Genomic DNA, 70,187 nt, shown 5'->3' on the forward strand with positions numbered 1-70,187 from the left:
TGGGGTTAGTTTGCTTAGTATTAAGGTTACCAGCCAGAAACGTGTCCTGCTTCACGACAACACGTCTACACCCAAGCACCTCAAAGGAGTCTCGCAAGGCCCTGTCATGTGGAAGGCTCTGCCTTGTATATAGGTCCGAATACACCATCCTGCCTCCTGAGTTTCCCTACAGCACATCATGGATTTCCCCTGCCCTTTGCTTCTGCTCTGTCTTCTCTGGGGCCGGACTGTGGACAACCACATGACAAAAGCCTGACATTCATCTGCCCCACCAGATTGGCAAGAGGTAGTCCTGGTGAGCAAATGAAGACCTCTAGCGGGCTCAGAAACCGTCCCCTATTCCCCCAAACTTTTTCTGACCACAAGACCCGAGACTGCTCCGTGGTACAGGCATCCTCAATGTGTTTGGGAAGGATGCAGTGTTTGCAAATACATGAAATCCAGCGCAATGGGCTTTTCCATTGTTATACACAACACTTAAGGGGATCTTCTTGAGAAGGATCTGTTTTGCCCATCTTCAAAGCCAGGGCAAGGCAAAAGGACTTAATGTGACACAGCTCAAGCCTGATGAGCAGTGACACGTCTTCACGCTGCACCCGCTGATTATCATGGCTGAACACGACATTCACTCTCACAGGACTTCTCAGGTCAGGTACTCACGTTCACTGTGTCTTTTCCGGGGAGAGGGAGTAAAATGATTACCTTAGTACTCAGATTAATAACAAGAATCCAAAAGTAGGCTGTCAACCACAGGGAAGGTCCTTAACTGGCTTAACGTGGCCGAGGGTTCAGTGCTGACTATTCAACAAAATATGAAATGACTCTTTCCGCTGTGGCCTTTTCCCACATTGTTCTCTCTTGGCCTGGGTGTCACCAAAAGGATTCAGCTCTCTATACACAGAGGAGGGAATGCCAACCTTTATTTACACTTGGGTTCAAGTTCAGAACTGCCATCTTAGTATAGCAAGGCAAAAAAAGCACAGATCCTGAGACCAAGGTTCAGATTCCCACATAAGCCTATTAACCGTGTGACAACCAGCAAATGTTACCCAGCTTCTTCAGTAAAGTGGGAAGAGTGTCACCCCAGCTTCCAGCGGCCGTTACAGCTGCCTCTGCCCCCAGCTGCCACCCTGGGCACCACCCTGCAGGCAGCTGGGCTGAGAGAACATGGGCCTCCAGGTCTCAGCCCTGCTGGTTAGGGTGGGACTCAGGGAGTTATTGAACCTCTGAGGAAGCCCCTAACCCCAAAATTCTCCAAAGGCAAGAAGCAGGAACTCGAACTGGTGCAAGGGCTAAGTGAGAAAAACTAAACATAGGTGTTCAATAAATACTAGTTATTTATAAGTCTTGCCCAGGACAGGGACGGAGGGCCTCTGTCACAGGTGTTGAATTCTGACACTAGCTCTGAGGGAGCTAGTGCAATACTCTTTGCAATACTCTTGCCTGGACCCCTTTTCATTTGATTGGTGGGATAAATAACATCATTTAAAAAATCATTTACTTAATACTCATCCTAAAACCCACCCGAACACTAAATATGCACATTTATACTAAGTGCGTGCGTGTATGTGTGTGTACATACACGCAGAAACCACGAGGTAGTTTAGATCACCATGAAAAAATCAATACTTTCCCTAATTCTCTGCCACAGAGTGGTAACCAATGACTGCACGATAGCTACTTAAAATTATTGGTTAAATGAAAACCAAAAAATTCCAGGAGAATATAACATTTACAAGTAAATAGTAAATACAACTGTATTTTAATTTCTTGGTCTCGGAAAACTAGGCTGTGACCGCTTTAAATTAATGGTCCAAGTTATATGTATTTCCTTTAATACAGAAGGACATAGCCTTCCGGTATCTATACAACTTACTAAGTAGTCTCAATAGATTCTATTTTACAGCTTGCTTTACTCTCCATGCTTTTGCGGAAGATTCAATACAATCTCTATGTACATGTTTTAAACATTATTTCTGAACTACATTTGGAATTCCTTAAATAAAAAAATAATCACCATTCTCCACCTTCTCGGGAAAGTGCCAGACTAACGCCTGACCAGAACTGCTGCTCTCTAGCATCTGGAGAAATCCTTATTCCCACACCACCCCCAGGCCAAAAAAGTGCAATGAATTCAAACTACATGGGAAAAAGCAACATCTATTGTTCTTATCTTCCCCACAGCAAAAAAAGTCTCTTTATAGGTATGCCAGTGCTGTTTTAATTTGCCAGGGAAATAGGGCTCTCTCAAGCCAGAGCAGGAAAATCTTCAGGGTCATCTGGGTTTGGAGCAACATCTTGTGTCTGAAAAAGAAAAGTTTTGAAAGCAACTGTCACTTCACCCATTCCCACTTGGGTGCAGAGCTATGTGAAACACGGTGCCCACTCCCCCTCAGGGGATGAGCTAATGGGGTAGGGGTAGCGGCCCAAACATTGAGCGAGAGAGGGTCCCAGGGGGAAGAGAAGAGTGGCAGGGTCACTCTAAGTGAGGCCCTGCTCTGAGCTGCAGCCACAGACCCCGAAGAGGGGACATGGAAGGGTGCCTCTCCCTCCTCTGACCCGCTCCCATCCCTGTTGCAGAATGGCTGGCAGTGCCTCCTGGCCACCCCCGGCCCTCCCTCCCACAGATCCTTACTGAGTGACCCTTTTTGTATCTGGCACTTCCTTCATCCAATAAATATGGAGGATATTTATTGGATAAATTTGCTCCATGTAGCAAAAAAAAAATTTGCTACATGGAGATATAAGGATGATTAAAGACAGTCCTGCCCTCGGGGAGCTCACAAAGTTGGGGGGGAAACATACTGGTAAGTTCAGTAACAGATGGCCTGGGAATGGGGGCCCACAGTCAGGGCATCCAATGCAATTTGGCGGCCAAGTACACATCACAGTCACATCATGGCCAAGTACACATCACAGTCAAGTAATGTTTTCTAGAAGAGAAGGTTCTCCCAGAGATAAGCCTCAATGAATAAGCAAAAAGAACAGAATCCCGAAACAATGCGAGTGTGAAGGCTGTTAGAAGCTGGAAGAGCCCAGGTGGGCGGCAGGTTCGAGGACCGGATCACCACACTGCACACGCGGTGGCAGAGCTCTGCTATGGGAAAGGAGTGGATATATATTTTCTATTCCCAGAATAGTTCATTTTTCCAACGTGGCCTCAAATGTACCCAGAAAAAACACTCTTGTGTTTTTGCTCTTGTTTAAGTATAACAGACTAGTTTCTCCTCCCAGGGGCTGCTCCCTGGAGTAAGGGAATCAGGCAGCAAAAGGAACATTTCCAAGACCAGCCACAGAGAAGGGGCTGCGCCTCTTCCATCATCACAAGGGCGGCATGGCGGCCTGTGCTGGCCACCGGGCCTTGTGCCCAACTCCCACTCAACAGGTGTTTGTTCAAAAAACATTTACGAAGCACCTACTACAGCTTACATTGCGCTAGGCACTGGGGAAACCATCATGTCCCCTGGAGACAGCAGACACGGATCAACAACTGCACCAGTGAGAATACAATTACAAATACAGATGGTGCTTCAAAGAAAATAAGGACTCTGACTTGGTCTGGAAGACTTCTCTGAGAAAGGGAGGTTGGAGGATCTATTCTAGGTAAACAGGCAAAGGGGTGGGAGAAGGGCCAGCAGGTGCAAAGGCCCCGTAGGGTAAGGAACATGCTTGTCTGTTCTAGAAGTAGAGCAGTGTTGGCTGAAGAGTGGGAAAGAATGGTTTGAAGCGAAAAGGTGGCCTTGAAGCTGTAGGAAGGATTTTGTCTGCCCTGAAAGCATCAGGGCCCAGGGCAGATGATCAGACCATGGTAAGCAACCGTCAGTTGATCTAATTCAATCCCAAGCCTGGGGATCTTATCTGATGCAGATGTGTGAATTTTTCTCCAGCTCTGAACGTGCATTCATGGCAGGCATCGAACTTCCCTGGAGACCCTGGAGGCCAGGGCTATACAATGGTCTGTATCCAACTGATGTCCATCATGCTACCATGACCGTTCCAAACACTCCAACATCAGACCCACACTAGACAGAGGAGGAAGAACCTCCTCTATCTAGACAAGGCAGAACCTGATGATCTTCCAAAATTAGACTATGTAGGCCCAGGGCATCTTCATCCTCTCACTTCAGAAAACCATCCAGGGTTTAGAATATAAACACTGGGCTTCCCTGGTGGCGCAGTGGTTGAGAGTCCGCCTGACGATGCAGGGGACACGGTTCGTGCCCCGGTCCGGGAAGATCCCACATGCTGCAGAGCGGCTGGGCCCGTGAGCCATGGCCGCTGAGCCTGTGTGTCCGGAGCCTGTGCTCCGTGGCGGGAGAGGCCACAACAGTGAGAGGCCCACATACCATAAAAAAAAAAATAGAATATAAACACTCACCACCACTTCTGCTCTGGGTCCATAGTTTTCTGCCCTTCTGATCCTTCCCCGGCCTCCCCGTGTGCCACCTCTGGCTCCGCGCCCGGGACGAGGGAGGTTACCAAAATTAATCTCCAGCTGGGATGTGATGTCATTGGCCGCTTTCCGGAAAACGTGGGCATCATCCTCATAGTCATCCTTTACCAACTGAAACACAGTTACAGCATCAAACACAGAACATACACGTGGCCGTCTCCATGGACACTCACTGGGCCGGGCTCTGGGCAGGGGAAGATGCTGCTGCTCTGCTTCCAGCCAGGTGGGTTCTGCACATTTTTGAAGCCACATGTTCTCATACTCACAGTCCTTTTTTTTTGAATTGGAGTGTAGTTGATTTACAATGCTGTGTTAGTTTCTGCTGTAACAGCAAAGTCAGTCAGCCATACATATACATATATCCACTATTTTTTAGACTCTATTCCCATATGGGTCATCACAGAGTATCGAACAGAGTTCCCTGTGCTACAAGGTAGGTTCTTATTAGTTGTCCATTTTATACATAGTAGTGTCTCACAGTCTTAATTCAAACATTTTTGAACTTACCGTTACTTCAAGTGAGACCAAATTTCTATCAGTTTAGTGGGTTAAGATGTAAGATTTGACATGACTAACAGTAATCATTTAAATGATTTATATCGAATAAGTATATTTTGCTGAGATTGAAAAGTTTTAGTTTCTGCCTTTTGTTTTATTTCTTCACAAATGCTACTTTGATAAATAAGGAAAATCACCTTCCTAGAATAGAGCTTGATGGAGAAACTTCTTTCAACATGGGTGCTGACTGTACAAATAACATATGTTAAAAACTGGATGATATACAATAAACAACTCTGACTCAAAATATATGGAAAGGATAGAACAATAGTATGATTTATCTGAGGGTTGCTACCAAGGCTGCATAAAGAACTCAAGCTGCTTTTGAAGAACTGCTCTAGTTCAAATTCTTTGAGAAAGTACATTTTATTGTAAGAGGTCAAATAAGTTCTACCTCTTGTTAAAAGAACACTGTATTAAATAAAACTCCTTCAAATTTGATTTGGCTTCAATTCCTAACCATGAATGAAACAAAGAAGAACTCTCACTTTTAAGTAAAATATAAACCTACAGAAAATATGCCAGTGATCGTAGATGAGACTCTCCCAAGTGCTGTAAGGTTAAACATCCCTACAGCTTGTCCAGAAAATGGAATCAAATTTCCCTGAGCACATCAGTCCCTTTTGGCCATATGTTCATTTCAGGTTTCACATTTAACACTTGTGTCCCCTTCAAAGTTTCAGATTAAAATAAATCAAAGGCCTCAGATGGGCTCTCAAAGCTAAACAGATGAAGGAAAGAACAATTCAGGAACAATGGCACTCTGGCAACAAGGTAAACACAAAAAATATAAGAGGCAAAATGATAACTACGGCCTGGTTTAGAAAACAACTGGCTGTCTGTGCCTCAGCAGGGAACGGCAGCCTTCCCAGTAAGACGGGACAACTTGCAGTGGAAGCAAAGGGAGCGAATAGTCAGGCCAAGGTGCTTTAAGGTCCCAGCTCTCTTCGTAGGCTACTGTTTGGTCTGAACTTTGCAAAGAACAGAGCTCCACGCAAACAAGAGGTGTTATTCTAGTGCTTTCGTCTCTTAGGGTACTCAGAACAAAGTCAGTGACACCAATCACTTCCGGGACTAGTGATTTGGCTTCTGTTGCTTTAAGAAAAATTCCTGGCTAAAATCATCAACGCCATAAGATTAATAAGTATACCGAAGATGTGTGCTTTACTGACACCAAGCTCGATGACTCAGCAGCTAACACAGTTGCTTCAAAGATTCCAGGAGACCTCTCTCTGGAGCCAGGGAGGATGAATCTGGTGTGGATTAAGGAAGAGCAGCTTCTATTTTTACCTAACATGTCAGCTGCACATTTCAAATCCTGACAGCGCAATTGTTTTAGGCAAAGCTTTATTTACAGTGCCCCAGAACAAAAAAGAAGAAAATGGATAGAAAAAAAAAACAAACAACTAGCTGATGGACTTGTAAAAAGGCCTCACTCGTATGTGTACAAAAAGCCATTTCTAGTGGAAAAGCTAAAAACTTATTAGACTCGGGCTTCCCTGGTGGCGCAGTAGTTGAGAGTCCGCCTGCCCATACAGGGGACACGGGTTCGTGCCCCGGTCCGGGAAGATCCCACATGCCGTGGAGCGGCTGGGCCCGTGAGCCATGGCCGCTGAGCCTGTGTGTCCGGAGCCTGTGCTCTGCAGCGGGAGAGGCCACAACAGTGAGGGGCCCGCGTACCGCAAAACAAACAAACAAACAAAAAACGTACTAGACTCCAAGAGCTTGGACTGACTGAAACAGGAGTTAGGAGGGGATCCTGTATCATAAATGACCCCCTAGGGAAACTATTCATTCAAAGAATATAACTAACCAAAGTGTAAATGGGAACAAATACAAATCTACATAGTACAAAACTCCTGAGTTTCAAATGGAAAATCAATGAATATCCAGCAGAGAGGAAGGGTGCTCACTACCGTCATCGACACAGAGACTGGTATCAAGATAAATAGCTGTGACGGAATGAAACAAACTCTAAATCTTAAAATTAGAGTGATTCAGTGTACCCTTCCTTAAGTCCAGCAGCTTAAATAGAATGTGATTAAACAACTCTCTGACTAGCCTTATCAATATCTGCTGGAAGATATTTTCAAAGCTGAAGCCGCCAATGAAGAGCTGAACATAAACCTTGGAAAATCAGGACCACAAAGACAGAGGAACGCACAAGCAGTTCCAACAGGATAGCTGGCCACAGCAGCAGTGCCCGACGGTGCTGCCAGGTGCTTCAGAGCTCCTCTGGTGAGTTTCTGCGGAGGGAGCGGAGCTGCTACAATAACACAAAAAAGGCTTCACCCAACCCTGACCAGTTAAAAATGATCAACTATTAAGAATTAGAACTGTGAAAAAAACCCCACTGAATCACTTTGCTATACACCTGAAACTAACGAAATATTGTAAATCAACTATACTTAAACTTAAAAAAAAAAAAAAAGAATTAGAACTGAAGGTAATCTAATCATGAGAATGCAGAGTAGTTATCCTCCGAAATGGATTCAGGAAACATTCTGTGCCTCTCTTCTGACACAAAATTGACATGCAACTAAAACATACAGTATGTGCACAGCCTTTGCACAGTTCTGGAGGGAGCAGAAAGAGCACTGTCACTATAACTGCTTTGGATTAAGTATTAATGGGTCAATTTTTTCAATTTTTTTTCTCAATAAGCAATAAAAATACAGTAAAATTAGGTACACATAATCTCTGATTACTCTTAGGTTGAAACTGGAATGTCAACTACTAATGTTCCATTTTTAAAATAGAAGTGGAAAAGCCCATTTCGTTTCCAATAAGGTAACAGTGAAGATTACCTCTAGATACAAAACATCATGCTTACATCATCTCTGTATTTAGACTTGTGTATCACCACTGCTTTGGAAGGGACAGTGGACTCAGGTTTCCGGATGTTAAATTCAGGCTTTGGTCTGGTCTGTTCTTGAAGATTTTTCCACTCATCTAGGGTCATCTCTTGAACTTGAGTTTCTTCTTCTACCTCCAACTCAGGAACTCTATAAAGAAGTATAATCATAAAGAATAATTTCTGATAGGTCTGAAATGTCTACTTTCTCAAAGAGAAAGTCATAACCATTAGGTTAACGTACTTTCATGGTTCTGTATCTTAAATTTAAATAAGGTAAGAAAATCTTTGAACCATAAGCTTCCTTATTTTATTTTCATCATTTTATGCCGCAATTGCCAACTGAAGGTAGTTCCTGTCTGTGTTCAAAGCAGTCTTTGAAAAATGGGAGCATCACCATCCCAATGACATTAATATTACACTTCACCACCAGGCACTCCCTTCCCCTATGACATTACACACAAAATGAGATAGGCAATTGTAGAAACAAATGGGAGAAGTAACTGAGACAAAACACATATAAGGAAACCACGAACAGAGGTTATAAACAATGGGGCACAAATATGTACTTTTGTAAATATCCTCCTTAAATTCATGAATTCTTAAAACAGAAGGCAGACATATAGAACAATGGAATAGAATTCAAAGTCCAGAAATAAGCCCTCACATTTATGAGAAATTAATTTTTTTTGATCAGGGTGCCAAAGACCATTCTTTTGCACTTGGATATTTAGTTTTCCCAGCCCCGTTTGTTGAAAAGACTGTTCTTTCTCCTTTGAATTAAGTTGGACTTCTCACACCATAAATATAAGAGCTAAAAGTATAAAACTCTTAGAAGAAAACAGAGGCATAAACCTTGGATTAAGCAATGGTATCTTACGTATGACATCAAAAGCACAAGCAACAAAAGAAAGAGTAAATAAACTGGACATCACCAAAATAGAAAATTTTTGTGCTGCAAAAGGACACCATCAAGAAAGTGAAGAGACAACTCGTAGAGTGAGAGAAAATATTTGCAAATCATATATATATCTAATAAGAGACTTAGATCTAGAATACATAAAAGACTCATAACTCAAAAAAATAAATGATGCAACTAAAAATGTGCATTTGTCAAAACAATGAATGTACACTTGTTTTTGTACATTTCACAATAAATAAATTTCATATCAGTTTAGGTGGTGGGTATAGGTGTTCACTGTAAAATTCTTTAAACTTGGCTGTGTTTGAAATTTTTCATAATGAAATGTTGGAAAAATACTAATATTAAAACATATCCCAAACATACATTTGGCAAAAATATAAAAAGACAGTAAATTTTGTAATGCCAAATACTGGAAACAACCCAAAATCATCTGGAGAGGAATTTGTTGGAAAAATTATGTATATCAAACATGAATATTAAGCAGCTAAAAAGAAATGAGAAATACATAAATTGCTATGGAGCACCTCCTGGATATACTGATGAAAAAGCAAGGTGGAATGTCTGTTACCATTCACCTAAGAAATAAGGAGACATACAAATATATATACATATAGGTTTAAAAAAAAAATCATAATACAAACCAGGGAAAGAACAGGGATAGCAGCTATTTGGAAAATATCATGTTTTAACAGATTGTACTTTGGAAACATTTAAATATTTTACATAAATAAATAAATCTATAAAACAGATTTAAATTAAAATTCAATCTCTAAAATTTGGAAGCAAAATTCATCAAATTAGCCTAATTGTTTATCAAGTTGGTGATAAAAGCATCAGAAAAAAGCTATTTAAAGTGCCTTTAAATACAAATTTATAATTATTCATCTCTCTGTATATAACTTTTTTTTTTTTTTTTTTTTTTGTGGTATGTGGGCCTCTCACTGTTGTGGCCTCTCCCGTTGCGGAGCGCAGGCTCAGCGGCCACGGCTCACGGGCCCAGCCGTTCCGCGGCACGCGGGATCCTCCCGGCCCGGGGCACGAACCCATGTCCCCTGCATCGGCAGGCGGACTCCCAACCACTGCGCCACCAGGGAAGCCCTGTATATAACTTTTTAATAATCGTATTATTGGAGGTAGTGTTGGTAATATTATTTGTTACCGTTGTGTGTGCAGCAAATGAGTAATAGTATGATGTTATTGACAACTGGGATTTTCAGCATGGAAGAAAAAGAGAAACAAACTTAAGAAAGTTTAGCTAAAAATTTTGTACTCCTAAATTTCAAATGGAAATATTGAATGAACTCATAATATATTTTAGCTTAAAAATGTGTGTGTGTGTGTGTGTGTGTGTGTGTATTCCTCAGCTCTGTCCACTTAAATGTCCTAGAAACAGTTAAGAACCTAGTAGCAGTAAGTAACCCTAGTGCCTAGACTATGGTCTCTAAATACCATATTCTATCTTTTAAAAATTTATTTTACTGGGGCTTCCCTGGTGGTGCAGTGGTTGGGGGTCCGCCTGCCGATGCAGGGGACGCAGGTTCGTGCCCCGGTTTGGGAAGATCCCACATGCCGCGGAGCGGCTGGGCCCGTGAGCCATGGCTGCTGAGCCTGTGCGTCCGGAGCCTGTGCTCCACAACGGGAGAGGCCACAGCAGTGAGAGGCCTGCGTACCGCAAAAAAAAAAAAAATTTATTTTACTGAAGTACAGTTGATTTATACTGTACAGCAAAGTGATTCAGTTATACACAGATATACATTCTTTTTCATATTCTTTTCCATTATGGTTTATTACAGAATATTGAGTAGAGTTCCCTGTGCTATACAACAGTAGGACCTTGTTTATCCATTCTATGTAAAATAGTTTGTATCTACTAATCCCAAACTCCCAATCCATCCTTCCCCAACATCCACTCCACCTTGGCAAACACAAGTCTGTTCTCTATGTCTGTGAGTCTGTTTCTGTTTCATAAATAAGTTTATTTATGTCATAGTTTAGACTCCACATATAAGTGATATCATATGGTTCTAAATACCATATTCTATTAAAGGACTCTGGCTCCCTGGAAAAATGACTCAGTATGAGACGTGAAGTATAGATGATGAGTCTGAAACATGTCTTACCAGAAAGCAAGGAAGCTATCAAAGACCACTGAATGTGTGTAAAAATGATCAAGAATCAACTTGAAGAGGCCCCCTTCAGTCAAAAAATGGATCAGTTTAAGCACCAATAAGCATAAAAACTCAGTGTATTGAAACACATCAGATATGTTTAAATCTCTAAGTTCACAAGGACACTTAAAAAAAGTCACTGGCACCTTTGAAGGATATGAGGGAACCAACTCATTATTCTGGAAATGAGTAAATTAAAAGTAAAACACGCCTTTTATGCATCCTTCATTTCCTAAACAAACTTACACTCAGTTTAATCAACTAGTTCTAGGTAAGCTTTTCTTTACAGATCATCCCAGCTACTTAACTGAAGAAAGAATGATAGAATTAGACTATCACTAATTTGCAGCCCTAATGAATTAATGGATAAAGGCAATGATAGTCAGCAGCCTTCCATAACCTATGAAACAATCTTGCCAAAAAGTTGAACCTGAATTTGATCAAACCTCTGCCTCTCATTATTAATATTCAGGGAATTTTTTAAAAAATATGAAGAACAGAGAAACATGTTGGACTACTCTACAATGCCATGCTGGGACTGGCTTGCACCAAGTCATAACAGCCAGTTGTTAAATTCTCAGGAATTTTGCGAGTTGGCTGTGAAATACAGTTGTTAAAAATTAAATTATAGAAACACATAATTAAATGTTAAAACATGTTTAAATGTTAAAACAAAGGTAATAAATCCTCACAACTCATTATTCCCTAATTATTTCACTACTTTTTGCCTTTTCCTATGCACTTGAAGTTATTTATCTCTATTTTATGTGTAGAGTGGATATACTATGCAACGATGTACTACCGCACGCATCTTTTCCCACTCTGTGTTCAATGATGTTGCTTTGGTGGTTTTAAATCAGCCATGGTAGGAATATTTACACCACAGAAACTAGCAAGTGCAATAGATCCAGGCTTTTTCATCCCAGAAAACCAGATGTTAAATATTTACCAGCACACCACTGATTACAGGGATGCAATCAATACAAGTCTGACTCTGAGAAACTATTTGGACAAATGACCCAGCTTTTTCAACAAATAAATTGCAAGAAAATTAAAAAAAGAGAAGACACATAGATTAAAAGCGACTTAAGGGTAATCAAGATAGTTTGATATTGGCAGAACAATGGAACAGACTATAGAGAAATAGACCCACACATACATGGGTGATTGATTTTCAAATAATGGTTTTCAGTATGCTGGAATAACTAGATATGCATATGCAAAAATAAAGGAGGGAACGTCTATCCATACCTCACATTGTATATAAAAGTCAACTCAAAATGGACCAAATGTTAATTTTTAAAAATGGATCATAGACCTAAATATAAAACCCAAAATTATAAAACTTATAGGAGAAAACATTTGTGGTATTAGGTTAGGAAAAGATTTCATACCAAAATCATGATCAATGAAAGAACTGATAAACTGAACTTCCTCAAAATTAAAAACTTCTCCTCTTCAAAAGACACTGTCAAGAGGGGACTTCCTGGGTAGTCCAGAGGGAAAGACTCCATGCTCCCAATGGAGGGGGCATGGGTTTGATCCCTGGTCGGGGAACTAGATCCAGCATGCAAGCTGCAACTAAGAAGCCCGCAGGCCGCAACTAAAGATCCTACATGCTGCAACGAAGATCCCATGTGCCGCAACTAAGACCTGGCACAGCCAAAATAAATAAATAAATATTTTTTAAAAAAGAAAAAGAAAATGGGTGGTCATCATTTTTTTTAAAAAATGACACTGTCAAGAGAATAAAAAATCAGGCCACAGATTTGGAGAAAATGTTTGCAAATCATGTATCTGATAGAGGACTTGAATCCAGAATATATGAAGAACTCTCAAAACTCAGTAATAAGAAAACAAACCAATTATAAAATGAGCAAATGATTTAAACAGACTATTAAAGAAGACATACAGATGGCAAATAACCCGTGAAGAGAGGCTCAACATCATTAGTCATTAGGGAAATGTAAATTAAAACCACAATGAGATATACACCTATTACAAGGCCTAAAAATTATAAAAACTGGAACAACCACTTTGAAAATGAGTTTGGCAGTTTCTAGAAAAGTTACATAAACACCTGCCATTTCACTCAGGAGAAATGAAAATGTATATCCACAGAAAGGCACACACAGAAATGTTCATAGTAGCTTTATTTATAATAGCAAAAACTGTAAACAACCCACATGATCATCATCAGGCAGATGGATAAACAAATAGTGGTCTATCTGTAAAATGGAATATTGCTCAACAATAAATAGGAAGGAACTACTGAAACATTCAACAACCTGAATGAATCTTAAAATATGCATGCTCAGTGAAAGAATATAGACAAAAAAAGAATACATGCTGTATGCTTCCATTTATATAAAATTATAGCAATTGCAAACTAATCTTTAATGACAAAAAAGTAGATCACTGGTTGCCTGGGGGAAAGGGGCGGGATGGAGGGATTACAAAGGGACACAAGGAAACTTTTTGGGTTGATAGATGTGCTCATTATTTTTATTGTTTATGGATTTCAAACTTGTAAAACTGTACATTCTAAATATGTGCTGTTTATTGGATTTCGATTGTATCTCAATAAAACTGTTTTTAAAAGGGATGTAAGAAACATAAAAATTAAAATGTATATTTCAATATTAATTAAAACAAGTTTTTTTTTTAAAACAAATAAGTTTTAAAAAAAGATTTTGAGATAATCAGGGAAACTGACAAACTGCCTAGATATTTAATGATATTAAGGAATTGTTAAAAAATTTTAGATGGGATAATGATATTCCAGTTATTTTTATTTTTATTTTTTTTGCGGTACGTGGGCCTCTCACTGTTGTGGCCTCTCCCGTTGCGGAGCACAGGCTCCGTACGCAAAGGCTCAGCGGCCATGGCTCACGGGCCCAGCCGCTGCGCGGCATGTGGGATCTTCCCGGACCAGGGCACGAACCCGTGTCCCCTGCATCGGCAGGCGGACTCTCAACCACTGTGCCACCAGGGAAGTCCCCAGTTATGGTTTTTTTAAAGGAAGTCTTTTAGGTATAACATTCTGAAACATTTTTGGATAATATATAATATATCCTGGAGGCAGAGGAAGTGGGTAGAGAAATATATGAAACAAGAATGACCATGATTTGAGCTTCCCTGGTGGCGCAGTGGTTGAGAGTCTGCCTGCCGATGCAGGGGACATGGGTTCGTGCCCCAGCGCGGGAAGATCCCACATGCCGCGGAGCGGCTGGGCCCGTGAGCCATGGCCGCTGAGCCTGCGTGTCTGGAGCCTGTGTTCTGCAACGGGAGAGGCCACAACAGTAAGAGGCCCACGTACCGAAGAATAAATAAATAAAGAACTTGCCAAATTATTAAAAAAAGAAAAAAAAAAAAAAGAATGACCATGATTTGATAACAGTTTAGCTGAATAACTTACTTGGAGTTTCAATATACTATTCTTATTTTATATACATTTTTTCTATAACTTTTAACAAAAAGAGCTAAAAATAAAGAAATATTAAGGAATCATGAGGGTTTCTGTAGCCTACTTGTGATAGAATTAAGAAGTCTGTGGAACCGATGCTATGAATTTGAGGATTCTTTCATAACTAAGATAACCTAATAGAAGTTAATAAATTCCAAAAAGTTCAATAAGAACAGATTTTGTGTTAAGACCACAAAAGAAGCACTTTTTGTTTGCTTGTTTGTCTTAAAAAATATATCTAGGGCTTTATATATATATAAAAACATAAACAACTAGAAAAAGTAGAAGGCATGTAAGAAATGCAGCCCTGAAGTGACACAGACACCCAAAATAAAGCAAACAGTGCAGTTCAGAATAGAGAATCTGCCACAAGTGATTCCATCCATGAAAGTGATCAGCCTGACACCCTTTACTCAGATGTGCCTCATTTGAAGGTGTTCTTACAGATGCCCCCATGCATTCTCCTTTATCACCTGCCATTTCAACAAGCCATTTTGGGAGCAGTATAAAATCACCAAGGACAGGCTCCTTAATTCATTGCCTATTGACCAAAAATAATTATAAAAAACACACTCTAAACAAACAAAACACATTCTATGACAGTTCTGTAAGGCAGATTCCATTTCCCATTTGAATCAGCTCTGAATGTAGTTTTTACTGCCGTTTTAGCAAAGACTGGATATTCAACAGGAAGAGATATAGCTAATTCTCAGTTCCAGGAACGACTAATGCAAGTGTATTTCTAACAGTTATAAAAGCAACATAACTGCTACCACTCTAAATTTAACAATTCCCTTTTGAGTAATTCAAAGACCTTTACAGTTCTTGGTTTATCAGGTGGGCCAAAGAGTGCCTTCGGTATTTTAAGTAAAAATAAAAGACACATTTTTCATTTTCCCCAAGAACTTTATTGAACAATGTATTCACGCTTTTGTTCCACTACTTTCTGCCATTTTCCAGGCAACTTCATAATTCCAAAACTTTTTATCTTTTTGCGCAAAGAACTGTTCCAGGTGCCTTTTATAGTCTTCCAGGGAATTGAATTTTTTTTCCGTTAAGAGAATTTTGTAAAGACCAAAATAGATGGAAATGCGAAGGTGCAATGTCTGGTGAATACAGCGGATGAATCAGAACTTCCCAGACAAGCTGTTACAGTTTTTGCCTGGTCATCAAAGAAACATGTGGTCTTGCGTTATCCTGATGGAAGATTATGCATTTTCTGTTGACTAATTCTGGACGCTTTTCACTAGGTGCAGCTTTCAGTTGGTCTAATTGGGAGCAGTATTTGTTGGAATTAATCGTTTGGTTTTCTGGAAGGAGTTCATAATAGAGGACTCCCTTCTGATCCCACAATATACACAACATCACCTTCTTTCGATGAAGACCGGCCTTTGGTGGTTGGTGGTAGTTCATTTTGCGTGCCCCACGATCTCTTCCATTCCACATTGTTGTACAGTATCCACTTTTCATCGCCTGTCACAATTTTTTTTAAATTAATTTTTGGCTGCGTTGGGTCTTCGTTGCTGTTGGGTGCAGGCTTTCTCTAGTTGCAGCGAGCGGGGGCTACTCTTCATTGCAGTCCGCGGGCTTCTCATTGCGGTGGCTTCTCTTGCTGCGGAGCACAGGCTCTAGGCACGCGGGCTGCAGTAGTTGTGGCTCGCGGGCTCTAGAGCACAGGCTCAGTAGTTGTGGCACACTGGCTTAGTTGCTCCGCGGCATGTGGGATCTTCCCAGACCAGGGCTTGAACCCGTGTCCCCTACATTGGCAGGTGGGTTCTTAACCACTGTGCCACCAGGGAAGTCCCCAACAATTTGTTTTAAAAACGGACTGTTTTCATTACATTTCAGTAGAGAATCGCATGCAGAAATAAGGTCAAGAAGGTTTTTCTCGTTTATATGGAATCCGAACGTCAAAGTGATTCACATAATCAAGCTGGTGCAAATGATTTTCAACGTTTGATTTGGCTTCTTTAAGTACGTCGGCTATCTCCCACGTGGCATAACATTGATTGCTCTCAATTATTGTTTTGATTTGATCGCTATCAACTTCAACTGGTCTACCGAACTGTGGAGCTTTGTCCGGAGAGAAATCTCCAGCACAAAACTTTGCAAACCACTTTTGACACATTTGATCAGTCACAGGACCTTCTCCATACACTGCACAAATCTTTTCGTGCATTTCAGTTGCATTTTTACCTTTCTTGAAAGAATAAAGTATAATATGCCGAAAATGTTGTTTTTCTTCCATATTCAATATTAAAAAGGCTACACAAAAATTCACCAATTTTTATGTCTTTTTTAAATGCATGCTGATATGACAGCTGTCACATACAATGTAACAAAATTGTTTCCAGTGAAGTTAAAGACAACTAAGTGCTACTAGAGCCATCTTACAGAAGAAACCAAATGAAATTTTTGGCCCACCCAATATGATAAAAAATTTTTGGAGAGAATTTTTCATCAAAACTGCTCATAGGTATAAGTCATCAAATCTATGACTTGTAATGTGAACAATGCTGTATGCAGATTTGATAAGTATACATTTTGTTTCTAAATGGGTAAAATTACAGAAGAAATTTTAACAACAGTTATCTTTATGTAGAAATAAATGGGATAATAATGCTAATATTTACTGTATGTTTACTAGGTGCCAGATGCTATTTAAAGTGCTTTACATTAATTTGCTCATGATAATTAACGCCACAAGTTAGTTAAAATTAACAGCTCCGGGCTTCCCTGATGGCGCAGTGGTTGAGAGTCCGCCTGCCGATGCTGGGGACATGGGTTCGTGCCCCGGTCCGGGAAGATCCCACATGCCGCAGAGCGGCTGGGCCCGTGAGCCATGGCCACTGAGCCTGCGCGTCCGGAGCCTGTGCTCCGCAACGTTAAGAGGCCGCAGCAGTGAGAGGCCCGCGTACCGCAAAAAAAAAAAAAAATTAACAGCTCCATTTTACAGGTAAGAAACTCAAGGAGACAGGCTATACAACTAACAAATAAATGAAAGAGCCAAATTTCATATCCATTCATTCTACCTCCAAAGCCCGCATTTAACCTCTGTGCTGTTTAGGGAATAAGATGGCAGAAAAAATGCTTAGATGGAAGATAGTCAAGATATGGACAGAGGAAGCATACAAATCATCAATTCAAATGTCCAAACTTCCATTCAGGTAATACTTTTTCACCTGAATGAAAATGTGCAGTGAATCAAGGAAAGTGGGCTCTAGAAATAAAACTTTACTCACTGAATACTTAACTGCGGCAAGTGGATCTAACCTAACATGTAAATAATACCTCCTACTTCCTTCCAAAATACTGAAAGGGTGACTTCCCTGGTGGTCCAGTGGTAGAGAATCTGCCTTCCAATGCAGGGGATGTGGGTTTGATCCCTGGTCAGGGAAGTAAGATCCCACATGCCACAGGGCAACTAAGCCCGCGCACCACAACTACTAAGCTCGTGCACCTCAAGGAGAGAGCCCGTGTGCCGCAAACTACAGAGCCCACACATTCTGGAACCCGTGCGCCACAACTACAGAGCCCAAGCGCCCTGGAGCCCGTGCGCCACAACTAGAGAGAAAACCCGAGTGCCTCAACTAGAGAGAAGTCCGAGCGCTGCAACGAAGAGACCGCGCCACAATGAAAGATCCCACGTGCTGCAACTAAGACCCTACGCAGCCAAAAAAGTAATAAAAGAAAAAAAGTACTGAAAGAGAAGTGAATTTCATGATAAACTTGGAGCTCCTCATAAAGTTGCAATAAAAATTTTAAAGAGCTGTGGTCCTGCTTTAAGAAGACTCAGTACATAACAATCTTCATTGTCTAAGCAAATACCCTTGGAAACAAAGTGCAAAATATTTCATTGCAGATATTTTTTAATAATGCTTCCTCACCATTCTCTTTTCATAGAGCTAAATTTTTAAGGATGGGAGGGAATTGTTGATCTATGTTACTTAATAGGAAATCCTCAGTGATCCTGGCAGCTCTTCCCCTGATTACAGAACCACCTTCTCCCATTTGCAGTTCTTAATAGCAAGTTAGTCTAAATGGCACTTTTAACCATTCCTACCATTCAGTACAGTTAACAACATGAATGTTTGTGCCACAATACCTGGTTCAAATTCTGGCTCTGACACTTACTACAAGTTGTTTAACCTGTATGTCTCAGCATTAGAATAGGAACAGTACCTTCTCCTTCACAGGCAGCCAAGGGTTAAATGAGTTAAGCCATAGACTCATTTAGAACAGTTCCTGGCACACAAGAAATGCTCAATAAATGTTAGACTTACTCCTAAAGCAAAACAGGAAACTGTCACAGGTATTCTTGGACATTAGAACACCACATGACAAGAAACACGTAATACTTCTGTAATGAAATGAAGAAGGAAGGGCATAGCACATGTAACTGTCGACAAAATGTGTCCAATTTGAGGAAAAGGTATGTACTTTCGGTTGCAGGTTTGAAAATAAGCAAGGGTACATTAAATTCACCTACCAAGAAGTTCTAAACCAAGAGTTGCACTAAATATACATTCTGGCTGAACGCCGAAAGCTTGGGTGTTAGATCAATATCCCGACAAAGCCAAGATCAGAGAGCATCTCCATCCTAGAATGCATATACAAGCCTAATTTTGAAATTATAAAAAACTATAATTGTATTACTAGAAATGTTAGTAATAATTCTAAAATTTGACAAGGCAGTGCAGAAACAAGAACCTCTCAGTGCGGTTGGTCACTAGACTGCAGCTGCAGTGCACTGCAGCTCCTGCAACTTTAACTGGATGCTCACTGTTCAGCATGTTCAGCAGAGGGAGAGAGATTTGCTGACTAGCTCCACTAGGATATTGCAGACAATGAGACGGCCAAGAAAATCATCAAGTATTATTTTGTCTTTCAAAATAACTGATTAATTGAAAGAACTATTTTGTCTAATATTATGAATGCTAGAGTACCTCAATCAATTCCAAAGATTACAATTATGCTATAATTTACTCTCTATTATTCTGCTTTATATTACCTGAATTTGGATAAATGGTTTACTGGCTCAAAAAGGAACCAATTTTTCCTGAAGGTATCTAGTTAACTCACTTCTTAACATTCATATACACTGTTGATCTATTTTCTTAGTTAACTTACTGTCTAAATGTTCATATTAATCTATTTCTTTAATTAAATACATTACTTAGTTGTTTTGAATAGTAAAGTAACAGCTTTCACAATCATCAATCGTAGCACTTTACTCTTGTAATAAGTAACAATAATAATAGCAGGTATTTATACAGCACTAACTACATGCCAGGCCCCACTCTACATGAAACACATGCACACCCAACCAATCCTTATAACAGCCTTCTGATGTAGGTGTTATTATTATTCCCATTTTACAGATGAAGAGAACTGAGGCACAGAAAGATTAAATAACTTAGCCAAATTAGTAAATGGAAGAGCTGGGATTTGAACCCAGAACACTGGCTCAGAGTCTCTGCTCTTAAGCATTGCCTCTTCTCAGCTGAAGGATGAGTAAGAGTTAAATAAATAGGTGAAGGGTGAAGGGAGCGTGGAGGAGAGGTACAGAAAAACAAGAATACAGCACTTGCAAAAGCTCTTTGGTAGGTGTGGCATAGGAGCTAGAGAAAGGTGCTTGGGAACATGAAATAAGGGCCACATGGTGAACCTGGAGAAGGCACAGGAGTGGTCGAACTTGAGGGCTCTTCATGGGCCAGACCATGCAGGACTGTGCAGGTCAGGGCAAGGGACAGAAAAAGGACAGGAAGCCACCGGGGGGGAGGGTCTTACTCGAGGGGTGGGGGCACGATGATCAGAATGGCAGTGTGAAAGCCACTTTGGTGTGAAACGGGTGGGTTGGTAGAATGTGAGAATGCAAGGAGCCCCATTAGGAGCTCTGGTGAGAGAGTAGATAGCAGTAGCAGAGACTATGATGGTGAGTGGAGATGGTAGATATAAAAGGGGACAAATCCTCAGGGCATGGTGACAATTGGATTTTGAGGAGACAGTGGGTCAAGAAGAAGGAAATCTCAAGAATGACTCCTAGGTTTCTGGTTGGTGCAACTGGATGAATGGCGAGGCCGTTCTGCAAAACAGAAACACCTAATGAGGGTGGGGGCTTGTGGACCTCAGTCCCGGCCACACTGAGCATGAGGTGCATTTGGGATGCCCACAGGGAGGTGTCTAGGAGGCAGATGGACACATGGGCCTGCAGTCCATGTTGAAGGTTGGAGCCAGAGGTATATATTCTGGAGTCAGGGGATAAATGACAATTCAAGCTGCAGGAGTGCATGAGACCCTATAAAGAGACACTAGACACAGAGAAGAGGGCCTAAGGCAGAGCCCTGAAGAACTCAACATTTTAAAAGAGCGGAAAGACAAGGATGAGTCTGCAAAGGAGGAACTGAGCAGCAGAAAGCAAGCCAGAAGAATGCAGAAACCAATGGGAGGTTGTGGTTAAGAGGAAATCAACACAGGCATACCTTGTCGTATTGCACTTCACAGATTCTGCCTTTTTAACATATTGAATATCTGTGGCAGCCCTGCGTTGGGCAAGTCTAGCAGCACCATTTTCCCAACAGCATTTGCTCACTTGACGTCTCTGTGTCACATTTTGGTAATTCTCGAAAGATTTCAAACTTTTTCATTATTATTATATTTGTCATGGTGATCTGTGACCAATGATACAAAGATGTTACTATTGTAATTGTTTTGGGGTGCCACAAACTGCACCCACATAAGACAGTGAACATAATCAATAAATGTTGCATGTGTTCTGACTGCTCCACTAACTGGCCTTCCCATCTCTGTCCCTCTTCTGGGGCCTCCCTATTCCCTGAGACACAACAGTATTGACATTAGGCCAGTTAATAACCCTATAATGGCCTCTAAGTGTTCAAATGAAAGGAAGAGTCAGTAAATATGGCAAACTTCATTGCTGTCTTTATTTTAAGAAACTGCACAGTCACCCCAACCTTTAGCAACCACCACCCTCATCAGTCAGCAGCCATCATCAAGGCAAGACCCTCCACCAGCAAAAAGATTATGACTCATTGAAGGCTGAGATGATAAATATGTTAAAAAGGTTAGTATCTTTAGCCATAAAGTATTTTTTTTCATAAAGTATTTTTAAGTTAAGGTATGTATACTGTTTTTTTTTAGACACAATGCTATTGCACACTTAATAGACTACAGTACAGTCTAAACATAACTTTTATATGTACTGGGAAACCAAAAAAATCATGTGACTCACTTTATTGTGATATTCGCTTTATTGAGGTGGTCTGGAATCAAACCCACAATATCTCTGAGGTATGCCTGTAAAGTCAAATGTTCTGAGAGGTCAAGAAAGATGCAGACCGAAACATCTGTTAGGTCTGGAGACATGTGGTGACTGTTTCAGAAGGGCAATGAGGACAAAGCCAGACCTGGAGTGAAGTGAGGATGAAGTGAAGGGGAGGAAATGAAGAAAGAATGCACATAACCCCGAAAAAGGCAGCTGAATGTGAATGTAGGGGCAATGAGAGGCTTAAAACAGGAGAGATTGAGCACAGATAAAATGTTGATAAGAAGACCAGAGCTGGGAGGAAGTATGCCTAAAAATGAAGGAGCTAACTGATAGTGAGATTTCTCTGAAGTCAGTAGGAAATGGGATCCAAATGCTGGAGAGGCTGGTGGAGGGATGGGGCCTCTATTTTACCACAAGGGAAGAAGCCCAGGAGGCAGGTGCAGGCAGGTTTGCACCTTTGAGAGTGGTGTAATTTCTCTGTGACAAAGGAGGCCAAGTTGTACCCAGAAAATGAAAGAGGAGGTGTGGGTGTCAGAAGGATGGAAGAAGGGGAAAGTGGGGGGCAATGTCAGGGCTCTGAGGGGACAAGAAGGACTGAACCAGTTACTGTAATGGGTTGGCGGGGAAGAGCGAATCCAAGAAATGGGCATTGCTGGGCAGTGTTGAGGGCTCATTTCAGAATGTGGTGATGGGGAATTTACAGGGGTTCCCGTCAGCCCTGCTGAGTATCTTGCAGTGCTCAGCCTGTGGATACAGGCAGAAAGAAGGCAGATGGCTACCGGTTGTCCAGGAGGTGGGTGCATTTGCTAGCAAGGTACTCATAGACCCAAGGGGCAAGGGAGTTTAAAGCCTTGGCAAGGGTGCTACAGATGGACCAGGGAACTAAGCTCCATGAAGAAAAGAGGAAGGAGGGACTGGGAGAGAATAAAGGAACAAAAGATAGGGGTCCTGAGGAAAGAGAGACTAGTCACAGTACAGGCTGCTGATGGAAAATAAGTTGTAGGCACAGGACAGAATACTTGAATGCAACCCATTAATTATCATTAATAATCATTCATTAGATGATTTGAACTATTAATTAGTTTGATTATTCATTAACATGTTAAGAAGATAACCCTCTGTGATATGATGAAAGGCTGAGCTTCCTATTCTATGAAGACCTCTTATAAATCTTTAAGAAAAAGACCAACAACCCAATGGGGAAAATGAATGAAATACCCACTTGGCTGGAGATTCCTCCTCCAGGGGGCCCAGGGACTCCTCCACCACTGTGGTCTCTTCCATGGGGGCAGTCGGGTCCATGTCACTGCAAAGCAGCAAGAATCACTCTAGTCACACAAATCTGTTTACATCAATGCCCTTACATATTCAAGATAGAAAAAAACACATTTCAATGTCCTTTTTCTTAAGTAAACATCCCTCAAGGAATTAACATGTACATACAGGTAATCCACATCAAAATAAAAAAGAGGAAGAAAAATGCTCTTAATTGCTAATCCATATAAATTATTTCAAAAGTGTGAAAAGTACTTTGAGAAATACAAGTTTCCATGAATAGCCTAAAATTAAAAACAGATTGTAAAGGACCAGAACAATTATTCAAACTCTTATTATACTAGGAAATTCCAAATATTAACAGGGGCCATAAAAATTTTCAACCTGTGTTAAATGACTTAAAATAGATAAGAATATGCCATTTCAAACTTTAGAAAATGGCAAGAAAGTGGAAACATTCCACAAAAAGGAATGTGTAGGATTACAAACAAGCTGGTGATAACCATACCAGAAAAATACGGCTTTGAAACATCAATTTACATACCGTCACATCTAAATACATAATCTACAGATTAGAAATTACAGCACAGTGAAAAACACTTTGAATTTTAAATACATAATCTTAAATTTTTTATGTTGATATTAATCCTATCTGAACATTACTTTTAAAAAAGTACCAGCAAAAGAAATTTCATTCTCAGGAAAATGCTAAAATTGGTCAATATAATAGAAATATTTTACACTGTACATTCAGAACCCAGCACTTTTTCATCCCCAGTTCAGGAAAAATTTTCATAAAATTAGTTTTTTTTTAAATAAACATAAATTGGGCTTCCCTGGTGGCGCAGTGGTTGAGAGTCCGCCTGCCGATGCAGGGGACACGGGTTCCTGCCTGGTCCGGGAAGATCCCACATGCCGCAGAGCGCCTGGGCCCGTGAGCCATGGCCGCAGAGCCTGCGTGTCAGGAGCCTGTGCTCCGCAACGGGAAAGGCCACAACAGTGAGAGGCCCGCGTACCGCAAAAGATAAATAAATAAATTTTAAAAATAAATAAACATAAATTGAACTATAATAAAAGAATAGAGTTTTTACATTAGAAGTATTTTAATTCTCAACTCAAAGCCATTGTTATCAACTTTAAAAAAAACTCAGTTTTCCAACACAAAATTTGAATAAATAATTTTTACTTTTAAAAAAGGTCCTAAATCAAATGTTCTCCCTGTTTGGAAGGACATCCCTGCTGCTCTGCCTGGCAGAAGTCCTTTAACAAAAGCAGCCTCTACACATCAGCATGACCCTCATGGGTCATGGGAGTTTTTAGCATCCAGGAGTCTAGCAGCAGTGGCAGTGCTGTATTACTCCAACTTTCTCTTTATTCCCTTGGCCATGTCATAAACCAAGGGGATAAAAACATGGATTCACTGACAGTTCATAGCTTTCAACAATTAAAAATCATAAAAGGGCTATAACGATATAGGGGAAGAAAAAAGAAGCAGAATACAAAACAGACTAGCAATTCTTAAACCTGACAATCAATTTAGAAGAAAAATCACAGACCTCCCTCCTGTATTGACCTAAATTATTTTATGAATAAACATAGAACCATAGCTTATAGAACCATATGATGAAAACTACAAAACAAGTAAGTCTCAAGATTAGCACCAATTTATTTTGGCAAATTTTATTATTTTGTTGAAAGTAAATCACCAATGTTGGATTTATTAGAAGAAAGATAAAGCTCCAGGGCCCATGTCTATATTTTGACTTCAGTTATACTAATGTAGAAAATGCCTGTTTGCACAAGTATGGTTAGAAAACAATTTTAAACACCTCAAGGCTTTGTTAACTAGTTCAAATTCAATCAGACTTCATACTTAACCAAATCTATGACAGTGAACAGATTTAATCCAGTGTTGCTTGATTACTACATAAAACTGTCTTGGCTCTTCACAATAAAAGTTGGAAGGCAGTATTATTAAAAACTGCATTTGTGGGTGTCTATCCCAGTTAGGAACAAGAAGATAATATCTGATATTACACTTTTAACATTATTACAAATGGAGAAAATTCTATTTTCAGCACAGGTACTAACAGTCAAACTCTTGAAGAAAACCAGTAACAATGGAAATGGCTCAGTCACACCATTTTGAAAGCATCTTGCCCTTAGATCTAGTTATACTGTCAATGTCTTCAAACAGGAATACTAAACTACAGCAAAACCCTCACACCTCCAATGCACGGTGCAGCACTCGCCCTTGTCAGCCACGAACATATCACTTATTGTTAGGCTCACCTCTGCTGTTTTCTCATTAATCATAACTCAGCTGCACTATACCATGGTGGCAAATCAAAGTCTCAATGTATTAAATAAGAAATTAAAGGCTTATTCTACAAAAAAACTTTCAATTACACATTATTACCACCTAAGAGCTTTGACTTTATAACTCACAAACCAATCCAAAATCAGTGCCATGGGGCACGTTTCATTTTCACATTGGGACATACCATCTGCCAGGAGCACATGTGGTCACTTCTTCATGTTCCAAGGTCAATAATTACCTCTTAGAGTAAGTAAACACTTGGAGCCAAAATGATTTTAAACTCAAATGCAAACTGAAATGGGGTGGTAGTATTAAATAAGCTAGTAAATCAGATGATGCAGAAAGTGCCTGTATTACTTTTAAAAAATATACTATTACAGTAAAATAAAACAAAATGAAAAGGTCTGTATTTGAGATTCTATAGAACCCTAGATTGACAAACATTCAACAAGTTCCTTTTCAAAGACAACACAGATGAGCAATGGTGGTAAATTTAATCTTAGATTTGATCTTATTTTCTACATTTGTTTTTTTTGTTTGTTTGTTTTACGTTACACGGGCCTCTCACTGTTGTGGCCTCTCCCGTTGCGGAGCACAGGCTCCGAACGCACAGGCTCAGCGGCCATGGCTCACGGGCCCAGCCGCTCCTCGGCATGTGGGATCTTCCCGGAGGGCACGAACCCGTGTCCCCTGCATCGGCAGGCGGACTCTCAACCACTGCGCCACCAGGGAAGCCCTGTACATTTGTTTTTAAGGATAAAAATTTAAGAAAAATAAGTTTATGTAAAGAGCTTATATTCTTCAAAAGAAAAAGAAAGTGGAAGTCTGGATCCCCTCAAGCCTTCAAACTTGTGTAAAGTCTTCCCTGCAACACATCCTGTAGCAACCCATTCCTCGTACTTCCCCGCAGCCCTGAAATGACAGAAATAGCAGAACCAAGTACCTCCCCTAAGTAGCAAAACTGGCACAGATCTGAGATATCATAAAGCCTGAGAAATGTCAAATTTGAACCTCAGGTGAAACTTGTCATTGAGCTTTGATCTGCAAATGATTTTATAAAATCAAGATGCAGGGACTTCCTTGGTGGCGCAGTGGTTAAGAATCTGCCTGCCAATGCAGGGGACACAGGTTCGATCCCTGGCCTGGGAAGATCCCACATGCTGCGAAGCAACAAAGCCCATGCGCTACAACTACTGAGCCTGCACTCTAGAGCCCACGAGCCATAACTACTGAGCCCGTGTGCCACAACTACTGAAGCCCGTGCGCCTAGAGCCCATGCTTCGCAACAAGAGAAGCCACAATGAAAAGCCCGTGCACTGCAACAAAGAGTAGCCCCCGCTCGCCACAACTAGAAAAAGCCTGCGCGCAGCAACGAAGACCCAAAGCAGCCAAAAATAAATAAATAAACTTATTTTTTAAAAAAAGATGCAATGTATACAAAAACTTTGGAAGGTCACAGAAAAATAAAGTACAGAATATCCAGGAATTTAAAAAGCATTCTGAGGCATATGCAAATATACAGTGCCATGTGCTTGGGGTGTCAGCAAATATACAATTTGCTTGGCTAAAATAAGATAAAAGAATTTTGAAAGCAGTTTCAAATCTAACCACAACATAGCAAAACTGTTTTAAAAAGTTATCTCATGAAACAAAAGCCTAAATTCAATCGCTACGCAAAGCACACAAGTATAAAGACATGGCAAGCATAACACAGAGGACATAATTTGCAAGACAGGCAAATAAAGATCCAGATATTTCCACTTAATTGTAGGTTCACAGAAGGTACACATTTGCACCATACCTGGTATCTTTACCTGATCCCCAGGTGCGAACTCCATATCCACCCATGTTGTCTTCAGTTCTGATTGCTCTAGAAAACCAAAGAATATTCCCTTAAACTGGAAGCTGGTGTCCAGTCAATCTCCAAATCAGAAAAGCTGATCATAAAAACTGTCCCAGGATCAGCTCCCTTAGGAATAACTGCATACTAATATAAAGTCAACTAAATATTAAAACACAACAGATTCACACCAAGATCTTAAAGGGAAAGTAGCATTTACAATGAAACTTACATTTTATCATTACCACTGTATCTCTCAAATTCTCGTTTCCCTCTCTGGTCAAAACCGTCAAAAGCTCTGTTCCCAGGACCACCTCTGCCTCTGCTTCGCATGCCCCCTCTTGGGCATCCACGTCCTCTCAGTGGTCTTTCTCGATCAAACCTGTCAACTGGTCTTGGAAGAGATGAGTATAATAAAAAGCAGTGAATTGGATTAAAGAGCTAAGGCTTTTTTTGATTAAAAAAAATTCTAGAAGGACATTATGGCTACAGTATATTGGAAAGAATCGTGTATCTTGAATAAAAAAATTAATAGTTAAATTTACTGAGCACATACTATCTCTAGCACTGTTCTGAGCCCTTCACGTACAGTCATTTAATTACAACTAGTGCCCACAGATGAGGAAGATAGCTGAAGATGACGTCTTTGTTGTTAAATCCAATAGCAACTTTTGTCTCTAGGTCATCTGACCCTTATGCATCATTTGACACTGCCAACCACTGATTTTCCTCTGCCCTTTCTGGCTTCTCTTTCCCTGCTCATCCTTATAAAATGATTTTTGACACAGGTAATATCCAAACATTCACAAGGTACTCCTCTTGCTTCTTGGCCACACAATTCTACTTCTCAAAGGCAGACACTGCAGAGTCACATATAGGGAAAGGTTCTACACCTTGCCTTTTGCATGGGACATGTCTTGAATATCCCATCTTCTGGATACCTACACATTTGTCCTTAAGAGCACCAGCATTCCTGACTCCCTACCTCCTGTACACATCGTCCTCGTCCCTATGCTAATGCTACATGGCCCCTTCACGTGACCCTGTGTCTCTCATTTGGGGGTCTCTCTGATTTCAGGCCCCAAAGCCAGTAACTTCCTGGACATCCCCCTGTGTCACCCCATGGCCCTGAAGATACATGACCAACACTGACCCCTTGCTCCTACTACGGTCCCTAACTCACAACATGGAAGTGTCCAAGCCAAGAAACTCCCTTTTCTCACTCTTTCCCTGCCACACCCACTGGATCCAGGGCCTGACCGCCCGCTTCTCCTCATATCCATTCTCTGCTACCATCTGGTCACTGTCACTTTTTATGAGGACTTGTCTCTCCTCCACCAGACTCAAAGCTTCTGCAGGAAGGGCCTCATCTTTTTCATTGTTAAATCCTAGTTTAATAAGAAATTATATTTTTTAATTTGTCAAGGCTTTTAAAAACATTTAAAGCAACAAATTACTTATTGAAATCTAGTGACATTAGTCGCTCAAACACGAGAACTAGAGGTGTGTTCCAGTCTACTGAAACAGGCTGAAAATGTTACATTAAAAAGCTACTATACAATCACCGATAAAAAGATACACAACTCACAATTCTCCTTACTCAAAAAGATAAAGAAATACAGAAGGGCCAATCATTAACTTTATGCCAGTCTCTTTCAAGAAACATCATCCTAAATCAATTCTCCAAGCTGGCTTTTCTGTCTCCCACCTCCCCGGACCAAAACCAAAATTTTAAAGAGAGGCTGTTATAGAATCTGATTCCACATTACAGTAAATATCTAAAGCCGAGTTCTAAAACAATGACAAATGAACAGTAACAGTAAGGTCTTAACCAGGAAGTTGGACAGCGCCATAAAAGAAGTCTACCTAAAAACTGAGAAGAAATGAAGCATAAAACTCTATATGGAAAATAATGCCAATAGTCAAAATCGGGTCTAAATTTACATGAACTCTAGATCAGATACTGATAAAATAAAGAATTCATTAATAATATAATAGTAACTGAAGCTGACCCTAAAAATAACCCTGTGTGTTCTAGTCTATTTTAATCCCTTAAATCATTTTTATTTATCCCACAGGTTTACCCCACCCCCAATTAAATATATGCTCAATTGCTTCTTTATAATCCCCTTCTTATAAAATATATATATATTTTTAATAGATCTTTATTGGAGTATAATTGCTTCACAGTACTGTGTTAGTTTGTTGTACACCAAAGTGAATCAACCATATGTATACATATGGCCCCATATCCCCTCCCGCTTGGGCCTCCCTCCCACCCTCCCTATCCCACCCCTCTAGGTCATCACAAAGCACCGAGCTGATCTCCCTGTGCTATGCTGCTGCTTCCCACTAGTTAACTATTTCACATTCAGTAATGTATATATGTTGATGCTAGTCTCACTTCGCCCCAGCCTCCCCCTCCCACCCCATGTCCTCAAGTCTGTTCTCTATGTCTACATCTTTATTCCTGCCCTGCAACTACGTTTGTCAGTACCTTTTTTTTTTTTTTAGATTCCGTATATATGCGTTAGAATATGGTATTTGTTTTTCTTTCTGACTTACTTCACTCTGTATGACAGACTCTAGGTCCATTCACCTCACTACAAATAACTCAATTTCGTTTCTTCTTATGGCTGAGTAATATTCCATTGTATATATGTGCCTCATCTTCTTTATCCATTCATCTGTTGATGGCCATTTAGGTTGCCTCTATGTCCTGGCTATTGTAAATAGTGCTGCAATGAACATTGTGGTACATGCTTTTTTTTTTTTTTTTGCGGTACGCGGGCCTCTCACTGTGGTGGCCTCTCCCCTCACGGAGCACAGGCTCTGGACGTGCAGGCTCTGCGGCCATGGCTCACAGGCCCAGGCACTCCGCGGCATGTGGGATCTTCCAGGACCGGGGCATGAACCCGTGTCCCCTGCATCGGCAGGCGGACTCTCAACCACTGCACCACCAGGGAAGCCCCATGTCTCTTTTTGAATTATGGTTTTCTCAGGGTATATGTCCAGTAGTGGGATTGTTGGGTCATACGGTAGCTCTATTTTTAGTTTTTTAAGGATCCTCCATACTGTTTTCCATAGTGGTGGTATCAATTTACATTCCCGCCAACAGTGCAGGAGGGTTCCCTTTTCACCACACCTTTTCCAGCATTTATTGTTTCTAGATTTTTGGATAATAGCCATTCTGACCACATGAGGTGATACCTCATTGTAGTTTTGATCTGCGTTTCTCTAGTAATTAGTGATGTTGAGCATCTTTTCATGTGCCTCTTGGCCATCTGTATGCCTTCCTTGATGAAATGTCTATTTAAGTCTTCCAGCCATTTTTAAAATGGATTGTTTGTTTTTTTGATATTGAGCTCCATGAGCTGTTTGTATATTTTGGAGATTAATCCTTTGTTGTTTCATTTGCAAATATTTTCTCCCATTCTGAGGGTTGTCTTTTCATCTTGTTTATTGTTTCCTTGGCTGTGCAAAGCTTTTAAGTTTAAGTCCCATTTGTTTATTTTTGTTTTTACTTCCATTACTCTAGGAGGTGGGTCAAAAAAGATCTTGCTGTGGTTTATGTCAAAAGTGTTTTTTCTCTGTTTTCCTTGCTGTGATTTATGTCATAGAGTGTTCTGCCTATGTTTTCCTCTAAGAGTTTTATAGCGTCTGGTCTTACATTTAGGTCTTTAATCCATTTGGAGTTTACTTTTGTGTATGGTGTCAGGTAGTGTTCTAATTTCATTCTTTTACATGTAGCTTATCCTCTTTTTTAATAGGTTGGTGAGCATTAAGAATTTGAGCAGGCAAACTCAAATTCTGGGCTCTTCTACAAAATAACTGGTCCATACTCTTAAAAAATGTCAAATCCATAAATAAATGAAAGACCAAAGAGCTGTTTTAAATTAAAGAAGACTAAATGCAATGCACATTCCTGGACTGGATCCTGAACCAAAATTGTTTTTCTTCTGCTAGAAGGATATTATTAGGACAATTGGTGCAATTTGAGTAGTCTGTAGATTACATAATTTAGAGAATTAGATAATAGTGTTGCATCAATGTTAATGAGTTTGATAATTGTACCATGTATTTAGGAAATATATTTAAAGTATTTAGGGATAAAGAGACATTCCTGTAGCTTACTCTCAAATGCCAAGGAAAAAAGAGGTGTGTGTGTGTGTGTGTGTGAGAGAGAGAGAGACAGAGAGAGAGAGAGAGAGACAGAGAGAGAGAGAGAGAGGAGAAAGAGAAGGAGAGAGTGAGGGAGGGGTATGATAAAGCAAATGTGGTAAAATGTTATTGGAGAATCTGGATGAGGGTATATGGGAATTCCTTATATAATTCTTAAAACTTCCTGTATCCAAAATAGGCATCCCTTAATAGGCAGTTTTTTTCATGGTAACATATAAAGACTTATCCTTTTAAAAAAACTCATAATTTTGCTACTAAAAAAGCTGGAAACATGAGTTATAATTTCCTTATTTCCACAGAATAAATCCCTGCAGTGAAGGAAAAAAATACACAAATGCTTCCCAAAATAAGCAGCTCTGATCCAGAAGGCTTTCTGTAAGCAAGCAGACTGCGGCTGTTACATAGCAAATTTGAACTAATCACCCAAAAAAAGCAGAATTAAGCCTTTCTCTAGCCCTCATCCTCTAACATGGTGGCAGATATACCATCTCTGTTTTGAATGTATAGTGGAATAGGTAGTCAAGAAGTTGAAAGACTTTGGGAATAACGGCTCCCTTGACATTCAACTGTACACTATTCTAGTCTCTTTTAGCCTTTTTAACTTTCTTTTCCTTTAAATGTGATTCACAAGTTGTTTTGTTTTAATCTAAACCCAGTGCTATGCAGGTTTAATAATTAAACACTTGAGGCAGCAAGCATCCATCTTGTTAGTGCCAAGCATAAGACACTAAGAACTGCTTCCCGTGTATAGGTGGGCATGATAGCCCACATGCTGCCACATTACTCAGAAGGGTGTCAGGCTGCACCAGCCTGAGATCATCTTCTAGGTCAGAGCACTTTCTAGAGAAGGCATGGGAGCCTTAAACTGGTATCACATATTTTATCAGGTTTTTTGTCCAGTTTCATCATGATAACCTATTGACCTGACATGGGGCTAGGAATTTGTTTAAATTCATTAGTAGCCCAAATTAGTACTGCTAAATCAAGAACATAATTATATCTCTGGCCTAAATTTCAAAAGAAAATTTAATCAGTTTAGCATACTCCTATATAGTTTGTTATAAGAATGCTTTTCATAGTTACCAATAAGTAATCCATTTTTCATTGTGTAATGATTTCCGGAACCAAGACTTAAGGTCATCTATGAGATAGATGGAAGGTGCTTCACGTGTTACCTAAGGTAGTATGATTTGGTACTTAAATTTGGTACTTAAATTGGCAAAATATTCCCAGGACTGGCACCACAAAAAGGTTGCAAAGGCTAGTAGTCCTCTGAAAATCCTTCTGGTTCCCCCAACCCTCCAGGCCGAGGTCTGCAGTACTTACTTTTCATCTGTAAACTTCTCAGGTGTAAAGTCTGCCTGCCTCTCCGTCTCATAGGGTCGATATTCCCTGTAGGATCTCCGCTCTGCTCTATCAAGCGTCACCTCTGTCCCCCGGCTCTCACTCCACCCTTGCTGCTCCCCTCTTCTGGAAGTTCGTTTCAGGCCTGACAGGGAGGAATCAAAGGGGAGAGCTAGAACACAAGGTCTGCAACAGCATGTTATTACAGGTACTTTTAAATTTTACTTTTCTAGAAAACAATGTCATAGGAAAATTTGGGAAGTTTGGAAAAGTTCAGAGAAGAAAAACGGTTGCCGATACTACTACTGCCCAGAGTCGTCTTTTAATAAAACTTTGACATTACTACTGAATCCCTTATGTCCTAGAAATTATGATAAGATAAACTATACCAACTCACTTACAATTACAAATATTTAACAATGACTCTGTGATAGCAACGGAGATATATTATCAACTACATTTCACAACAGCAGCTTTATCAAAACATGGTAGCTAAGTTCCTTCCAGAAAATTAAAGGATAAATACCCTGTATTTCAGAACACATTTTTAGAATCCCAACTAGAATTTATCATTCATTGGCTGATAAAGTTTTCATTTTTAAATAGCTTGTACCATTGTATCTTTCTCATTTGAAAACAGATTTTCCTGGTCTTTGATGGGATTTATACATTTATCATCACACTTCTCAAATATAAGGCCAAGCTGGTATTTGCCAACTCATGCAAGGGCTGGCCAGCACTTGAAGGGGCATCTCCCATCCACGGAGAGGCCAGCACTGAGGAGGTAGGGGCTGGGGCACTCCAGCCTTCTCTGTTCTCTTTTTACTCCTCTCGGTTTTGACGCTTTAAAAATTTTCAGCAGGGTCTATGTCTTAAGGCAACTAATATTTGGTGCATATATTGTGAAGAACTTTGTTATTTCTTAAATTATCTTCCAAAAATGTGTGTTCATCTTTTCTTTGTATACGTTTAATAGGTCTCCATCTCAAACATTATGTACAATTTTCATTTTAGTAGAAAATTTTAGATTTTTCTTGGTATGTCACCCTCCACATTTATTGTATGGCTATAAAAATATTAAATGTACTTGAATTAATGGGTATTTTTTTAAACTACCGGGTTCCTCTTCTACTTAGGCAGATACTTGTGATTCTTAAGAAATATATGTTTACATGTATTCTCCTATTTTCCCACTTAATATTTTCTATCTAAGCTTTATAAACTAGGCACATGTAAATATTAACATAGTTCCAGTATGTTACTAATCTCATTTTAAAGCAAAAATCATGTCGTGACACCACTAACACAAAACCGTGCAATTTATTACTTGTTAGCTAACAAAGTGTTTTTCTGAAATGCGAAATATTGCACAACAGACCTAAGTTCAATCTTAAGTTAATGTCCCATAACCTAGGAAATGCTTAAATCTGACTTGCTTCCTGAAGCCCCAGTCTGAGCTTGTGACATGTTTAGGATATAGGGAAGATGTTATCATAAACAGAGCATTATGCTTTTATTGCAGAAAGAGAGACTGACACTGGTGCCCAACTGCCCAGGAGTATGCAGTGCCAGATCCGAGTGCATACACGTTACTAAGAGAGATCAAATTTGGAAGAGGCATTGAAAATGTTATTGTGAAAGTTAACTATCTAACAAGTTGAAAACTATAATAGACCATGACATAACAGCAAGAACATCAAGAGTAACAATACTTTTCAATACTTTTCCCTCAATATGAAAAATTATTTTAATAGTTTCCAATTTCCTATTTATAACCTGTAATTTAAAAAAAAACAACTAAATATCTCCACTCAACTACAGAATTACTTAGCTTATTCCCACCTTCTTTCTGCTTTCAAGGTTATTTAAAAAATTGTATCAATTAAATTTGGAATTCATCATTCAAAATTTAAAATGACATTTGCTGCATACTTTATACTAAAGTTTCTTCCAAAGCTTCTGTGTGTAAGTTGAAAACCATTAAATATAACTGGCAACTTATTAGAATAATTATCAATACCCTGCAAACATTTCCTTTTCCTCCCAAAATCCAAAAAACAAAGATAATAGGGGTCCAGTTTTTCCCACAATTTACTACTAAGGGATCAAGAATGCAACTGAGGGCTTCCCTGGTGGCGCAGTGGTTGAGAGTCTGCCTGCTGATGCGGGTGACATGGGTTCGTGCCCCGGTCCGGGAAGATCCCACATGCCGCGGAGCGGCTAGGCCCGTGAGTCATGGCCGCTGAGCCTGCGCGTCCAGAGCCTGTGCTCCGCAACGGGAGAGGCCCGCGTACCGCAAAAAAAAAAAAAAAAAAAAAAAAAAAAAAGCAACTGAACCTAGTTTTTCTGTGTTAGATCAGCGGCTCCAAGTGGATATGCAAACATTGAATTTTACTAGCCCTTTCCAATAAAAGGCTGGCATATGCAGTCTCATCACTGATGTAACCCCAAGCCCACATGAAGGGACAGAATACAATAAAATTTACAGTGAGATTTCCCCCAAATAAATTTGAGCTTTGACTCAGAGATTAGTTCTGAAAGGCCAGGAAAAGCAAAGCTGAAACAGCCTGTGAAGACTTCAAGAACGAATTTTTTGAGCAAGGCTCATCCAAAGGTCTATGTATATTGTTAAATAGTGAAGGCCATTAAAAACCTATTTCTATGGGAAAATCTTATGATTTCCACATCCTTTTGAGATTAATGTTTCCGTTATATGTCAAACTTGTTTTGACTTAGATTCTTGTCTACACTAAGCATTCATTTATAATATTCTAACTAAATTAAAAATTTTGAGTGTTAGAAAAGTACAGTCCGTATCAATTAGGGCTACAAAACCTTGAGAGAGTAGCTCTCTAACACCCATTACAGACAAGTTTAGCACAGTAGCTACATAAACGGAAATTAATGAGCTGTTTGCTCCTGAAATAACATACTTGAAAAAGAACTAGAATTATAAAATTTCCATTTTAACTAAAAAACTAACTAAAGTTCTTTAATATAGATCTCAAAAGCCAGATCACTTGGATCATAAACAACTGACAGAAAAAAAGTTATAAATGTACTAGACTACAGTGCTAAGTTTATTAGTTTAGCAAGTTATAACTGTACTAGATCATAACGCTAAATGCAGGTTGCAACCCAGTTTATATCATGTAAATTTAGAAAAAAAGAAGTAGCTCTGTGCATTTATGTATGTAAATGCAAGGTGTTAAAATAAGAAAAATACAGGATTTTCACTATACTTCATACACTTTTGAATTGTTTAAAATTTTTATAACAAAAATGCATGACATTTTTAATAGTAAAAAGGTTAAAAAGCAATACATTGACATAGAAAACTAAATTCAGTTTCACACTAAAATACATATTTTCACTTGTTAAAAAATAAAGCTTAGCCTTTCCCAATTCTTATTACTATGATATTTATCTAAATAGATTTAAAAGAAAAGATAGAACATAATGCAAAATGTACAAATTATCTCAAGTCTCACTCACTGTTTAAATAGGCTCATAACTGTACCGGTCCACCAAGGAGTCTTGGGATATCCAATAGCATTTAAAATAATTTTCAATATTTTTATTATAGTGACTTAATTTTCTGATTTTCAAGAGATAATGCTGGATTGAACTTTCCACAGATAAAGGTAAACATTACCTAGTTGCAGGAGTCAAAGCCCCAACACTCAAATCAGGTGTTATTGTCTCAGGGCTGGCTGCACAATTTTTATCAAGCAAGGACCAAGCCAGTAAAGCCAAGTTGAATACACTGCCAAACATCGGCTGGAGTGGTCGAATTATACATCCTAACATTCTTTTTACGGAAACTTTAGGACCACTGTCTTATTTTTGAAAAACAGAGGAAACACAGGTGGAAACTTGGAGGCTTTGCCAGTGATGCAGTTCAGGTGAGAAAAGACTCTTAAGCACCCTCCGTCCCTAGATGCAGACAGTAGTAGTACACCAAGCTTTGTACTTGCCGTTTTGGCTAAGCAGGGAGTGGGGAACTTTGAATATTCTTGTTGAAAAGGTTAATTTAAAACGCTTTTCTTAAAGCAGCTTGAGTTAATGACAAGTTACACAATCCATCAATGCTGCCTGCTACATTGAAAACCCGTGCGGGACGACTGCTGGAAGCTCCGTAAGGGGGATGGATGGGTGAAGGCACAGAGCTTGGAAGGAGCCGGGGACCCCGCGTCCACCCCCGCCGCATTCTGCTCGCGGCCCTGACGTCACAGCCCGCCCCCGAGGTCACCCAGGACTTCCCTCCATCACAAAGGCCCCAGCCCCTCACCCCGGCGATCCTTCACACACCCCGGGCTCTCGCCGCCACCCCCAGGGTCCGGGTGCACCCTCCTCCACTCTCCCTAAAAGGCGCTCCCCTCCCTCCTTCCCACCACGCTACTTTTTGCCTCCCGACGCGAATCTTGCAGAGGTTGGGCTGGAGGATGGAGAAGGTCCCTGCTAGTTCTAGATCTGAGAGCCCCGGGTCAGCGACCTCAGTGTTCGCCCCCACACACCAACCCAGAAATATCCCTCAACTTTGCCCAACTTGTAAAGGCTCAGTTTCAGCGTTCTGAAACCCCCTACTCCAAGCCTGCACTCTCCTTCGCCCCCAGAAGGGACTGGGAAAGGCCAGAAGGGGCGTGACACCCTACACCCCGTCCTCTTTTCCCACCCTCCTCGGCCACAGGGACCCTCAACTCCAGCCAACTCTTCCCAGAGCCCCCTCCCCTTTCTGGAACAGATTCCAGTGATCCCAGTCTCGTAGTAGGAGGTCGTGGGGCTGCTGAGGAGAGGTGACCTCCATGACCCCATTCTCCTTCCCTCCCGCCCACCGCGCCCACCCCGGGGCATCTAGGTGCCGGGCGGAGCGCGCGTACCGGGCGGCTGAGGGCCGCCCCCTGGGCTGTCTGGCTGCTGCGCGCCGGGGGCCGGGAGGCTCTTGCGTTCCTTCTGAGACTCCCTCCGGCCGCCGCCCGCGCCGGGTCTGTGGCCCGAGGCGCCAGCCGGGCTCCTGCCGCCGCGGTTGCCGGCCCCGGCCGCCGCCCCCGCCGCTTCGTCGCGCCTCTTGCGCTGCAGCTGCTGCTGGCGTCGGCGCTCGGCCTCGCGCAGGATGTCGAACGGGTCCGACTCGTCGTCTAGCAGCTGGTGGAAGCGATTGGCCACGACACAGCCGAAACTCTCCTGCATCGCGGCGCCTGCGGCGGCCGCGGCCACAGGACTCCCCAGAGCGCCCTTCATGCCGCCGCCGCCACTGCGGGCCCGCCGCGGGCAGTCCACGCGAGCGAGTCTCAGCGAAGCCGGCAGCGAGGACCCATCCTACCCGCAGCAACCGCCCTCCCACCCCAGCCCGGTCCCATCCCTACCAGCGCCCGCCCCCGCGCCGCCGCCACCGCCCGTCCAGCCGCTTCCCGCCAGCCAATCAGCGCACGCGGACTCGCCCCCTTTCCTAGCCAGCACGCCTGGAAACCCAATCAGCGACCGGCTGCTGTCACGTCATGCGACCTCTATGCCCCTCCCCACGATTCAGCAGGGAGGGGCTGGACCCAAAGGGCGGAGCTACTGGGAGGAGCAAGGAACCTTGCGGTCCAGGCTGCTGGACCCTGCAGGTGGGTCACGGCCATAATTTATGTTCTCTCTGGGACTGGGTCCACATTCATCATCGGCCATACTTCTTTGAAGTTTATACATTGATTGAGCCATTCAACAACTGTATAGTGTACACTTATTATGTGCCTGGCGTTATGTTGTAGGAGATACTAGCTCTCTATTTTAGTAGATCTTACAGCCTATAGGCAGAAAAGTGCCCTGAAGAAAAGGCACAGACTTCTCTATGATCCTATAGCAGAGGGACTTGACCTAATTAGGAAGTTTGGAGAGGCTTTCCCAGGGAATGACGGTTAAGCTGAGATCTGAAGGATGACAAGGGCCGTGAGTAACGGCAAGTGCACAAGTCTTGAGTTGGGGTGGAGCACAGCCCATTCAAGCTCAAGGAAATGGATTGCTAAGAGTTGGAGGAAGGCCTTGTTTTGGTCTTTATTCTGGGAGCAGCGGCAAGCAAATTTTAAGCATGAACATGTGTCTGAAAAGGCCACTCTAGCTGTAATGTGAAGGACTAGGTTGGAGGGAGGTCAAAATGGATGCAGGGAGACCAAGCTGAAGATTGCTGCAGAGCTCCAGGGAAAAGGTGGTGATCACTATCCTTGGATGGTGGATACTGTCGGTGGAGGTGAAGAGAGTAGTAGATCCAAGAGCTATTTTGGAGGTTATATCAACAGGACTCAGTGATGCACTAGATATGGGTGGTGAGGAAAAAGGAGGAGAGTATGATGACTCCTATTTTTCTGGCTCTTGCAACTGGAATGGTGATGCTATTCACAAAGAAACAGAGCATTTATAGACCACTTTGATGAGAATCATAAGTTCAGTCTTGGACATGTTGAAGTTTAGCGTTTGGGTGTTTGTTTTGTTTGTTTGTTTGGTTCGTTGGTTGTTTTATTCAACTGAGGGCTTGAAGTTCAGAGAAGAACTGTGAATTGGACTTTCTCCAGGAATTCTTGCCTAGGCACCGATGGAGACACTCTTGGCTGCCTATACTACAGCCCTTCCTTTCCCTCTTACACTTTCCCAAAATCTGTATTTTGTTAGGGCATCAGGGAGCTGTTTGCCCCAGGGGGGAACTGCGCCCTTTTCCAGCCTCAAACTTGATTAATCTTAAATCACCCATTGTAATTTCATTCCCCTACCAATGATTGGTGTAGGAATAGGCTTCTGGTGCAAATCTGGCAGAACAGACCTGAGGGAAAGTATTCTGCAGGATTTCTTGGAGGGATCATTCATCTTATACCTAAAAAGGGATTGCGACAGGATCTTCTAACTTTCCACTTCTGTACTTTGGTCCTTGTTATGTGAGGAGGACATGATGCCTAGAGTGCTGGCCCTTATTTTGTGACTATGAGGATGGCAGAGAAGAAGGTGGAGAAAACCTAGTTCCTTGATGATGTGGAGCTGCTGACTTGCCACAATCGGGAAACTTCCTGCCTCAGACTTATTATTATGTAAGACAATAAATGCCATTATTGTTTAAACTAGTCTTAGTTGTACTTGTTTCTTGCATCAAAAGGATTCTATTACAGCATCTTGCTCAGATACATCAGTACCAGCTTTTACTTTCCTTTAATTGCAAATGGAAAAGGAACCCTTAATCTTAACTGCTGCCAGGTCTGTGTTTTACTCACTTATTCAACTTTCTGTCATTCCCAAGGAAGAGAACAGGGATGATGTCTGTCTTATTCATTATTACAACATATTCCCAGTGCTTAGCATTCTAGGTAGCTGTACCGTAGGTTCTCAGTAAATATTCGTTGAATGAAGATTTTAAGATATCTGGTCTTCTCCTTCTTGGAGTCAACAGAGGCTTATGATCAAAAGCCTATACTTGGGCTTCCCTGGTGGCACAGTGGTTGAGAGTCTGCCTGCCGATGCAGGGGACATGGGTTCGTGCCCCAGTCCGGGAAGATCCCACATGCCGCGGAGCGGCTGGGCCCGTGAGCCATGGCCGCTGAGCCTGAGTGTCCGGAGCCTGTGCTCCGCAACGGGAGAGGCCACAACAGTGAGAGGCCCGTGTACCACACACACACAAAAAAGCCTATACTTTTTATCCAAAAGAATTGAGAGCAGGTGTTCAGACAAAAACTTGTACCTGAGTGTTCATAGCAGCACTACTCGCAAGAGCCAAAAGGTAGAAACCACCAAATGCACATCAGCTGATGAATGGATAAACAAAATGTGGTGCAATGGATTAATATTTGGTCAGAAAAGGGAATGAAGTACTAATACCTGCTACAACATGGATGAACCTTGAAAACATTATGCAAAGTGGCAGAAACCAGACACAAAGGGTCACAAATTGTATGATTTCATTGATATGAAATGTCCAGAATTGGCAAATCCATAGAGATAGAAAGCAGATTAGTGGTTGCCAGGGGCTCAGGGGAGAAAGAATGGGGATTGACTGCTTAAAGGGCATGAGGTTGCCTTTTAGAGTGATGAAATTTTTCTGGAACTAAATAGTGGTGATGGTTAAATACCACTGAATTATAAAATGGCGAAAATAGTAAATTTTATGTGTATTTGGCCACAATTTTTTTAAAGCTTATATTTTGGAGTTAGACCATGATTTGAATCCTGGCTATGCCACTAACTGACTTTGTAACCTTGGACCTATTCCTTATTCTTGTGCCTCAGTTTTCTCATCTGTAAAACAGAGAAAATAATGGTACCTACTTCAGAGGGTTATTGTGAGAACTGGGTCCAATAATGCATATGAAGTGTTCATCACCATACCTGGCACAGAGTAGATCCTCAGTAAAAGTTATTTGATAGTAATTATGATACCAAAGAGACAAAAACCAAAACATGCACACAACCATACAACTCAGAAAATAAAGCATACCAAAAATGCAGTGAAGTGTGGATGCTGAACGATACCACCAGCCCTTCCATAGCAGTTACTTATTGGCACCAGTGGAAATGCAGTGAAGTTTAACTACATACAAAATGTAAATTGCCTTGAGTTAATTAATAGGCAAATTCCACTAGGAATAATAAAATAAAATATACTAAAATCTTCCAGATTGACTTAAAATTCACAGAAAGTTAGAGAATTTACAAGCATGTAGCTTTGTTACCTTTGGTTACATGCAAAGAACAACACCTGGGTGAGGGCCAAGGCTGAGGGACCAGTCAGGCTATAAAGGGTGTGAGTTTTTGTGAATCATCATTCCATATACTCTGTTTTGCCACTGGATCATTACTCCCTCTTTGCTTACCTTTCTCCTCTATAAAACTACGATGATTAAAATTGGTCCTGTGTTCCGCATATGGTTGATGGGAAGATAAAACGAAAGAAGTAAATTTTAAAAGGTTAAAAAATTTCACATTATTTTACAGTTGTTTCTACTTGAATAATATATGCAAGAACAAAAATATTTTTCCTAACTCTAAGAGGATCTCATCTGTCTTTTGTGCCAGTTGAGTCAATTGTGATAAGATCAGTGAAATTATAGGTCCTGGTTTAGTTGTTACCAGGTGGAAGTGAATTTAAATTCAGTTTCCCACAGCAAATGAATAAAGCAACTACACAGTCTCAAAGTTAGGGGTTACAGAACCATAAATCATTAACAATCAGGATGCTGCAGAACTTCGAGCAAGCCAAATTCCATTTATGATGACCAGAAACAGAATATTTAAACCAGGAAAGGACCTGCACCCAGCCTACTAATATTTGTATTCTTGTTGTCACTGAGGTTCTTTCCAGCTTTTTTAAAATTTTATTTATTTTTGGCTGCATTGGGTCTTTGTTTCTGCGCACGGGCTTTCTCTAGTTGTAGCCAGCAGGGACTACTCTTCGTTGTAGTGCACGGGCTTCTCCTTGTGGTGGCTTCTCCTTGCAGTGGCTTCTCCTGTTGTGGAGCATGGGCTCTAGGGCACGTGGGCTTCAGCAGTTGTGGCGCGCAGGCTTAGTTGTTCCGCGGCATGTGGGATCTTCCCAGACCAGAGATCGAACCCGTGTCCCCTGCATTAGCAGGAGGATTCTTATCCATTGCGCCACCAGGGAAGTCCTCTTTCCAGCTTTCTTATGTCAAGATGTTACTGGCTACCACAGTGCTTTATATCCTCAAGGCACTCATGCCAATAGAAGAGTTTTTTATTCTCTCAAAATTCCTACTATTAAAATGTTGGTCTTGGTTGTAACTTTAATCAAGCCTGAATAAAATAATTTATTTTAGAACTTTTAAATTCTACATTTATTCTGGATCCTTCCAGTTGTGAGCAACAGAAAACCTATAATTAAAACAAAGGATTTGTTGGCTCAAGAAAAAAGTCCGTGATTGAATCAGGCATAGCTGGGTCAGGGATAAACCATACCAGGACCTCATCTCTCTCTCTGCCCCTTGCCATCTCTTTGCTATATTTTCTTCTGTATTGGCTTCCCTTTTATCAGTTTCACTTTGTAGATGGTCCCAGTAGTACCATATTTAAGCCCTTATAGTTTTAAGGCCAGCAGGAAAAGAAAGGGCCTTTCTGGCAACATTAGCATAGGAATCCCAGAATTGAATCATTAGCCTTTCTTGGGTCATGAGTACACCTTTGAACCAGTTGCTATAGCGAAGGGCATTTGATTCTCTGATCAGCCGGCCTAGTTCACCAGGTCAAGCTGGAGTCAGCCCCCTCAACCGGGGCTGAGTGGAGGGAGCAAGTCCCCAAGGAAGATAAGGTTTCCAATACCAGCAGATAGGAATGGATGGCCGGGTAGGTAACAAACAGAATTCCCCACAGGTGATGATTAGCATGAACATGTTATTGGCACCCCTTCTGTAGTACTGGATTTGCTGTGCCCTGCGTTATAATTCTTTCTCCTTACTTCTCCTCCCTAAGACCAGAAGTCATATCTAATTCGTTTTTCTGTCCCCTCCTTCCCTTCTTTTTGGCTTCATCTTCAGTGCCTGCAAAAGTGCTTTTCATCCAGGAGATATTTGTTGTGTGAATAAATGAGTTTCTTCTTTGTATGCATGTGCTCCTGACAATTTTGCATGTGTTACAAACAAAGTAAAAATGCAACAAACGAATTAATGTGTGTAAGTTAATTAATACATTTACATGATTAAATGGATGTGATACTGTTTCTTTTTTCTGAAAGATTCATTATTCTACACATTTGCTAATAATCACAGCTGAATTTTATATAGGGCTTACTAGGTGCTAGCCATCATTCTAAGCATTTTCTGTTTGTTTAGTCCTTACAACAACCTGAAGAGGTAGATGCTTCTACTGTCCCCGTGTTACAGTGCCATGAGGTGAGTGCCTCAGTAAGTGGTAGAGCTGGGATCATGAACTTGAGTCTACACTCCTAACCATAATGCTTTCCTGCTAAGTACTGAGCTAACAGCTTTGGTGTGAGCAGGACATGGCTTCTCTCCTTAAAGAGCTATGCAAGGTGGGGGCAGACATTGCGCACATAAGGCACAGTTCTCAGAAGAGACCTAAGGGTCTGTAATCATATCACCTATAGAATTATGTTAGGGAGTGCTCACTGAGACCCTAGTGGGGGAAGTGGTAGACTTAGATCCCTAAAAATATAATTTTGTGGAATGAAAGCTATAGTGTGTTCATGCTAAGTTTGAATCGACTAAGATGTTGAAATAGGGCTGCTCTTCTGCTTAGATTATATTTCAGAAATGTTTTAAAAATAAGCTCACATCTAACTCTCTAAGGATGATCTGTGGGCCAGCAACTGCAAATCACTCAGGAGCTTTTTAGAAATGCACAATCTCAGGCCCACCACAGAGCTACTGAATCTGAATTTTACAATATCCCTAAGAAGTGTCTGTGCACAGTAGAATTTGGGAAGCACTAAGCTAAAGTAAAAATACAAAGCCAGCAATGGGATCTGTTAGTACCACCTGATGGAAGCCTGGTCATCATTTGTTGTTGACTAGTTTAGTCTTATCTGGCAGCTGGTGAGTTTGAGGTGCACAGCCTGGGACCCAGGCACACAATGAAAAAGAGTCTGACCACCAAGGAAGGACAGAGATCCTGCACCAGCAGAGGCTCGGACCACCTCTTCCACTGCAAAGTCCTCTAGCTACATGTCCTTTGATCAATTTAATTCCTTAACACAAGGTTAAGGGGAATGAATTGGGAAAGGCTCTAGAAAGGAGGGGTTTGATGAACGATTAAGCCATTCCAGGGAGAATTACATGTGCAAAGACCCATAGGTATAAAATTGGGAGCTTTGGATTAACTAGAATTTCTGTGTAGAATGGTAAAATATGGGACGATACCAACAAGAAGGGGCCATGCCTTGAATTACTTTATGTGCCGTGGTAAGGAGTTTGGACTTTATCTTTTAAATTTAGGGTGTATCACCAGAGTTTTCTGAGGGTTGGGGGAAATAAACTTTATTGCTTGTGTGAAATTATACATGCTCACTGAAAGAAATTAAAACTATGAAAAGCACAAAGAAAGTAAAACTCATCTGAAATACCACCACCCACAAATTATCACTGCTCACATTTTCTAAGCATCCTTCTAGTCTTCTTCATGTATGTAAACATACATATAATTTTACATATCTGCTTTTTTCACTCAACAATGTCAGAGACGTAGTTCTGTGTCAATAAATACAACGTCATCATTTTTTTTTTTTTTTTTTTGCAGTACGCAGGCGTCTCACTGTTGTGGCCTCTCCCATTGCGGAGCACAGGCTCTGGATGTGCAGGCTCAGCGGCCATGGCTCACGGGCCCAGCTGCTCCGCGGCATGTGGGATCTTCCCAGACCAGGGCATGAACCCGCGTCCCCTGCATCGGCAGGTGGACTCTCAACCACTGCACCAACAGGGAAGCCCCTCAATGTCATCATTTTAATGGCCATAAAATATTACACTGTATGTGATCTGGGTCCAATCAAAAGACAGAAACATGCAGTAATTTAAACAGGGAAGCTTAACATAAAGAATTATTAACTTATGATAGGAGAGTAACTATAAGGTTAGAAAAAGAATTCTAAAAGGTACCCTAGGACTGAGGAAGGGTATCCAAGGAAGGATAAAGTTGGAAGGGAGTTCAGACATCACTGAGGAAGGTGTTGGTTATAGCCCATTGGATGGTTGAGAAGTTTTCTGGGTCATAGATGGTCCACAATCACTGGGAAAGCAGGAGCCGCACCCCAGGGCCTAGGTGACTAAAGGCTTATGGGGTAGGGGGGTGCATAAAGGGAGTCAAGTGCCACTGTTGACAGTGCTGGAACCAGAAGCTGGGGCAATCACACTCTGTAGGAACCCAGCACACTTCTGTGTACCGCTTGGGCTGAGGAGACTCTGGACACTGCATGGAACAAAGTCTGGCTGACTGGCCCATTAGATGGCTAGCCTTATGGGGCTCTAGTGTGTACACACAGGAGGCAGAGAAGAGGGTGCCAGGAGCAGTCATCTGGGCTGAGACACAGGCCCATGCATTCTGAGGCTCCTGGCTAACTGTCCATGTCGACAGCTGGAAAGAGCAGAAGCCCCGCAAACAGTACAGAAAAAAACACTTGGAGTTAGTGGAGAAAAAAGCATGCTCTGTAGGAGCCTGGTGACAATGTACCGCAGAACAAGGAAAAGAAAAGCTCTTTCTCTTCCAGTGTCCTTTCAGCACCTGCTACTACCAGAGTCTGACACCTTCCACTGGCAAAGGAAAATGATTTAAAGGACCTAGATCCATTTTTGTGGAGCAGGCAATGAAGGATGAATTTGCAGATGTGAGATAATAAATCAATAGCTAGCATACTACAGTGTACTGAACCAGTTTTCTATTCATGGGTATTCTGGTGTTTCCCATGCTTCACCATTTTCAATAATGCTGGCATGTAAGACTCTAGATACACATATTCTCACACTCAAGTAATTATTAGAAGAGAGTTTTAAATTGAGGAGATGGACATGAGCTTTACATCCCATTCTTGGATTAGTCAATCAAAGCTACAGTTGGCTTATGGAAATCAGCTGCTGCCTGGATCACTCAGAGGTGATGAGGGGCTTCCTCTAGAGTTGGCACAGCTACTTTTCTAAGAATCACTATAGCTACCAGAGAGAACTATTTAAGAAGTCTTCGGGCTTCACTGGTGGCGCAGTGGTTGAGAGTCCGCCTGCCGATGCAGGGGTCACGGGTTCGTGCCCCGGTCCAGGAAGATCCCACATGAAGCGGAGCGGCTTGGCCCGTGAGCCATGGCCGCTGAGCCTGCGCGTCCGGAGCACAGGCTCCACAACGGGAGAGGCCACAACAGTGAGAGGCCCTCGTACCGCAAAAAAAAAAAAAAAAAAAAAGAAGTCTTTATACACCGAAGCCTCATCTCCCATCTCTAAATTGTCATCCAAGCCCAAGCTCTGAGCCATTGAGGCCTCTCCCAGTGTAACAGACCTCTGTCCTGCCACCCCTAGGACCACCAGAGCACTTTCAGCTCCTTCTTTTTCGTTTTTTTTTAAAGAAGTGATTTTTTATTTATTTATTTTATTTATTTATGTTTGGCTGTATTGGGTCTTCATTGCTGCATGTGGGCTTTCTTTAGTTGCGGCGAGTGGGGGTTACTCTTTGTTGCAGTGAGCAGGCTTCTCATTGTGGTGGCTTCCCTTGTTGTGGAGCGCAGGTTCAGTAGTTGTGGCGCTCGGGCTTAGTTGCTCCGCTGCACATAGGATCTTCCCAGACCAGGGCTCGAACCCGTGTCCCCTGCTTTGGCAGGCAGATTCTTAACCACTGTACCACCAGGGAAGCCCTCAGCTGCTTCTTTACTTGGCACCTGAGGAGTCCATTTTTCCCTCTTAGGAGATTAGCTTATTCTCCTTGGGAATATTTTTAAATTTGTTGTATTAGACTCCACATTTATAGATGTTTATAAATAGAACTAAAAGCCCTCTAGGACCCAGTCTACTACATGGAAGGCTTGTCCTGATTTCCCCCACCCCCTGTACCCCCCAGTTCCTACTTAGAAATCCCTCAAATTCACCCTATTGGTGTTCACTTCTTGTAGACATACTTCAACACATTAATCAGCTGAGCAATCAAATTATGACTAGGAATCCTTAGAAGGATCTTGAAAATAGGTGTTATTATCACCATTTTAACCATGAGGAAATTATAGTGAAAAAACTAAAAGGGCTGTCTGACGTCACAGAGGTAACAAGTCGTAAAGCTGGAATTTGAAACCAGCCCTCAAGTCCAAGTCCAAGCTGCTTTCATATTTTAGAAAAAATATAATTACCCCAAAGGGGAAAAGCCCAGTAGGTTTGCTATCTTCTATATTGGCTCAGAGAGGCTCACCCTACCCCATGGTTTCCCAAGACCCTAACAGAAGTCCCTGCCCTGCCTGTTCTGGCCCTGGTGGCTGGCTCTCCTCCAGAGGCTCTTCCTGTGGATATCTGAACATCTTTCCATACACCCACAGAGGTCTTTGCTTCTCAAAGTCACCGTCCTCTCTTTTGGAGTTCTCAGTCCAAGCCAGGGGTTACTGGCAAAGGGGCAGTGGTTCTTTCTGAGAGGATGGGCACTTCCCTTGTAGAGTATTTCCCAGAGACTTTATGCTGCTGGAGACTATTAACAAGCAGTGAAGATTTGACCAGCTTTTACTGAGCATCAGCTGTGTGTCAGGCCTGCCATGAGACAGAAGTGCAGGGTGTGGATTCTGCCACCTTTGTCTTTGATTATTCATCCCAAAGGCTTTGGCCATCCTTTATTTTTGTTTTTCATACATACTTTTTTCTGATTATAAATTTATGGACACAGAAAATTTATAAAACTCGAACATCACCAAAATATGTGACAAAAATTCTCATGATTTGTCCATCAACCTCCCACCCTTTTCCAAAAAAATTCGTTATTAGATGTATGTAAGTCAAATTATTATGCTGTACACCTTAAACTTATAGAGTGCTGTATGTCAATTATATCTCAATAAAACTGGAAAAAAATTTAAAAGCAAAAACAAAAACATGAAAAGGGAGTTCCCTGGTGGTCTAATGGTTAGGATTCCAGGGTTTCACTGTCATGGCCCAGGTTTAGTGCCTGGCTGGGGAACTGAGATCCCATGTGCCATGTAGCACAGCCAAAAACAATAATTTTTTTTAATGGTAATAAATAAAGAGTGCAGGAAGAAACTTTTGGAGGTGATGGGTATGTTAATGGCATAGATGTGGTGATGGAGTCATGGGTGTATACTTCTCTCTGAACTCATCACATTTTTATATTAAATCTTTTTACAACTTTTATATTAAAACTTTTTACAACTTTTTCTATGTCAATCGTACCTCAAAAAATGGTTTAACAAGTGAAATAAAATGAGTGGAAAAAATCACTATTAACAGTTCAGCATTTTTTTGTATTTTAAAAAGTTTTAGTGGACAGTTTTTTTTCATATGGTTTTTATTCTTCAATTTGTTAATATGGTGTCTCACATCGATTTATTTGCATATATTGAAGAATCCTTGCATCCCTGGGATAAATTCCACTTGATCATGGTGTATGATCCTTTTAATGTGCTGTTGGATTCCATTTGCTAGTATTTTGTTGAGGATTTTTGCATCTGTATTCATGAGTGGTATTGGTCTGTAATTTTCTTTTTTTGTTGTATCTTTGTCTGGTTTTGGTATCAGGGTGATGGTGGCCTCATAGAATGAGTTTGGGAGTGTTCCTCCCTCTGCTATATTTTGGAAGAGTTTGAGAAGGATAGGTGTTAGCTCTTCTCTAAATGTTTGATAGAATTCACCTGTGAAGCCATCTGGTCCTGGACTTTTGTTTGTTGGAAGATTTTTCATCACAGTTTCAATTTCATTACTTGTGATTGATCTGTTCATATTTTCTATTTCTTTCTGGTTCAGTCTTGGAAGGTTATACCTTTCTAAGAATGTGTCCATTTCTTCCAGGTTGTCCATTTTATTGGCAGAGAGTTGCTTGTAGTAGTCTCTTAGGATGCTTTGTATTTCTGCGGTGTCTGTTGTAACTTCTCCTTTTTTCATTTCTAATTTTATTGATTTGAGTCCTCTCGCTCTTTTTCTTGATGAGTCTGGCTAATGGTTTATCGATTTTGTTTATCTTCTCAAAGAACCAGTTTTTAGTTTTACTGATCTTTGCTATTGTTTTCTTTGTTTCTATTATATTTATTTGTGCTCTGATCTTTATGATTTCTTTCCTTCTACTAACTTTGGGTTTTGTATGTTCTTCTTTCTCTAGTTCCTTTAGGTGCAAGGTTAGATTGTTTATTTGAGATTTTTCTTATTTCTTGAGGTAGGCTTGTATTGCTATAAACTTCCCTTTTAGAACTGCTTTTGTTGCATCCCATAGGTTTTGGAACGTGTTTTCATTGTAATTTGTCTCTAGGTTTTTGTTGTTTTTTTTTTTTTTTTTTTTTTGGCTGAGTTGGATCTTTGTTGCGGAGCACAGGCTCCAGGTGCGCAGGCTTCAGTAGTTGTGGCTCACGGCCTCTAGAGAGCAGGCTCAGTAGCTGCAGCACACGGGCTCAGTTGCTCTGCAGCATGTGAGATCTTTCCGGACCAGGGCTCAAACCCAGTTCCCTGCATTGGCAGGCGGATCCTTAACCACTGCGCCAGCAGAGAAGCCCCTCTAGGTATTTTTTGATTTCCTCTTTGATTTCTTCAGGGATCTCTTGGTTATTTAGTAACGTATTGTTTAACCTCCATGTGTTTGTGTTTTATCCTTTTTTTCCCCTGTAATTGATTTCTAATCTCATAGCGTTGTGGTCAGAAAAGATGCTTGATATGATTTCAATTTTCTTAAATTTACTGAGGCTTGATTTGTGACCCATGATGTGATTTATCCTGGAGAATGTTCTGTGTGTGCTTGAGAAGAAAGTGTAATCTGCTGTTTTTAGATGGAATGTCCTATAAATATCAATTAAATCTATCTGGTCTATTGTGTCATTTAAAGCTTGCGTTTCCCTATTAATTTTCTGTTTGGATGATCTGTCCATTGGTGTGAGGTGTTAAAGTCCCCCAGTATTATTGTGTTACTGTCGATTTCCTCTTTTAGAGCTGTTAGCAGTTGCCTTATGTATTGAGGTGCTCCTATGTTGGGTGCATATATATTTATAATTGTTATATCTTCTTCTTGGATTGATCCCTTGATCATTATGTAGTGTCCTTCCTTGTCTCTTGTAACATTCTTTTTTTTAAAGTCTATTTTATCTGATATGAGTATTGCTCCTCCAGCTTTATTTTGATTTCCATTTGCATGGAATATCTTTTTCCATCCCCTCACTTTCATTCTGTATGTGTCCCTAGGTCTGAAGTGGGTCTCTTGTAGACAGCATATATATGGGTCTTGTTTTTGTATCCAGTCAACGAGCCTGTGTCTTTTGGTTGGAGCACTTAATCCATTCATGTTTAAGATAATTATCGATATGTATGTTCCTGTTAACATTTTCTTAATTGTTATGGGTTTGTTTTTGTAGGTCCTTTTCTTCTCTTGTGTCTCCCACTTAGAGAAGTTCCTTTAGCATTTGTTGTAGAGCTGGTTTGTCTGTAAAGCTTTTGATTTCTCCATCGAATCTGAGTGAGATCCTTGATGGGTAAAGTAATCTTGGTTGTAGTTTCTTCCCTTTCATCACTTTAAATATATCCTGCCACTCCCTTCTGGCTTGTAGAGTTTCTGCTGAGAAATCAGCTGTTAACCTATGGGAGTTTCCTTATATGTTATTTGGCATTTTTCCCTTGTTGCTTTCAATAATTTTTATTTGTCTTTAATTTTTGCCAATTTGATTACTCTGCGTCTCAGCATGTTTCTCCTTGGGTTTATCCTGCCTGGGACTCTCTGCGCTTCCTGGACTTGGGTGGCTATTTCCTTTCCCATGTTGGGGAAGTTTTTGACTATAATCTCTTCAAATATTTTCTCAGGTCCTTTCTCTCTCTCTTCTCCTTCTGGGACCCCTATAATGAAAATGTTGTTGCATTTAATGTTGTCCCAGAAGTCTCTTAGGCTGTCTTCATTTCTTTTCATCCTTTTGTCTTTATTCTTTTCCATGGCAGTGAATTCCACCATTCTGTCTTCCAGGTCACTTATCCGTTCTTCTGCCTCAGTTATTCTGCTATTGATTCTTTGTAGTGTAGTTTTCATTTCAGTTATTGTATTGTTCATCTCTGTTTGTTTGTTCTTTAATTCTTCTGGGTGTTTGTTCTTTAATTCTTCTAGGTCTTTGTTAAACATTTCTTGCATCTTCTTGATCTTTGCCTCCATTCTTTTTCCGAGGTCCTGGATCATCTTCATTATCATTATTCTGAATTCTTTTTCTGGAAGGTTGCTTATCTCAACTTCATTTAGTTGTTTTTCTGGGTTTTATCTTGTTCCTTCATCTGGTATATAGCCCTCTGCCTTTTCATCTTGTCTGTCTTTCTGTGAATGTGGTTTTTGTTTCACAGGCTGCAGGATTGTAGCTCTTCTTGCTTCTGCTGTCTGCCATCTCAGTAGACAATTTTTTTATAGCAATTTTAGATTCACAGCAAAATTGAGCAGAAGGTATGGAGATTTCCCATATACTCCCTCCCCCAACCAAGCACAACCTCCACTACTGTCAAGATCCCCCATTAGAGTGTTTTATTTGTTACACTATAAATGCAGTGCACAAAATGTAGTCTATGAATCAGTGAACCTACATTGACACATCATTATCTCCCAAAGTCCATAGTTTACATTAGGTTCACTCTTGATGTTGTAAATTTTATGTATTCACACAAATGTATAATGACATCATCATACTAAATAGTTTCACTGCTCTAAAAATCCTCTGTTCTCCACCTATTCATCCCTCCTTCCCCCTGAACCCATGGCCACTACTGATCTTTTTACACTCTTCTTTTCAGAATGTCAGATAGTTGGAATTATACAGTATGTAGCCTTTTCAAATTGACATATTTTTTAGATTGTTTTCCCTTTGTACACAGTATTATTTGCTTGCTTACTTATTAATTAATTAAATAAATAAGGATAATAACATATTGTTTATCATTTAGCAACTTTCTTCAGGTAACACTATGCCTTCAGTATATTTTATTATCAGTGTATATAAAAGATAACGATAGTAGTAACAATAATAGTTAAGTTTATTGAATATTAACTGTGTGCTATGTATTGTTCCACTGTAAATGTTACCATCTGTATTATGGGCTAAATTGTGTCCCCCCCATATTCATTTCTTGAAGTCCTAAGACCTCAGAATGTTGCTGTATTTGGAGATACATTCTTTAAAGGGGTAATTAAGTTAAAATGAGGTCATTAGGGTTGGCCCTAATCCAATATGACTGGTGTCCTTGTAAGAAGAAGAGATTAGGACATAGACATGCATGGAGGGAAGACCTTGTGAAGACAGAGGGAACAGACAGCCATCACAAGCCAAGGAGACAGGCCTTGGAAGGAACTAATCCTGCCCACACCTTGATCTTGGACTTCCAGCCTCCAGAAGTATGAGAAAAGAAAGTTGTGTTGTGTAAGTTTACTCAGACTGTGGTACTTTGTTATGGAAGCTCTAGCAAAGTAATACAATGTGTAACTCACTTATTCTCTTCATAACCTGGAGAGGTAGGTATTATTATCCTCATTTATAGGAAGAAACTAAGGCACGGGGAAGCTAAATAAATTGCCCAAGATCACCCATGGTATAATATCAGGATAGAGCAAGATGTATTGTGGTGACAAATAATCCCCGAATCTCAGCAGTGTAACACAACAAAGATTTGCTTCTCACTCACACTTCAAGTCCAACAAGGTTTGGGGGCAAAGCACTTGTTCTTCATAGGTACTCGGGAGCCCAGGCAGATGGAGCCTCCATCTCAACACATGTTTCCACAGTTCCTGAGGTTGGAGAAGGGGTATGTGATGAATCTCACATTGACTTCTAAAGCTTCTGCCTGCTCACCACTTCCACTTGCATTTTTTTCAACTAAGGCAAGTCATAAGGCCATACCTATCTTCAAAGGGGGTAAGGAAGCACAATCCCACATTGTGTCCAGAAAGAGAAGAGAACCAATATATTTATAAATAGTGCACAACAACGACAACCACATGGGGCAGACAAACCTTGGCAAACTCTGAAGGCTATACTCCTAACATGTATTCTAAAATACAGATAGTGTAGTGTGTGCTGAGGAATTAACTTGACCTGAAGAGAGGTCTGGCCTCTGACTTGCTTGGAGGTTCTCCCTGGAATGTCCTGCCTGATAAGTGTCTTTGTTTGCCTGTGAGCTTTGCGCATCAGACAATCTAATAATGTGATAAATGGTGAGGTGCTTTGGACAGGCCATATCAGTTCTGACCTCCAGAGGAGTTGGAGACTACAGGTCAGCCACACAAGTAGTATGTGATCAAGCCCCAGTAAAACTCTGGACACCAAGGCTCCGGTGAGCTTCCTGGGTTGACAGTATTCCATGTGTATTGCCACACGGTGATGCCAGGAGGGTAACATGTTCCTGAGGATATGGAAGCTTCACGTTTTGATCCTCCTTCTCCACAGATCCTGTTCTACAAGTCTCTTCCTTTGACTGGTTCTAATTTGTATCCTTTCACTATAATAAAACTCTAATGGTAAATAAAGCATTTTCCTGAGCTCAGTGAGTCATTCTAGTGAGTTATCAAGCCTGAGTGTGGTTGTGAGAACCCCCAAATTTGTAGTCAGGTAGTCTGAAAGGAGGATGGCCCTGAAGACCTCCAAACTTGTGGCTGGTGTCTGAAGTGAAGGCAGTCTTGTGGGAACTGTTTCCTCTGACTTTGCACTTTGGCAAACTCATTGCAGTTGGTGTCAGAGATGGGCAGACTTGGCAGTCTGGAGACGCCCTTAAACTCCTTAAAACTCGGCTAACTCATTTGCAGGTAGAACCTATACTTTCTTGATCAAACTCCAGCTTTCCTCTCCATTTTTTTCCTGCCACCTCCAGTACCTTCTCGTATGCTCCTTAACGTATTCTGTTCCCCAAACATCCCTGGCTTCTTCATGCATCAGTGACCTCACACGTGCTATTTCCTCTGCCTAATCTGCTCTACCTGAGCTGCCCAAGGAGACCATTCATCATTCAACATTTAGCTTTGAAGTCTCCTTTCTTTCAAGGTTGTTTATTCCCTACCAGAAAGCGTTGGTCATTCCTTTTTCTGTGATTGTATAACACTTTGTACTGCCGTGTCTTATAGCCTTTCTATTTGGTTATCTAACAAAAGTAAACACACAGAATGATAATGCAGGATGAGGAGGTGTTATAACTGGTCTCCAAAGATGGCTCTCAACGAACATCACTTGCCAGTATTCACGCACTTGCACAGCCACCTCCCTCATTGAATCTGGACTGGCTGTGACTATTAGGTAACAGAATAAAGTAGAACTAATGCTGTGCCAATTCTGGGCCTAGCCGTTAAGAAGAATGGCAGCTTCCATTTCCTTCATGGAACTCTCCTTCTTGGAATCTAGCTGCCATGCTGTGAGGAAGCCCAAGCAACCCTGTGGAAAAGCCACATGGAGAGGAGAAGCCCTAAGACCAGATGGAGAAGGAGGAAAACTCAGCCATTCCTGCATCACCAGCAAGCTTCCAGATGACTTTAACCCCACCTACTATGTGACTGCAACTGCCTGAAATACATCAGACAAGACCAGCAGAACTGCCCAATTGAGTTCAGTCAACCCACAGAATCATAAGATAATAACATGGTTGTTGTTTTAAGTCATTGAGTTTTGAGCTTGGAGATCATTAGACTGTGAGTTCAGTAACAAAAAGACACCAAATATCCTAGATATTTCCCTAGCATAGAGAAAAATATAAGAGGAAGGTACATAAGCATCCTGAGCAAGAAGTGTGGTTTTTGTAACACAAAGGGCAGTTCAGCACAACAAGTGTCCACATAAAAAGACACCTCTTCTGGTGGTTTTCCCAGGTCAACTAAAATTTTCAAGAGCCTCATGATGTATAGCTTATGTAAGCTCTTTAGGTAAAAATGAAATTTTTTTGGAAACAAAGACTAAAGACAGTGTCTATGTGGTGAAGACATGAAGATAAAAATAGATGAATAAATAAAATGGTCAGTATCTTCTTTTTTAAAATACTTGACATTGTTTAGGCAACAGAGGCTTAGGTTTTACTATTTATTAATTTTTTATTTTAAATACAAGACACTGTTTGTACTAATTCTCCAACCATGGGGAAAAATTTGAGCTCTGAAGGCCCTCTATGGATCATTTAGGGAGGAGAGAATTAGTTCTCTCTTCTACATGTTTAAGAATGACAGAGAACCTTACACCCGTCAGAATGGCTATCATCAAAAAGAACACAAATAACAAATGTTGGTGAAGATGTGGAGAAAAGGGAACACTTGTACACTGTTGGTGGGAATGTAAACTAGTGTAGCCACTATGGAAAACAGTATGGAAGTTTCTCAAAAAACTAAAAATAAAAGTATCACATAATCCAACAAATTTCACTCCTGGCTATATATATATATCTGAAAAAAAAAGAAAACACTAATTCAAAAAGATACATACATCCCAATGTTCATGCAGCATTGTTTATAACTGTCAAGACATAGAAGCAGCCTGTATCCATCAACAGAAGAATGGATAAAGAAGATGTGGTATATACATATACATAATGGAATACTACTCAGTCATAAAAAGGGATAAAATTTTGCCATTTGCAACAACATGGATGGACTTGGAGGGTCCATGCTAAGTGAAATGTCAGACAGACAAATACATACACTGTATGGTATCATTTACATGTGGAATCTAAAAAATAAAACAAATTAGTGAATATAGCAAAAAAGAAATAGACTCAAAGATATAGAGAACAAACTAGTGGTTACCAGTGGAGAAAGGAAAGGAAGGAGGGGCAAGATATGGGTAGGGGGGATTAAGAGATACAATTACGTATAAAATAAATAAGCTACAAGGAGGTATTGTACAGCACAAGGAATATAGCCAGTATTTTGTAACAACTATAAATGGAATATAACCTCTAAAAATAGTGAATCACTATGTTGCACACCTGTAACTTATGAAATATTGTACATTAACTATATTTCAATTAAAAATTGAAATAGAAAAGAATGACAGAATTTCCTCTCCTGCTCTAGGGCCTTTCTGTTTGGAGCTGTTTCTCCAGTAAGACTCACTCCATAAATTCTTTTACATCCCTGTATGTAAAAGAGAAACTTCCATACTGTTTTCCCATATCAGAGACACTTTCCCTGACCAGCCCATTTTAAGCCCCATTTCCCACTGTATATTCCTCCACAGCATCTTCCACAGTACATTCATTTGCTTGTTGTCCTTCTCCCTCCACTAGAGTGTGAGCTCTGAGAACAGAGACTGTGTTTTCTCCACTGCGTATCCTCATTGCTGAGAACTGGGATTGGCACTCAATAAATATTTGTTGAATGAATTGGGGTGGAATGTCTAAAAACGTACTTCCAGCTAAATAGAAATGCTAAGCAACACAGTGTACTTGATCCTTTGCTTAACATCAAAGATTATTGCTGCCATTGTAGAAAGTCTTTTAAAATGGCTGGGTTTCCTAAGTCACTATATAATTACCCTCTTAAGTCTGAGTGAGCATTTAAAAACACAATTGCTAAATTGTTTTGCCTACATAACATTGCTGTTTCTGACATCATTTAGCAAGCACTGAGATGGGGCATACCATTAAAACACAGCGTAGGAGAAGTCAGGCTGTGATGAGCACTGCAGCGTAAAGAGAAGAGGAGTGAAATTGGTGCCAGTCCTACCCCCTACCCTTGTCAGCCAGATTGCCCTAGCAAAGCCACTTAATCTCTTTGGGACTTTTTCTTTGACTGTAAAATGAAGACACCCTGCCAAGTCTACCTAAGAGAGGTATTTGAGGGTCAAATAAGAAAATATGTAGAAGTGCTTTGAATGTCAGAAAAGCATCACGAAAATGTAAGGTATTATCATTATGTCAAAGTAATAATCAGTCATCAACTTTTGGCATTGGATATAACCAGGAGACTCTGCCTATATTATGGGAGAAATCTGCATCTAAGTTCACAGAGAGGCTTTCCATTGAGTTGGAGGGATGAGGGGCTGTAGGCACATTGAAAATGTGCTCAACTAACTAATAATGCAATCATTTCCAAAATGTGCCTTGGATACAAATATAATTTTTAAAAGAATTGGCTGACTCAGATTGTATCTTGACATGTTAATTTCTGTCAAGGAGGATGATGGAGCCATAGACTCCACATAGTAGACACTTACCAGTTAGAGATCACCCCTCTGTGTGCATGCATGCATGCATGCATGCATGTGTGTCTATGTCCATTTTAGGCTTCATTCTTTTGTCCATATTGCTTTTTAAAAAATCATATAAGGAATACATGAATATTTCCACTGCAAAAGAAAAGGAATATAAAAACATACCAAGAAAACCAAGAAAGTCTCCTTTCATTTCTTCACCCATCATATTAGGTTTCTCTTAAGACACATTTTAATTGAATATCAACAAGGGACAATAACCAGAGAAATCTTTTAAAAATATATTTATTTATTTGGCTGTGCTGGGTCTTAGTTGTGGCACATGGGATCTTTAGTTGTGGCAATGTGGGATCTAGTTCCCTGACCAGAGATTGAACCAGGGCCCCCTGCATTGGGAGCATGGAGTCTTTTTTTTTTTTTTTTAACATCTTTATTGGAGTATAATTGCTTTACAATGGTGTGTTAGTTTCTGCTTTATAACAAAGTTAATCAGTTATACATATACACATGTCCCCATATCTCTTCCCTCTTGCATCTCGCTCCCTCGCACCCTCCCTATACCACCCCTCTAGGTGGTCACAGAGCACCGAGCTGATCTCCCTGTGCTATGCTGCTGCTTCCCACTAGCTATCTATTTTACGTTTGGTAGTGTATATATGTCCATGCCACTGTCTCACTTTGTCCCAGCTTACCCTTCCCCCTCCCCGTATCCTCAAGTCCATTCCCTGCATCTTTATTCTCATCTTGCCCCTAGGTTCTTCTGATCATTTTTTTTTCCTTTTTTTCTTTTTTAGATTCCACATATATGTGTTAGCATATGGTATTTGTTTTTCTCTTTCTGACTTAATTTACTCTGTATGACAGTCTCTAGGTCCATCCACCTCACTACAAATAACTCAGCTTCGTTCCTTTTTATGGCTGAGTAATATTCCACTGTATATATGTGCCACATCTTCTTTATCCATTCGTCTGTTGGTGGACACTTAGGTTGCTTCCATGTCCTGGCTATTGTAAAAAGAGCTGCAATGAACATTTTGGTACATGACTCTTTTTGAATTATGCTTTTCTCAGGGTATATGCCCAGTAGTGGGATTGCTGGGTCATATGGTAGTTCTATTTTTAGTTTTTTAAGGAACCGCCGTACTGCTCTACATAGTGACTGTATCAATTTATATTCCCACCAACAGTGCAAGAGGGTTCCCTTTTCTCCACACCCTCTCCAGCATTTATTGTTTGTAGATTTTTTGATAATGGCCATTCTGACTGGTGTGAGATGATATCTGGTTGTAGTTTTGATTTGTATTTCTCTAATGATTAATAATGTTGAACATTCTTTCATGTGTTTGTTGGCAATCTGTGTATCTTCTTTGAAGAAATGTCTATTTAGGTCTTCTGCCCATTTTTGGGTTGGGTTGTTTGTTTTTTTGACATTGAGCTGCATGAGTTGCTTGTATGTTTTGGAGATTACTCCTTTGTCAGTTGCTTCATTTGCAAATATTTTCTCCCATTCTGAGGGTTGTCTTTTTGTCTTGTTTATGGTTTCCTTTGCTGTGCAAAAGCTTTGAAGTTTCATTAGGTCCCATTTGTTTATTTTTGGTTTTATTTCCATTTCTCTAGGAGGTGGGTCAAAAAGGATCTTGCCGTGATTTATGTCATAGAGTGTCCTGCCTACGTTTTCCTCTAAGAATTAGATGGTGTCTGGCCTTACATTTAGGTCTGTAATCCATCTTGAGTTTATTTTTGTGTATGGTGTTAGGCAGTGTTCTAATTTCATTCTTTTACATGTAGCTGTCCAGTTTTCCCAGCACCACTTATTGAAGAGGCTGTCTTTTCTCCACTGTATATTCTTGCCTCCTTTATCAAAGATAAGGTGACCATATGTGCATGGGTTTATCTCTGGGCTTTCTATCCTGTTCCATTGATCTATATTTCTGTTTTTGTGCCAGTATCATACTGTCTTGATTACTGTAGCTTTGCAGTATAGTCTGAAGTAAGGGAGCCTGATTCCTCCAGCTCTGTTTTTCTTTCTCAAGATTGGGGAGCATGGAAGAATCTTAACTGCTGGGCCACCAGGGAAGTCCCAAGAGAAATCTTAAAAAACCATACAGGACTTCTTTGCAGACTTCTATGCAAATACATTTGAAAACCTAGAGCAAATTGATAATTTCCTAGGGAAATTCAGATTAGCAAAACTGAGCTCATTAGAGTTAGAAAGCTTAAAGAGACCAATTTCCACAGCAGAAACAAAGAAAATTATTAAATAACTACCTCAGGGAAAAGCACAAGACATGGATAATTTCCCAGGGGAATTCTACCAAACCATTTATCTAAAGCATTAAAAAGGAAAGATATCTTACTCATTTTTTTCTGTGAGGAAAGTATAACACTGATATTAAACTAGATAGGGTACAAAGAAAGAAAACTATTGGCCAATATAATTCAGGAATATTGATACAAAATTCTAAACAAAATATTAAGTAAATACCACATTAAGTAAATAATACACAATGACAAAGTGGGTTATATTCCAGAAATGCAAATCTGGTTAAATATTTAGAAATCAATTAGTATCATACCTAATATTAATATATCTAAGAAAAAGGATCATAGTATTACCTTCAAAGAAGCTAATGGGCAAACATTATAGGCAATTCTTCTAGGATTGGAAACAAGTATGTGCATTATTCATTACTATTCAACATTGTACTAGAGGTATTAGCCAATACAATTAGACAAGAGAAATAAATTAGAGGCAACAGAATGGGTAAAGAGGAAGTAAAAACATCTATATTTGCAGATGATATGATAGTATACCTGAAAACCCCCTCAAAAAATCAATGATAAAGTTAATTTAAATATTAAAAGAAATCAGTGAAGCAGCAGAATATAACATTAATATATAAAAACCAATAGCTTTTACAATAGAAATAAAAGCAAAAATAAACAAATGGGACCTCATCAAACTTACAAGCTTTTGCAAGCAAAGAAAACCATAAACAAAACGAAAAGACAACATATGGATTGGGAGAAAATATTTGCAAAGGATGCAACAAACAAAAGCTTAATTTCCCAAATATACAAACAACTCATAGAACTCAATAACAAAAGAAACAAACAACCCAATGAAAAAAATGGGCAGAAGACCCAAAGAGACATTTCTCTAAAAGAAGACATACAGATGGCCAATAGGCGTATGAAAAGATGCTCAACATCACTAATTATTAGAGAAATGCAAATCAAAACTACAGTGAGGCACCACCTCACACTGGTCAGAATGGCCATCATTAAAAAGTCTACGAACAATAAATGCTGGAGAGGGTGTGGAGAAAAGGGAACTCTCTTACACTGTTGGTGGGAATGTAAATTGGTACAACCATTATGGAGAACAGTATGGAGGTTCCTTAAAAAAACTAAAAATAGGACTAACATATGATCCAGCGATTCCACTCCTGAGCATATATCCGGAGAAAACCATAATTCGAAAAGATACATGGACCTCCAATGTTCACTGCAGCACTATTTACAATAGCTGAGACACAGAAGCAACCTAAATGTCCATCAACAGATGAATGGATAAAGAGGATGTGGTACATATATACAATGGAATGTTACTCAACCATTAAAAAAATGAAATAATGCCAGTTGCAGCAACATGGATGGACCTAGAGATTATCATACTAAGTGAAGTAAGTCAGAAAGAGAAAAACAAATACCATATGATATCACTTATACGTGGAATCTAAAATATGACACAGATGAACTTATTCAGGAAACAGAAACAGACTCACAGATATAGAAAGCAAACTTATGGTTACCAAAGGGGAAAGGGTGTGGGGGAGGGATAAATTAGGAGTTTAGGATTAGCAGGTACAAACTACTATATATCAAATAGATAAACAACAAGGTCCTACGCTATAGCATAGGGAGCTATATCCAGTATCCTGTAATAGACCATAGTGAAAAAGAATATGAAAATATTATATATAATATATATATTATATAGATATAACTGAGTCACTTTTCTGTACATCTGAAACTAACATAACATTGTAAATCAACTATAATTCAATTAAAAAACTGAAAGCATCTAAATATCGAAAGATAATATAAACAAGGTAAAGAAAGTAACAGATTGAAAGAAAACATTTACAATATGTGTAACTGACAACAGATAAATTTGTAGAGTACACAAATATTTTTACAAATCATTGAGAAAAAGATAACTCAGTGGAAAAATACAACAAGGATATGAACAGGAAATTTTCTGAAGAAAAAAATCAAATAGCAAACATATGAATGGGTGCTCAAATGCAACATAATCAAGGAAATGTAAATTTAAATAACAAATGATTTTTTAATCAAAAGGGTTTGGTACTGGCACAAAAAGACTAATATAGATCAATGGAACTGGATAGAAAAGGAGATAGAAACTGGATAGAACTGGATAGAAACTCTATGACAAAGGAGGCAAGAATATAAATGGAGAAAAGACAGTCTCTTCAATAAGTGGTTCTGGGAAAACTGTACAGCCACATGTAGAAGAATGAAAGTAGAACATTCTCTAACACCATACACAAAAATAAACTCAAATGGATTAAAGACCTAAATGTAAGGCCGGATACTATAAAACTCCTAGAGGAAAACATAGCCAGAATACTCTCTGACATAAATCGCAGCAATATCTTTTTAAATACACCTCCTAGAGTAATGAAAATAAAACCAAAAATAAACATACGGTACCTAATTAAACTTAAAGCTTTTGCACAGCAAAGAAAATCATAAACAAAACGAAAAGGCAACCCACAGAATAAGATAAAGTGTTTTTAAATGAAGCGACCAACAAGGGATTAATCTCCAAAATACACAAACAGCTCATGGAGCTGAATATCAAAAAAACAAGCAACCCAATCAAGAAATGGGGAGAAGATCTAAATAGACATTTCTCCAAAGAAGATATCTTTCTCCAAAGATGACCAAAAAGCACATGAAAAGATGCTCAACATCACTAATTATTAGAAAAATGCAAATCAAAACTACAATGAGGCACCACCTCACACTGGTCAGAATGGCCATCATTAAAAAGTCTACAAACAATAAATGCTGGAGAGGGTGTGGAGAAAAGGGAACTCTCTTACACTGTTGGTGGGAATGTAAATTGGTACAACCATTATGAAGAACAGTATGGAGGTTCCTTAAAAAACTAAAAATAGAACTACCGTATGAACCAGCAATTCCACTCCTGAGCATATATCCGGAGAAAACCGTAATTCAGAAAGATACATGCACCCCAATGTTCATTGCAGCACTATTTACAATAGCCAAGATACAGAAATGACCTAAATGTCCATCAACAGAGGAGTTGATAAAGAAGATGTGGTACATGTATACAATGGAATATTATTCAGCATAAAAAAGAATGAAATAATGCCATTTGCAGCAACATGGATGAACCTAGAGACTGTCATACTGAGTGAAGTAAGTCAGACAGAGAAAGACAAGTATCGTATATCACTTATATGTGGAATCAAAAAGAATGGAAAAAATGAACTTATTTACAAAATAGAAATAGTCACAGATGTAGAAAACAAACTTATGGTTACCAAAGGGGAAAGGTGGGGGGGAGGGATAAACTGGGAGATTGGGATTGACATATACACACTATTATATATAAAATAGATAACTAATAAGGACCTACTGTGTAGCACAGGGAACACTACCCAATACTCTGTAATGACCTATATGGGAAAAGAATCTAAAAAAGAGTGAGTATATGTATATGTATAACTGATTCACTTTACTGTACACCTGAAACTAACACAACATTGTAAATCAACTATACTCCAGTAAAAATTAAAATAAATAAATAAATGTATAACAAATGATTTTTGCCCAACAGCTTAGGAACAATAAAAAAAGATAATGTTCAGTATTACCGGTAATGTGAAAAAAGAGTTACTGTTTTATACTACTGGTAGGAATGTAAATTGTCATAGCATTTTGAAGAGCAATTTGCCTACATTTACCAGTTAAAATTTTCTATAGTTTTCAACCCAGTAATTTTTCAACCCAGCAACATTTTTGCACATGGGCATAGGGTGGCCTAACTAAACATGTTCATTGCATTATTGTTTAAAATATTAGAAAAAAGTTAAACAATTGAAATGTCCATAGGGTAGAAGAATAATATGAAATAATATTGTCGGATAAACTATGCTTTTATATACCACAGAATACTATGCAGTAAATATGAAGGCTGAGGCAAAGATCAATGTACAACATAGAAAGATCTCCAGGACATATTTTTTGAAGTGAAAATGCAAGTCACAGAGCAAAAGGAACAGTTTAATCTCTGTGTTTTTAAGAAAACCACAAAATATACCATGCATCTTTATATGTACATGTTTATAAGTGCATTTAAAAAGACCTAGAATGATGCGACTTTACTGACAACGAAGGTTATGTCCAAGTATGGGTATGGGAACTGAATTTAAAAGAAGCCATTGGATTTTGCTACTGGGACATTACTGATGACTTCGGAAGATCAAGTCTCACGGGAGTTGTGAGACCAGAAATGAAGAAATGAATGAATGGAGGGAAGTGGGAAGTAGAAATGAGCACAGAAAGAACCAAGATGCAAAGTCCAAGAGAAGATGGAATAGAAATGTACAAAGAACACAAGGCACAGAAAGGAGAGGCTTGGTGGTGTAGGCGAGCTCAGTAGACCAGCTGGTGATGTTTGAGGATAAAGGGATGCCTGAACTAGATTGCAGCCGGAATTCAGGATGAGTATGAGGCGTATTTGAGGCTCAGACTTTGCCTGTGTGTCAGGATGTTACAATTGGTCTGGGTTGGTGGACAGGGAGTCCTGGACAGATGAAGGACAGATGAAGTCCTGACTTCATCTTGCTGTTGAAGAAAATTAGTGAAGAAGAGAAAGGAAAAGTTTACATAGAAAAGTATCAAAAATCTTGAGTCCAAGAATTCGGAAGTTATAAAAATTGTTACAAATCCTTGTTGATGGTATTTTATTTTGGAAGTTTAACTCCTTACCAATCGATTTCTGTCTGCCACCTGAGATAATTCTTTTTGGCAAGGTATTGTGAAATTTTAAAAAATATGTATATTAGTCTCTGTTCCTGGTTCCTGACACAAGGTCTCTAAAATCCTTGCAAATAGGGGTGCTAGGAGAACCATTTGTTCTGATATTTGGTCTTTGACCCTGGTTCTTTTTAAAATAATTTTTTTTATTGTGGTAAAAGTCACATAATATAAAACATACTATTTAAACCATATTTAACTATACAGTTCAGTGGCACTAAGTACATTCACATTGCTGTGCAACTCTCACCATCATCCATCTCTCTAATTTTTCACCTTCCTAAACTGAAACCCTGTCCCCATAAACACTAACTCCCCATTCCCCCTCCCCATACCCCCACACCCCCGCCCCTGGCATCTACCAATGTATTTTCTGACTCTATGAATTTGACTATTCTACAGATCTTGTATAAATGGAATAAAACAGTATTTGTCTGTACCTACACAGCATTCTCAAATCCCTTGGAATTTCCTGGGCAATAGCAGTGTCGTTTGTTCTAATGAAGTGACTTCTGGTGGGCTCCTGGATGGGGGCTGGTCACCAGCAAGACCACACTATCATTATAAGCTTGGAATTTTCAGCCCCCCACCCATTCTTCAAAGAGTGCAGAGGGCTGGAAATGGAGTTAGTAATTGATTATGCGTGCATGATGAAGCTTCCGTCAAAATTCCAATAATACGGGGTTCAGGAGTTTTCCAGGCTTGCGTACGTGTGGAAGTACTGGAAGAGTGGCAGGCCCAGAGAGGGCATGGAAGCTCTGTGCCCCTTTTCACATACCTTGCCCTACATATCCCTTCATCTGGACGTTCATCTGTATCTTTTATCATATCTTTTTACAATAAACTGGTAAACAGTTAGTGAACTATTTCCCTGAGTTCTGTAAGCCACTCTGGCTAATTAACTGAACCCAAGGTTGGGGGGTTGTGGGAACCTCTGCTTTATAGCCAGTTGGTCAGAAGAACAGGTGGCACCCTGGACTTTGGATTGGCATCTGAAATGAGTTAGGGGGGACAGTCTTGTGGGACGGAGCCCCTAACTTGTGGGATCTGACACTACTTGGAGATAAATTGACTTAAACTGTAGGGCAGCTAGCTGGTGTTGCGGAATTGCTTGCTGAAGGAAACACCCTCCCCACATACACACATGCATCAGGTGTCAGAAATGTTGTGAGTGTAATAGTAGTGTGGGAGTAAAGGAGAAACACAGAAGTTTTCTGAGTTCATACCCAGGTATGAACAAATAAATGAATGAGTGGACAACACACATACACACACATTACAAGCTGGTTTTCTAGCTAGCTTCCCTCCCAAAGGTAGCTGCTGCAGGCTCAAGACACCCAACTTTCTGTTTTTACTCCTGCAGTATACTGAGCTCTTCTCAGCAGAGCTGATTCTGCAGGGCTCACCACCAGTTCTACCCAGGTCTGTCTAGTGCTGGCCCTGTAAATCTGACCTATCTGTGTTTTCTCCATAACCCACAGCAGGCTCTTGCCGAACTAATACATGATTTATTTGGAGGAAGCTGCAAGGGACTTCAATATAATATTCTCTTTGTAACGGGTCTTTGTTTCTGTCTACCAACTAATGTGTTCATCATACAGCCTTTTCTTACTTCTAGCTCAGCAAAAACATCATACAGGGTTTAATTCACAGTATAAAATTTATTTCAGCACTAGGTATTTATTACCTAATGTATTGTGAGGAAAAGAGCTACCATTACTAAGAAATATGGCATACCAAGAAGATGAGCACAGGAAGAGATGCTCAATGTCATTAGCCATCAAGGAAATGCAAATTAAAATCACTAGATGCTACATCACACCTACTAGGAGGGCCATAATTAAACAAAGAAAAAAGTATTGGTGAGGATATGAAAAAATTGGAATGCTCACATACTACACCATTCTACATTTCCACACACTGTGGAAATGTAGAATGGTGTAGCCTCTGTGGAAAACAGTTTGGCAGTTCCTCAAAAATTTAACCATAAAGTTACCATATGACCCAGCAATTCCACTCTGAGGCATATACCCAAGAGAACTGAAAACACATGTTCACTCAAAAGCTTGTATATGAATCTTCATAGCACTATTCACAATAGCTAAAAAGTAGAAACAACCCAAATGTGCAACAACTGATGAATGATAAACAAAAAAAAGCTCTCAAATAATAAGACCTTGTATGTTATTAAATAGACTTGCAAAGAGATTTATTACTTTTATCTCTCTGAAATCTTCCCTCTTCTTTTACGAAAAACATAAAGAGTGGATGTGAGCAGGGGGTGCAATTACTTGGTATACACACAGAGAGATAATGTTGTTAGTAGTAGAACTGGTCTTAGTAAAGTATCAAAAACTAAGCTTTCCAACTCTAAATTTGGAGACTGAACCTTCATGACCACAGCTTCTACCTTAAGAAACTAGAACAAGAAAAGCAAATGAAACCCAACATAAGCAGAAGAAAGAAAATAATAAAGATTGAAGCAGAAATCAATGAAATTAGAATATTAGAAAGCCAATAGAGAATATCAATGAAATTTCTAGATACGAACAAAGAAAATCTTTGTGATCATGGGTTAGGGAAAAAATTTTTGGTTATAACACCAAAAGCACACAATTCATAAAATGACAAATTGATAAGTTGGACATAAAATTATGAACTTTTTCAAAATATGCTGTTAAGAGATGGGGAGAGAGAACCCTCCTACAATGTTGGTTGGAATGTAAATTGGTACAGCCACTGTGGAGAGCAGTATAGAGGTTCTTTAAAAAACTAAAAATAGAGCTACCATATGATCCAGCACTCCCATTCCTGGGCATATATCTGGAGAAAGCTGTACTTTGAAAAGATACGTGCACCCCAACGTTCATTGCAGCACTATTTACAATAATAACCAAGACATGGAAGCAACGTAAATGTCCATCAACAGAAGAATGGATAAAGAAGATGTGGTACATATATATGATGGAATATTACTCAGGCATAAAAAAGAATGAAATAATACCATTTGCAGCAACATGGATGGACCTAGAGATTATAACAAAACAAAAATAAAAATAGATAAATTGGACTACATCAACATTTAAAACTTCTGTACATTGAAGGACACAATCAACATCAAAAAGGCAACCTATGAAATGGGAGGGAATATTTGCAAATCATGTATATGAAAGAGGTTAATATTCAGAATATGTGAAGAACTTCACTACTCATCATCAACAACAAAACCCAAAAAAACCCATTAAAAAAGGGGGAAAGGACTTAGACATTTCTCCAGGGAAGATATACAAATGGCCAACAAACACATGGAAAGATACCCAACATCACTAACCATTAGGGAAATGCAAATTAAAACCACCATGAGATACATCTTCACACCCATTAGGATAGCCATACAGGAAATAACGTGTATTGGTGAGGATGTGGAGAAATTGGAAACCTTTGGCACTACTGATTGGAATGTAAAATAATGCTGCCACTATGGAAAACAGCATAGAGATTTCTTAAAAATTAAAAAAAAGAATTACTATATGATCCAGCAATTCCACTTCAGGGTATATACTCAAAAGAATTGAAAGCAAGAACTTCAAGAGATATTTGTACATCCACATTCATAGCAACACTATTCACAATAGCCAAAATGTGGAAGCAACCTAAGTGTACATTGGTGGATAAATAAATAAACACGTGATATAAATACATATGTGTGTATATATCTGTATACAAACAATAGAATATTCATCCTTAAAAAGTTAGGAAATTCTAGGGACTTCCCTGGCGGTCCAGTGGTTAGGACTTCGTGCTTCCAATGCAGGGGGTGCGGTTTGGTCCTTGGTCAGGGAACTAAGATCCCACATGCCACGTGGCAGGGCCAAAGAGAAAAAAAGTTAGGAAATTCTAATACATGCTACAACATGAGTGAACCTTGGGGGTATGCTATGTGAAATAAGCCAGTCATGAAAAGGCAAATATTGTACAATTCCCCTTAAATGAAGTACCTAGAATAGTCAAGTTCATGGACTCAGCTGGTAGAATGGTGGTTGCCAGAGGCTGAGAAGAGGGGAGAATTAGGAGTTGTTGTTTAATGTGTATAGGGTTTCAGTTTTGCAAGATGAAAATAGTTCTACAGATTGGTTGTACAACAATGTGAATGTACTTAATACTACTGAACTGTACACTTAAAAATGATTAATATGGTAAATTTTATGTTATGTACATTTTACCCTAGTTAAAAAGGAAAACATAGAGGTAAATCTTCATGACTTTGAATTTGGCAATGGATTCTTAGATGTAACACCAAAAGCACAAACAACAACAAAAATAAATAGATAAATTAGACTTCAAAATTGAAAACTTTTGTTCTTCAATAGACACTATCAAGAAAGTTAAAGACAACCCACAGCATGGGAGAAAATATTTACAAATTATATATCTGTTGATGGACATATATATAGAATATACTAAGAACTCTTACAACTAATAATAAAAGGTAAGTAACTATTTTAAAATGTTAAAGTGTCTGAATAGACATTTCTCCAAAGGGGATATAGCATGGGAAGATAGACTAAATATTGTTAGTCAACAGGGAATTGGAAGCTATCACTAATAGCAACAATGAGCTATCACTTCATATCCACTAGGATGACTACAGAAAAAAATGTAGATAATAACAAGTGTTAGCGAGGATGTGGAGAAATTGGAACCCTCACACATTTCTGTTGAGAATGTAAAATGGTGCAGCCTCTTTGGGAAACAGTCTATCAGTTCCTCAAAAACTTAAACACAAAATTACCATTTGACCCAGTAATTTAACTCCTAGGTATATACCCAAGAGAAATGAATACATATGTCCACACAGTCTTACACGTGAATGTTCATAGAGGCATTATTCATAATAGCCAAAAAGTAGAAACAACCTAAATGTCTGTCAACTGATGGATAAACAAAATGTGGTATGTACATAAAATGGGTTATTAGTCGTCCATAAAAAGGAATGAAGTACTGATACATGCTATACGGTCATCCCTAGGTATCTGAGGGATATTAGCTGCAGGACCCACCCTATGAATAAAAAAATCCACAACGCTCAAGTCCTTTACACAAACATTTGCACATAACCTGTGCACATCCTCCTGTACACTTTAAATCATCTATAGATTACTTATAATACTTAATACTAGGTAAATGCTATGTAAGTATTTCTGGTGGGTGGCAAATTCAAGTTTTGCTTTTTGGAACTTTACGGAATTTTTTTCAAATATCTTCAATCTGCAGCTGGTTGAATCTGCAGATGTGGAACCTGTGTATACAGAGGGCTGACTGTACAGGAATAAACTTTGAAAGATTATACTAAATGAAAGAAGTCAGTCACAAAAAATCACATATTATATGATTCCATTTATATGAAATATTCAGTATAGGTAAATCCATAGAAGCAGAAAGTAGATTAGTGGTTGCTTAGAATTGGGGAGTGGAGATAGGGTAGAGGTTGGGTTGATAAGTAAAGGGGATGGTGTTTATCTTTTGAGGTTATTAAAATGTTCTAAAATTGATTGTGGTAATATATAACTCTGTAATTATAGTAAAAATCATGGAATTACACATTTTAAATGGATGAATTTTATAA

General features: G+C 39.9%; 1 protein-coding gene across 1 annotated transcript; it reads right to left on the reverse strand.

Moving 5' to 3' along the window:
* Nucleotides 1-901: 901 nt before the first annotated feature.
* Nucleotides 902-38,013, reverse strand: HABP4 (hyaluronan binding protein 4). Its single transcript, XM_065879060.1, has 8 exons — nt 37,554-38,013; nt 32,656-32,818; nt 27,380-27,541; nt 27,109-27,177; nt 22,935-23,018; nt 7,845-8,016; nt 4,379-4,564; nt 902-2,304 (listed from the first exon to the last, which is right to left on the reverse strand). The coding sequence occupies exons 1-8, from the start codon at nt 37,912-37,914 to the stop codon at nt 2,248-2,250; spliced, it is 1,254 nt and encodes a 417-aa protein (XP_065735132.1). The 5' UTR covers nt 37,915-38,013; the 3' UTR covers nt 902-2,247.
* Nucleotides 38,014-70,187: the final 32,174 nt, after the last annotated feature.

Source organism: Phocoena phocoena, chromosome 6 (genome assembly GCF_963924675.1).
Source record: "Phocoena phocoena chromosome 6, mPhoPho1.1, whole genome shotgun sequence".
NCBI lineage: Eukaryota > Metazoa > Chordata > Mammalia > Artiodactyla > Phocoenidae > Phocoena > Phocoena phocoena.

What these genes read in the sequence shown, in the direction of transcription:
- HABP4 (XM_065879060.1), bottom strand. Translation starts at nt 37,914, where the DNA reads ATGAAGGGCGCTCTGGGGAGTCCTGTGGCCGCGGCCGCCGCAGGCGCC. An exon ending in GGGCGGCCCTCAGCCGCCCG is followed by an intron (nt 32,819 to 37,553) that starts GTACGCGCGCTC and finishes CCTCCCTGTCAG; the next exon opens with GCCTGAAACGAACTTCCAGA. An exon ending in AGTCTAAATACAGAGATGAT is followed by an intron (nt 4,565 to 7,844) that starts GTAAGCATGATG and finishes ACTGTGTTTCAG; the next exon opens with TTGGTAAAGGATGACTATGA.